Source organism: Manis pentadactyla, chromosome 13 (assembly GCF_030020395.1).
Source record: "Manis pentadactyla isolate mManPen7 chromosome 13, mManPen7.hap1, whole genome shotgun sequence".
Classification (NCBI taxonomy): Eukaryota; Metazoa; Chordata; class Mammalia; order Pholidota; family Manidae; genus Manis; species Manis pentadactyla.
In genome coordinates this window covers 60,327,591-60,399,679 of record NC_080031.1, presented here as the reverse complement: position 1 = coordinate 60,399,679, position 72,089 = coordinate 60,327,591, and the positions used below count along the sequence as shown (strand labels likewise).

The 72,089-nt window shown below is 45.1% G+C and overlaps 1 protein-coding gene across 13 annotated transcripts; it reads right to left on the bottom strand.

Moving 5' to 3' along the window:
* Window positions 1-40,705: 40,705 nt before the first annotated feature.
* Window positions 40,706-71,035, bottom strand: P4HA2 (prolyl 4-hydroxylase subunit alpha 2). Of its 13 annotated transcripts, none has more exons than XM_057491020.1 (16): window positions 70,734-71,035; window positions 70,059-70,195; window positions 62,063-62,162; window positions 61,358-61,454; window positions 60,836-60,987; window positions 58,271-58,408; window positions 55,380-55,619; window positions 53,948-54,141; window positions 53,021-53,197; window positions 49,236-49,306; window positions 48,905-49,004; window positions 45,378-45,431; window positions 44,882-44,941; window positions 43,088-43,156; window positions 42,649-42,691; window positions 40,706-41,179 (listed from the first exon to the last, which is right to left on the bottom strand). In XM_057491020.1, exons 3-16 carry the CDS (start codon window positions 62,142-62,144, stop codon window positions 41,109-41,111), a joined length of 1,548 nt encoding a protein of 515 aa, XP_057347003.1. In that variant the 5' UTR covers window positions 62,145-62,162; window positions 70,059-70,195; window positions 70,734-71,035; the 3' UTR covers window positions 40,706-41,108. The 13 variants fall into 13 exon arrangements, with proteins under 13 accessions (XP_057347003.1, XP_057347002.1, XP_036748536.2 ...); XM_057491019.1 differs by lacking the exon at window positions 44,882-44,941 and adding an exon at window positions 44,767-44,832 and having other exon boundaries at window positions 70,734-71,034; XM_036892641.2 differs by having other exon boundaries at window positions 42,595-42,691; window positions 70,734-71,029.
* Between the last annotated feature and the right edge of the window lie 1,054 nt (window positions 71,036-72,089).

The following is a 72,089-nucleotide window of genomic DNA, read 5'->3' as shown; positions in this document are numbered from 1 at the left end:
AGATTTCTGTGTGTTAATTTTGTATCCTGCAACTTTGCTGTGTTCCGATATCAGTTCTAGTAGTTTTGGGGTGGAGTCTTTAGGGTTTTTTATGTACAATATCGTGTCATCTGCAAATAGTGACAGTTTGACTTCTTCTTTACCAATCTGGATTCCTTGTATTTTTTTGTTTTGTCTGATTGCTGTGGCTAGGACCTCCAGTACTATGTTAAATAGCAGTGGGGAGAGTGGGCATCCCTGTCTAGTTCCCGAACTCAGAGGAAAAGCTTTCAGCTTCTCGCTGTTCAGTATAATGTTGGCTGTGGATTTATGATATATGGCCTTTATTATGTTGAGGTACTTGCCCTCTATTCCCATTTTGCTGAGAGTTTTTATCATGAATGGTTGCTGAATTTTGTCAAATGCTTTTTCAGCATCTATGGAGATGATCATGTGGTTTTTGTCTTTCTTTTTGTTGATGTGGTGGATGATGTTGATGGATTTTTGAATGTTGTACCATCCTTGCATCCCTGGGATGAATCCCACTTGGTCATGGTGTATGATCCTTTCGATATACTTTTGTATTCAGTTTGCTAATATTTTATTAAGTATTTTTGCATCTACATTCATCAGGGATATTGGTCTGTAATTTTCTTTTTTGGCGGGGTCTTTGCCTGGTTTTTGTATTAGGGTGATGTTGGCTTCATAGAATGAGTTTGGGAGTATTCCCTCCTCTTTTATTTTTTGGAAAACTTTAAGGAGAATGGGTATTATGTCTTCTCTGTGTGTCTGATAAAATTCCGAGGTAAATCCATCTGGCCCGGGTGTTTTGTTCTTGGGTAGTTTTTTGATTACCATTTCAATTTCTTTGCTCGTAATTGGTTTATTTAACTTTTGTGTTTCTTCCTTTGTCAGTCTTGGAAGGTTGTATTTTTCTAGGAAGTTGTCCATTTCTTCTAGGTTTTCCAGCTTGTTGGCATAAAATTTTCATAGTAGTCTTTAATAATTCTTTGTATTTCTGTGGAGTCTCTCGTGATTTTTCCATTCTCATTTGTGATTCTGTTGATTTGTGTTGATTCTCTTTTTCTCTTAATAAGTTTGGCTAGAGGCTTATCTATTTTGTTTATTTTCTCAAAAAACCAGCTCTTGGTTTCATTGATTTTTGCTATTGTTTTATTCTTCTCAATTTTATTTATTTCTTCTCTGATCTTTATTATGTCCCTCCTTCTGCTGACCTTAGGCCTCATTTGTTCTTCCTTTTCTAATTTCGATAATTGTGACATTAGACCATTCATTTGGGATTGTTCTTCCTTTCTTAAATATGCTTGGATTGCTATATACTTTCCTCTTAAGACTGCTTTTGCTGTGTCCCACAGAAGTTGGGGCTTAGTATTGTTGTCATTTGTTTCCATATATTGCTGGATCTCCATTTTGATTTGGTGATTGATCCATTGATTATTTAGGAGCATGTTGTTAAGCCTCCATGTGTTTGTGAGCCTTTTTGCTTTCTTTGTACAGTTTATTTCTAGTTTTATGCCTTTGTGGTCTGAAAAGTTGGTTGGTAGGATTTCAATCTTTTGGAATTTACTGAGGCTCTTTTTGTGGCCTAGTATGTGGTCTATTCTGGAGAATGTTCCATGTGCACTTGAGAAGAATGTATATTCTGTTGCTTTTGGATGTAGAGTTCTGTAGATGTCTATTAGGTCCATCTGCTCTACTGTGTTGTTCAGTGCTTCCGTGTCCTTACTTATTTTCTGCCCGGTGGATCTATCCTCTGGGGTGAGTGGTGTGTTGAAGTCTCCTAGAATGAATGCATTACAGTCTATTTCCCCCTTTCGTTCTGTTAGTATTTGTTTCACATATGCTGCTGCTCCTGTGTTGGGTGCATATATATTTAGAATGGTTAATCCTCTTGTTGGACTGAGCCCTTTATCATTATGTAGTGTCCTTCTTTATCTCTTTTTACTTTCTTTGTTTTGAAGTCTATTTTGTCTGATATTATTACTGCAACCCCTGCTTTCTTCTCTCTGTTGTTTGCCTGAAATATGTTTTTCCATCCCTTGACTTTTAGTCTGTACATGTCTTTGGGTTTGAGGTGAGTTTCTTGTAAGCAGCATATAGATGGGTCTTGCTTTTTTATCCATTCTATTACTGTGTGTCTTTTGATTGGTGCATTCAGTCCATTAACATTTAGGGTGACTATTGAAAGATATGTACTTATTGCCATTGCAGGTTTTAAATTCGTGGTTACCAAAGGTTCAAGGTTAGCCTCTTTAGTATCTTACTGCCTAACTTAGCTCGCTTATTGAGCTGTTATATACACTGTCTGGAGATTCTTTTCTTCTCTCCCTTCTTATTCCTCCTCCTCCATTCTTCATATGTTGGGTGTTTTGTTCTGTGCTCTTTCTAGGAGTGCTCCCATCTAGAGCAGTCCCTGTAAGATGTCCTGTAGAGGTGGTTTGTGGGAAACAAATTCCCTCAGCTTTTGTTTGTCTGGGAATTGTTTAATCCCACCATCATATTTAAATGATAGTCGTGCTGGATACAGTATCCTTGGTTCAAGGCCCTTCTGTTCCATTGCATTTAATATATCATGCCATTCTCTTCTGGCCTGTAGGGTTTCTGTCGAGAAGCCTGATGTTAGCCTGATGGGTTTTCCTTTATAGGTGACCTTTTTCTCTCTAGCTGCCTTTAAAACTCTTTCTTTGTCCTTGATCTTTGCCATTTTAATTATTATGTGTCTTGGTGTTGTCCTCCTTGGATCCATTCTGTTGGGGGTTCTGTGTATTTCCGTGGTCTGTTTGATTATTTCCTCCCCGAGTTTGGGGAAGTTTTCAGTAATTATTTCTTCCAAGATACTTTCCATCCCTTTTCCTCTCTCTTCTTCTTCTGGTACCTCTATAATACGGATATTGTTCCTTTTGCATTGGTCACACAGTTCTCTTAATATTGTTTCATTCCTGTAGATCCTTTTATCTCTCTCTATGTCAGCTTCTATGCGTTCCTGTTGTCTGGTTTCAATTCCGTCAATGGCCTCTTGCATCCTACCCATTCTGCTTATAAACCCAGAGTTTGTTTCATTTCTGTAATCTCCTTTCTGGCATCTGTGATCTCCCTCCGGACTTCCTCCCATGTCTCTTGCGTATTTCTCTGCATCTCTGTCAGCATGTTTATGATTCTTATTTTGAATTCTTTTTCAGGGAGACTGGTTAGGTCTGTCTCCTTCTCTGGTGTTGTCTCTGTGATCTTTGTCTGCCTGTAGCTTTGCCTTTTCATGGTGATAGGAATAGTCTGCAGAACTGGGACGAGTGACGGCTGGAAGGACTTCCCTTCTTGTTGGTTTGTGGCCCTCCTCTCCTGGGAGAACAGCGGCCTCTAGTGGCTTGTGCTGGGCAGCTGCGCACAGACAGGGCTTCTGCTTCCTGCCCGGCTGCTATGGAGTTAATCTCCGCTGTTGCTGTGGGCGTGGCCTGGCTGGGGCACCTGCTCCAAAGTGGTGGAGTCGCATTGGAGGGGGAGCCGCAGGGAGGCTATTTATCTCCGTAAGGGGCTTCCGTGCTCCCTGCAGCCCAGGGGATTAGGGTGCCCAGAGATCATCAGATTCCCTACCTCTGGATTAAGTGTCCTGCCCTGCCCCTTTAAGACTTCCAAAAAGCTCCCGCAAAACAAAACGACAACCAAAAAAAAAAAAAAAAATTTTTAAATTAAAAAAATAAATAAAATTAAAAATGGCCACTCTTTTTCTTTATTCTCTGGCGCCAGCCTCAGGCATCTGCTCACCGGTCTTGCTGCCCTGTTCCCCTAGTATTAGGGTCCTTATCCCTTTAAGACTTCCAAAAAGCTCTCGCCAGAACAAAACAGCAAAAAAAAAAAAAATGGCCGCTTGCTTTACTTATGCCCTCCAGCGCCATGCCTCCGGTACCCTCTCACCATTCTTGCTACCCTGTTTCCCTAGTATCCAGGGCCCCGCGCACGCACTGTGTCTGCGCTCTGGCCCGGATGGCTGGGGCTGTGTGTTCAGCAGTCCTGGGCTCCCTCTCCCTCCCGCTCTGCCTACTCTTCTCCGCAGGGAGCTGGGGGGAGGGGCGCTCGGGTCCCACCAGGCCAGAGCTTGTATCTGACCCCCTTTAGGAGGCACTGGGTTCTCGCAGGTGTGGATGTGGTCTGGATGTTGTCCTGTGTCCTCTGGTCTTTATTCTAGGAAGAGTTGTCTTTGTTATATTTCCATAGATATATGTGGTTTTGGGAGGAGATTTCTGCTGCTCTACTCATGCCACCATCTTGGCTCCCCAGAATGAAATTTAAAACTTTTAAGTGTTAAAAATGATTGTTGTGGAAAGGGTGTACACTAATTTAAGATGAGACTATATTTGCTTTAAGAGATTGGTTATCTTTCTGACAATTAAGGCATTATGTCTTCATTTGCTAATCAACAAAACTATCTAAAAAAGTTGCTAAGATTCTCTCAACATTCAGAACATAGGCAAGACATTCACCCTTGTAAAACCAATATTGCAATGAAAAAAATCAAGTGACTGCAGCATTCAAGCCTTAAAATACAATGAGTTTTCATTAACTTTAACAAAGCTTAGCTCATTAATTCCAGCCCCTCTTCCTTTGTAACATATCTGTTTTAAGACTGTAAATGTCCCTCCAAGACAATCTAGATGCATCTCTCAAGATTTAGTATGTAATATTTTCAACATATTTATTTCATTCTAAATATTCTCTAGTTTCTGATGAATTTATTACTGATTCATTAGCTTTTTATATGTATATTTAAAAATATTTAACATGAACTTTTAAAAGTTACTTTTGTTACTTTCTAACTTCATTGAATAGTGATCAGTGAACATCATCTGCTTGATACCTATCATGAAAGCTGAAGTTTGTCTTATGACCTGGCAGGGGGTGAATTTTTTCATTTTAATTTTCTACATGCACTTGAAATGAGAATGTAGAATTCTACATATATTCATTATACCAAGGTTATCAATTGTATTGCTCAAATCATCTGCAACTTTAATGTGTTTTGATTTGTTTAATCTACCAAGGACTGTATGTATGTTAAAATATCCCACAATAATTATGGCTTTATTAACTCTTCCTAGTAATTTTGTAAATATTTGTTTTAGTATTTGTATGCTACATTAAAATGACCAAAGAGATTTGCTATCCCAATTCATTATTTGCCTTAAAGATTATTTTGTCTGATATTAATTTGCACATTGGTTTTCTTTAATAACAGCTTGGTGTATATTTTACAATTTTTTACTTTCAACCTTTCTGAATTCTTAGGTTTTATGTGTGTCTTTTGTAAACATAATATAGCTAAAATTGTTTATTGAATCTGAGGATATATCAGTAGAATTGCAGCTTCCCAGCACCTCCGGTCTTGCTTATCCTACTCTACTTTTCTTCTTTTTTCATAGTACTTGCTGTCTTTTAACATACTACATTACACAGTTACCTGTGTATTGTATCGTCTTTTTCCTTCAGCTACAATGTTAGTTCTGTGGGGACAGGGATTCTTGTCTTTTCCTTGCTGATGTCCCTAGTACTTCCAACAGAGCCTGGCATATGGTATGTACTGTGTATTTTTTTAATATTAAGTGGATATTTCTCTTTTGATAAGTTTAATGCATTTATATTTCTTGTGATTACTATATTCAGATTTATTTCTATAATCTTATCTTTAATACATATTTTAGTAGAGCATCTAAGGGAAAAAAGATAAATGTCTGAAAAATTATGGCTTTTCCTTGTTAGCTAATAGATTCTGTCTTCACCAGGGAATTCAAGAATTGATGGGATCCTTCACTGAAATGTTCTTCGGTCAACATATTTGCCTTGATGAAGTATATGGGTTCTCCCACTTACCATAATAGGGGATCTTTTGTCTTACATATAAAATTGAGTGAACGTGCTTTTTTAAATAACAACATTATTGATGTGTAATTCACATATTATATAACTCATCTATTTGAAGTGTGCAGTTGAGTATTTTTTAGTATATTTATAGAATTGTACAACTATTACCACTAATTACAGAACATTTTCATCAGCCCAAAAAGAAACCCTACATCCATTAGCAGTCATTCTCCAATATCCTTCCCCTGCCCCAACACTAGGCAACCATTCGTCTAATATCTGTCTCTCTGTATTTTCCTACTTTAGACATCATATATATGAAATCACACAATATGCGGTTTTTTTATGTTTGTTTGATTTCTCCAGGCAATCTTCCAGGACACCTATTCTCTCTTTAGCTGTGCCTAATCTGCTGTGAAACCACACCATTAAATCAAAGAGAATTCACTACAGGGAATGAAAAGACAGAAAGGAAACACTGAGATAACACACAGACAGTAACTGCAGAAAGCAGCTCCTACCACTACAATAGGGGAACAGGGAAGAGGTATGAGGAGGACCCTGGTTTAAACCTAGGGACCCTGCAGAGCCATAACCCAGATCTCTGAAGAGGATGATGCTGACTATTTCTGGAGCTGGAGATAGGGGCACCAAGGGTCTAGGACTCAAGCCTTAGGAAAGAGCATGATTTGATGGAACTACTATCTATAGAGGGACCCAAAAGGCTGCTTGTAGGAGACTGGGAAAAAACTGGGAACTAGAAACAACTACCAATGCTCAAGATTAGAACTAGTGATGGATTGACATTCACAAGAACAGCAAGCAAAACAGAAAGAGTGCAGCTGATTTCTTCTTCCTGCTGCATTTTAGTCTACATCTCATGCCCGCCAGTTGGCAGTATCTTGCAGGAAGACAAATGATAAAGGAGAAAAGTCATTTTCAAATCCTATCCTCAGCATCAAAGCAGACTAGAAAGTGTAAGTTTGGATCCTAGATGTCTCTTGGATAGTTTAATAACCACTACATGTTGTTGTTTAACCCATCCAGTGTGTTTTCAGTTTCAAGAACTGTTTCTAGCTTTTAGGAAATATATTTGGTTCTTTTCAAATCTGCATGGCCTTTTTGATAGAGTTGTGTACTTTCTTGCCTTTTCTATTTCATCTTTTACATGTTTAATTATTTTAAGAACACTTGTCTTATAAGCCTCTAGTCTATTATCTGAAGTTCTTTTGGGGGGGTCTAATTTTAATCTCGCTTTCTGTTGTTTCTATTGACACTTAATGTGATTGCTTTTGTAATTTAGAATTGTGAAGTACTTACAGTGTGTCTCTTTAGACATTTACGTTTACTTCTGCTGGGCGACCCTAGAAGACCATATTCATGTTAATTTCTATGTTTGGAGAGTGAGAGAAGGACAAGGTCCCAGGCAGATTATGGGAATAATGGATTACCTTTACCTTTTCATCCTAGAGAGTCGGGCTTCATCCAAACAGATGTATTCTTTCAGAGCCTGAGCCAGTAGTTTTTCCACAGAAATCAAACCAGCCATATGCCCTTCAAGGGGAGAGAAGAAAGAGTCAGTCAGAACTGGACAGGTGGCTTCCTAGCTTGCTTCACTGAGACAAAAGCTCCATCGTAAGGCAGGTCCCCTGAGCTACGAGAGACAATTCTTTCTGGATCACTAGGTAGTGGGGCTTAAGGAGATCTGTTGATCACACTGTTCTAGCTTTTGGAGAAAGAAAGACAGGCACTTCCACAGGGATGTTCAAGACTTTGACCCATACGGTGAATTCTGTCACCAGGGAGGGTCCTTTAGTTCATCATTTCACTCTATTGCTAACCTTGTCATGTGAAACCCTGGGGGATAAAAGCACTTCAACATGTAGCAACGAACTCTAAAGTTCAGGTGAAGAAAGAAAAGGACAGGACCCTTAAGCCATAGAATGTTCTCTGCCCACAATCACTGATATTCCACAAAAAGTGTGAATATTTCTAAAGGCCCTGAAAATAGCTAAACCTCACAAAAAAAGATATGCACCATAAACACCTGTTTCCCAGAAAAAAAAAAACCTTTGCACTATTGAGGACCAGTCCCTTAATGGGCTCTAAAAGGAAAAACATTAATGACTGGAAACTCCTTTCTCACTGTCTCCCAGTTACAGGTGAAAACAAGTGGGTGAGACTTTTCTGTCATGATAGAGAACAAGTGGCCCATACCTGACACTGGGAACTAAGAAATATGTGTAGAACATACTACCTTCCCTGGCCCATACTAACAGTTGTGAAGACCTTAGACCAAGTGCAGCCCAGGAAAGCAAACCAGGCCATAGCCAGCACGGACATCTGGAATTTCATGAAATCAGCATCTGCAAGGCATTTAGTAACAATCATTAGACCACTAGAGTGACCAACATGAGAAGACTAATACAAATATATGCACATGTGCAAACACATACAGTACAAACCAAAGTAACTGACTGACATTGCAAAAGCTTAAAGGAGCCTATTTGATTTTATGCCCAACAGGACACCAAGCAGCAGAGGGGAGAAACCAGCTGGGAAGTAACCAGACGTAGGTCAGTGAGCATCTCAACGCCAGAATGATCCCCATGAACTGGCTGCTGGGAACCATAAATTATGCATGCTATGAATCTCAGAACCGAACAGTTCACTCTAGAAATGAAGCAATCAATGCTGAGCACTGAATTCATAAGAAAGCCATATCCAAACAGTTAACTGGTCAAGTCCATGGTCATCAAAAATGGCAGAGCTCTACAAAGAAAACAAGGTAAAGCAAACAAGGCACAATTCTCGATTTCACAGATTACTCAACTGTCTCTATTTAAATTTGGTCCCCAAAATCATGTCCTGGAAAGTTTCAGATCCCACTGGGAGAATAATCAAGAATATGTATGAGCACATATGAAAAAGCTGTCCATTTTGACTCAAGAAACAGAACAATCATTCACTTTTCAAAGGACAAATTTCCTCATCAACAAAATGTATGATGTATCTGGGTATCATAATCTTTAAGGCAGCCTCTAATTCCAAACAGAGTCTAAAATATTTATCAAATCTTGCCTCAGAAAAGAAATACAATGTAGGCATATATTGTGGTGAGTCTGTGGAGTAAAATGGTTTTTCCATTTACTAGCTGCGATACTTTGGACAAGTTTATTTACCTTTCTAAGTTCCGTTTTTCACTCTGAAATGCAGCTACTATAGGATGAGGATTAAATAATAGATATGCATCATTCAATTTAAGATAACTACAACCATTAATGCTTCACAAGCATAAAACAAGAAGCGTCTGCCTTTTTAATGTTACTATGTTTGACCAAATTCTACTCTTGGTCTACTCCCTCTCTATCCTTTTAATAATAACAGTAGCTAAAACTTATTGAGTGGTTACCACTGTTCTACATACCATACATGCATAATCTCATTTAATCCTTACAATAATTTTATGAGGGTAGGAACTCTTATTTTCACTATTTAACAAATGTGGAAGGCAAGAATAAAGAGGTTAAATAGTCTGCCCAAGGTCACACAGCTAATAAAGTATCAAAAGTCAAGCAATCTGGCTTTAAAATTAATGTTCTTGACTGCTATGCCATAGCTACCTCAAGTAGCACACATAAGCAGGTAATTCCCAAATCAAATATTCTAGTGCTTTGGACCAACCTTTTAAAACAACGCTGAAGCCAAGAGGGTGTTAGAATGAGCCAATGGAATTTCTGTCCCTGTAGTTGGGTCCCAGCAATCAAAGTTGCAATGACAATTTGAGTACTGTGTTCATAAAACCCTTTGATAGTGATATCACAAGGCTCCTGCTCAGCAGCACTCCAAGGAGAGTCCTAAAACACACTGAAGGCATAGGCTCAAACATCAGTGACACACATCCTTCCTATGGTAGAAGATTTCTATATACTTACGTATGCCCTTTTCTATAGCTTAGCCTTGTTCCCATCCTCTGCAGGGTAGCTAACAGTCACTGAGTGGTTAGGACTCTTTGAAATTGAGTCTGAGAAAAGATAATTACCTCACTAAGGTAACACAGAGTAGAGGATATAGGGCATAGGTCAAATGTTTTTAAAGTCTAGAATTTACTGAGCACTTTGTATTTATCAGAATATATACTTTATAAATATTAATTTATTCAATCCCATCTTAGTAATTGGCAAATTCAACCAAAAAGCCACGGAGTCATCTTTGACTTCTCTTTTCCTCTCATAACACACAGGCAATCCATTACAATACCCTGTCATCTCTGTCTTCAAAATATACACCAAGTGCAATCATTTCTTATTAGTTTCACCACAACCACTGTCATCCAAGCTACTATAACCTCTCTCCTGGATGAGGTCTAAGTCTCTTAGCAGGGCCTTTTTGTACCTTGCCCCCTCTATAGTCTATTCTTCACAAAGCAACAAGAAGTGATCTTCCATGGTCTCACTCACAGTAAATCCTTTAGTCCTTGTCCCCCTGCAACACCCCCCATGCTCTGGTGTCTGGCTAGTTCACCTACTAAACCTCCCCACCCTTGCCCATCCATTCCAGCCACACTAGCCTGGCCATTACCAGCTTTACCAAGGTCAAAACACCAACTATTCTCCATCCACAGGCAAATTATATTTATTATTCCCTCTGCTTAAAATGCCCTGCTTTTTGCATTCAGAATTCTGCTCAAGTCATCTACTAAGAGAGGAATTCCCTTATCTCCCTCTATGAAATACCACACTCCATCACTCTCTGTCCCCTTACACTGCTTTGTTTTTCTTCACAGAAGAAAGAAATTTTGAGAAATAACTGCTCTTCCTGTCTTTTGTGAAATTCTAAGTGAGACCATCCTCAGAGCTTTTAATGAGAACAAGAGAAGAGGAACTCCTGAAAAAAGAAAAAAGGTCAGTAGAAGCAGGAAAAAGACAGAAGTCTAATTAAGAACCCATACTATACTTTCAGGCAGCATCCCCAAGAAAGAATTTTACCTCCAAATTGATGGTTCTATGGTACACAGAAGAGCACCAGGATTCCCAGTCTCCAGATTCCTAAATTCCAACATGGCACAGAAGCAGAAAACTGTCATCTTTTAAGGCAACACTGCGGATGTGGGCAAATATTCACATACTATCAGCAATGGCCATGACAAAGTCAAAGCTAGAAGGCTTTCTCATACTTTCTCGGTACTTTGTTAGCCTCCTATGCTTTGGTGAGAATTCTGCTGAGACAGAGCCCCTGTAATGACTGACAACAAATTTCTCATCAGCTCAGCAGGAAAGAGGTTTTAAGTCAGATTTAATTTGAATTAATAAAAAATTTCAAAACATGCTACTCTTGCTTACCAGACCTTAATTCAGACTTAATACACATAAACTGGACCAAGTTTCTTTTCTTCTTCAAACATTTAAATGATATAGCACCCCATTTTGAAAAAAATATATAAACTCCTGACCATAATCTTCCAGATTCTGCATGGTCTTGCCCTTTCCTAGTACTCTACCCTCATCTGCCCTCCATGTTCTCCTTGCTCCTTATGTACCAACCTTTCTCAGTTATTGAAGAGTGGCAGAATATGACACCCCAAAATATGCCACTTTGGCATCATAAGGATTATTTTGAGCTAAAGACACCTGGAAAACAGCAAGTAGAAGAAGGGCACTCTGTCCTCCCCTTTTCTTCCTGAAAGCAGTATATAGAACTCCTATGCGAGAGATGCCATCCCTCTAACAGGAAAACATTCTTATCACCAGAGTTTGGGCGTAGAGGCCTTGAGAAATTTGTAAAAACAGACCTTGTTAAAGTAACTTTCATTTTCCTTTAGACTCCCTATATATTTTAGTTACTTTTAAATAATTACTACTCTTTGTTCAACCCAGTATATAAGCACTTGGCCTATCTACTTTTGGGACCTTCATTTCTCTTTAGGAGCTCCCATGTACATATTAAATTCTGTGTGCTTTTCTCCTGTTAATCTAGTTGGTATCAACTCGATTCTCAGGAAAAACCTCTGATCAGTAAGTAGCTGTCTCTGCCTACAGTCCTTGTAACTCTCTCCCTTGAGCTGACCAATTAAAAAAGCAAAATCATCTGCTTAGTGATTTTGTTTACAAATTCTGTCAACTCTTCTATCTAAACAGTAGGCTATTTGCTATAATAACAATATTATGAAATTGATGTATTATCCAATTTTTATAGCTAAAGAAATGAATACATAGAGTCATTAAGTTAATTTGCCCTAGGTAACACAGTAAGTGTTGGAGACAGGACTCTTACTCTGTACTCAGAATAGGAAGAGCTTAAAAAGTGAATGAATAATCATGTTCTAAGTTAGTATTAACCAGTACTGATAACATTCAACAAATTCTGCAGGGTAGATAAGACAACTATTTTCTGACTGGAGGAAACCCATGCTTTGGTTTTTGTTTGGATAGCACCACATTTAAGTGATATGCCAAGTACAGACAATTGTTGATGATTTACCAGTGGCTACTCCAAAACTGGAATACAATGTGGGAAAACAAACAAGGTCTAATTAATTTTTACAGAGACTATATTTATAGAAATATTTTTCTTTTTTCCAGTCAGATTATACGGAAGTGATTGATCATAAACCTTAGAACTGAAGAACTAAACCCACTTAAACTGAGAGCAGTTTCTCAGTGTTATTTTGCTGTTGTTGAATGATTTTAGGAAGAAAGCTTGGTATTTCTCTTCCAAAAAAAAAAATCAGCATTAAGGGGGAGAAAAGGCAAGCCACTACAGCAGGAGGATGTCATTAAAATGCATACAATAAATAAAAAGCTTGCATCCAGAGTATATAAAGTATTCTTACAAATGAGTAAAAAAACCAACTCAATAGAGAATTGGCTGGAGACTCAAAAGGAACTCATAAGGAAATACCCAAATGGCCAATAAATATATGAAAGGTGTTCAATATAATTCATAATAAAAAAATGAAAAATACAACTACAACACACACATCACCAGAAAGTCTAAAATTTAAGAGTCTGACAAATACAAAAAATTGGTAAGGATGTAGTACAGTGGGAACTCTCACACACAGTTAGAGTGAAAATACAACTGTTTTGAGAAAGTGGCATAATACAGTAAATTTCAATGTACCAATAATTCCATTCCTATGTATGAACTAAATAGAAATATGTGTACAGGAAACAAGTAGAAGAATATTCACACTGAAGTTACTTGTATCCCCAAAGTGGATGAAACTCAAATGTCATCAATAGTTGAATGGATAAACTATGTTATGATGACACAATGGAGTACTTAAAAGGAATAAACTATAGATACACAAAAATACCATGGGTATATCTGAAAAACAGACCTGAATAAAATAGACAAAAAAGCATGCAAAGAGGAGGTCCAAGATGGTGGTGACAAAAGACCTTGAAATCACCTCCTCCAATGGAAACACTGAATCTACACCTAAATATAGAGCAATTTTTCCTCAGGAAGAACTGAGGGATGACTAGCAGCTTCTGCACAAAAAAGGATATAGAGAGATCACGTTCTTAATGGCAAAGAGACAGAGACACAGTAATGATGTGAGCCCCACCCTGACACTACAAACTGCAGTTGGGAGGGACATCACTGAGCGACCCCACACAGAGATTTGACTGCTCTAGAGCACAGGGGGAAAAAGTGGTTTAAAGTGCAAACAGAATATAAATGAAGGAGAACCATTTACTAATGCTAGGGGCATCTACCAAACACTGGAACTGCTGGAATGACCTCTGAGGTTGTGGTGCTCACAAGCACCATTGTTTACATCCCTCTACAACCTTACAGTGTAGAGGAACAGGGCCCAGGCACTCTAGCCAGCCTGCCACCTCAGTGAGCCCTTGGATCCTCACCCATACCAGCTCCAGCCATATCCCCATGGCAGAAGTTCCCAGGGACCCCTGCCTCACAGCCACATCAGCTCTATCTGTCCCATGAGGCTGTCCCACAGAGCCCTGAGATGCCTAACCAACACTCACTGCATTTCAAGCAGTCAGCCAGAGCTGCCAAGCAGTCAGTCTACCCAATGGATGTTCCTGTAAGACTGAAAAGGCTTGGCATCTCTGCCTTCATATTGTATCTGACTCCTTTGCTGCCTTAATCCTTCAGATCAAAAAGCTTCTGCTCAGTGCTGCAGCCTTGCGTGTAGATTTGTTATTCATCAAAAGGAATTTTGCTCATGACTTAATATTGATGCAACCAGCCCCTTACCCAAAACTAACCAACTCTGGGGAAATAAAGAAGCATGTACAGAAATAATGACTGGATTGTCAAGGACTTGTAGGAACATTATGGCCAGACCCATGTCAACTAAATGACTGCAGTCAACTAACCAGGGACAAGAAGTTTCACTACCCTCCTCAGACCCTTACTAATACCTAGATGTTAGTAAGGATGTGGTCAGTCATCACCTCCTGACCTCAGCCTCTTCCTGCTTCCTTCTCCCTAGTATAAGAAGCTTGAAATCAACCCTTAGTTAATATGGTGATTTGGGACATTAGTCTGTCATCTTCTTGTCTGCTGGATTTCTGAATAAAGTTGCTTTCCTTGCCCCAACACTTTGTCTTTCAACTTAAAGGCATGTGATGTGATGCGTGGCATGAGTTTGCACTCAGTAGCATTCCTACACAAGGCCACTACTTCAAAACTGGGAGAGGCAGCTGAAAACTTCACATGCTGAGTAAAGAATCAGATGTCCAGGACCAGGAAGTCAGAGAGCCCCAAACAAGATGAACCCAAGGAAGCCTACACCAGGACACATAATTAAAATGGCAAAGATTAAAGATAAAGAGAGAATCTTAAAAGCAGCAAAAATAAATCAAGTTACATACAAGTTACCATCAGGCTATCAGCTGATTTTTCAGCATAAATTCTATAGGACAGATGGAGTGGCATCATATATTCAAAGTGCTGAAAGGGAAAAAAAAACCTACAACCAAGAATACTCTACCTAGCAAGGTTATAATTCAGAGTTGAAGGAGAAATAGAGTTTCCTAAATAAACAAAAGTTAAAGTTAAGCAGCACTAATAAGTCTTACAAGAAATGTTAAAGGGCCTTTTTAAGCAGGTTAGTAAAGGCCATAACTAGAAATAAGAAAAGTATGAAAGGCAAAAATTTCACTGGTAAATGAAAACATATAATCAAGGTAGTAGATCACTTACAAAGCTAGTATGAAGGCTAAAAGACAAAAATAATAAAATCAATTATACATTTTTAATGAGTTAAGGGATTCACAAAATACCTAAATACATAATAAGGATCAAAATATAAAAAAATGAAACAGAGGCTAAGAAAACAATAGAAACAATCTATGAAAGAGCTGGTTCTTTGAAAATATAAAAAAATCAATAAACCTTTAGCCAGACACATCAAATAAACAAAATCAGATATGAAAGAGAAGTTATAGCCAACACCACAGAAATATAAAGGATTATAAGAGAATTCTATGAAATATTATGTACCAACAAATTGGACAACCCAGAAGGGACAAATTCCTAGAAACATACATTCTCCCAAACTCAATGAGAAAGAAATAGAGAATCTGAACAGACTTATTACTAATAACAAAATTGAATCAGTAATCAAAAACTCCCAACAAACTAAAATCCAGGAACAGATGCCTTCATGGGTTAATTCTATCAAATATTTAAAGAAGAGTTAATACCTATTCTTCTCAAAGTATCCAAAAAAACTGTAAAGGAAGGAATGCTTCCAAACACATTCTAAGAGGCCAGCATTATGCTAATCAGTCAAAGACACTACTAAAGAAAATTACAGACCAATATCACTGATGAACATAGATGCAAAAATTCTTTAACAAAATATTAGCAAACCAAAATGAAAAATATGTTAAAAGGATCATTCAACATGATCAAGTGGGTTTTATTCCAGGGATACAAGAATAGTTTGACATCCACAAATCAATTAATGCAATATACCACTTCCTATATTATATATACCACTTTCTATATATATTATATATATATAATACTATATATATATAATATAATACTTCCTATTAATAAAAGGAAAGATAATCATTTCAGTAGATGGAGAAAAAGCATTTCACAAAATTCAACATCCATTCATGATAAAAACTCTTCACAAAATAGGTATAAGGGAAATCCTCACCATAATGCAAAATATGACAGACCCACAACTAACAACATACTCAATAGTGAAAGGCTGAAATCTATTCCTCTAAGATTAGGAAATAGACAAGGATGCCCATTCTCATCACTCTTATTCAACATAGCTCTATAAGTGCCAGCTACAGCAATCAAACAGGAAAAAAGAAAGAAAAGGCATCCAAATTGGCAAGAAAATTGTCACTATTTGCAGATGACATGATACTATACATAGAAAACCCTACAGACTTGGCACGGGCCATGCTGCTCATGCTGTTTGACAAGGTCCAGGCAGGAGGAGGAATCCTGAAAACAGGAAACCTCATAGCTGGCCCCTGCTAATCCCCATGCTTATTTTTTCAGTTATGATGTTGGTGTTTGAGCTCATATATGGGAAATCTTATGTGTTTACCATTTATTAATCTTTAGTAAATAACATAACCCAAAATACTGATCAAAGCAGCAATTCTGGAAATGAAAGCAGTGTTATGGGACCAACTGTTCCAGGCATACTGCCATGAAGAAGTGAGGCAGAACAGCCCAGGCCTCTCAGAACTAGATGCAGTTTGTGCCTCCTTTTGTAACAATTCAAACATGATTAACCAGGATTTCTTTAGAATATTGGCAGAGAAGGAGTTATGGGAACCTAGGCCATGGAAAAACCCATTCTCCCAAGAAACTTATATGAAACATCAAAGTAATAAAGATTAATAGTCCCCACTGCCCAGGGACCCCCTTATGTTGCTTGTAATATTAGAAGACACCTCTAGTATCCCCCTCAAAGAAAGAATTTTTTTTGACATATTTATTTATTTATTTATTATTTTTATTTTGGTATCATTAATCTACAATTACATGAAGAACATTATGTTTACTAGGCTCCCCCCTTCACCAAGTACCCCCCACATACCCCTTCACAGTCACTGTCCATCTGTGTAGTAAGATGCTGTAAAATCACTACTTGTCTTCTCAGTGTTGCACAGCCCTCCCCATGCCCCCCCCAACATTATACATGCTAATCGTAATGCCCTCCCTTCCCACCCATCCTCCCCAGTCCCTTTCCCTTTGGTAAATATTAGTCCATTCTTGGGTTCTGTGATTCTGCTGCTCTTTTGTTCCTTCAGTTTTCCTTTGTTCTTGTACTCCACATATGAGTGAAATCATTTGGTACTTGTCTTTTTCCACCTGGCTTATTTCACTGAGCATAATACCCTCTAGCTCCATCCATGTTGTTGCAAATGGTAGGATCTGTTTTTTTCTTATGACTGAGTAGTATTCCATTGTGTATATGTACCACATCTTCTTTATCCATTCATCTACTGATGGACATTTAGGTTGCTTCCATGTCTTGCCTATTGTAAATAGTGCTGCAATAAACATAGGGGTGCATCTGTCTTTTTCAAACTGGAGTGCTGCATTCTTAGGGTAAATTCCTAGGAGTGCAATTCCTGGGTCAAATGGTATTTCTATTTTGAGCATTCTGAGGAACCTCCATACTGCTTTCCACAATGGTTGAACTAATTTACATTCCCACCAGCAGTGTAGGAGGGTTCTCCTTTCTCCACATCCTCGCCAGCATTTGTTGTTGTTTGTCTTTTGGATGGTGGCAATCCTTACTGGTGTGAGGTGATATCTCACTGAGGTTTTAATTTGCATTTCTCTGATGACAAGTGATGTGGAGCATCTTTTCATGTGTCTGTTGGTCATCTGAATTTCTTCTTTGGAGAACTGTCTGTTCAACTCCTCTGCCCATTTTTTAATTGGATTATTTGCTTTTTGTTTGTTGAGGTGTGTGGGCTCTTTCTATATTTTGGATGCCAGCCCTTTTTCGGATCTGTCATTTATGAATATATTCTCCCATACTGTAGGGTACCTTTTTGTTCTATTGATGGTGTCCTTTGCTGTACAGAAGCTTTTTAGCTTGATATCGTCCCACTTGTTCATTTTTGCTTTTGTTTCCCTTGCCGGGGGAGATATGTTCATGAAGAAGTCATTCATGTTTGTGTCCATGAGTTTTTTGCCTATGTTTTTTTCTAAGACTTTATGGTTTCATGACTTACATTCAGCTTTTTGATCCATTTTGAATTTACTTTCATGTATGGGGTTAGACAGTGATCCAGTTTCATTCTCTTAGATGTAGCTGTCCAGTTTTGCCAGCACCATCTGTTGAAGAGACTGTCATTTCACCATTGTATGTCCATGGCTCCTTTATCATATATTAATTGGCCATATATGTTTGGGTTAATGTTTGGAGTCTCTATTCTGTTCCACTGGTCTGTGGCTCTGTTCTTGTGCCAATACCAAATTGTCTTGATTACTGTGGCTTTGTAGTAGAGCTTGAAGTTGGGGAGCGAGATCCCCCCCACTTTATTCTTCCTTCTCAGGATTGCGTTGCTATTCGGGTCTTTGGTGGTTCCATATGAATTTTTGAACTATTTGTTCCTGTTCATTGAAGAATGCTGTTGGTAATTTGATAGGGATTGCATCGAATCTGTATATTGCTTTGGGCAGGATGGCCATTTTGATGATATTAATTCTTCCTAGCCAGGAGCAAGGGATGAGTTTCCATTTGTTAGTGTCCTCTTTAATTTCTCTTAAGAGTGTCTTATAGTTTTCAGGGTATAGGTCTTTCACTTCCTTTGTTAGGTTTATTCCTAGGTATTTTATTCTTTTTGATGCTATTGTGAATGGAATTGTTTTCCTGATTTCTCCTTCTATTAGTTCATTATTGGTGTATAGGAATGCCACCGATTTCTGTTTGTTAGTTTTGTATCCTGCAACTTTGCTGAATTCTGATTCGAAGAAAGAATTTTATGAGCAATATAGGAAGATTTACATTTATAATTATCCCATATATAGAAGTTTATGATAAATTTATGATAAAATATTATTATATTAATGGTAAGGTTGTAAGAGCAGATTAAGTGCTATTATATGAAAAATTAAAGAAGACTGCAAGGCCCTGGTGCCTGTAGACACAGGAGGAAAGGTGTAAACATCTGAAATTGTAGAATGAATATTATGAAAGAATAAGGTGTTCCTATTGAATTCAACATTTGTAGAAATGTTGAGGAAGGTCAAAACTTATGGGTGATAGGAGTACCATCCCTAGACTTTAGATGTAAGCCTCAACCAACATGTGTAGGATAGGATTTAATTAGTAATATAGTTAAACTTAATATAGCTTGCATTTTATATAACCTGCTTAAACTTTATATAGCCTTAGACACATATCCTAAACGTCATAATTTTACACGCTTAAAATAAAAATCATAGCCCACACGCTTAGCCCACACGCTGTCTTATGCCATTTTCTGTCTAGCACCTAGCACGTAACCTACATTCCTGGCCAAAAAGGTTAAGGGAAAGTTAAACATTAAATGTTACAAGAAAGCTGTTCAAAAAAATGATAACATCTGTGATGAGCTGGAATTATACAAAAACTGAAAGGAAAAAACATTGTACCATCCATGATCAAAGAAAATGTGTAACATTATATAAACCTTAAAAAGATATAAAAATAAAAAATGATGTCAGGAGATGTTACACCCGTGATCAGGTGTTTTGTCTCCTCACTCATCTCCTCACACACCAACACTGTCCTTTCCTTCATGACCCACACCTTGGCTGGAGCTGGACTCTGGCAAAGACTCCACCAAAAAAGTATAGAACTCATAACTGGATTCAGCAAAGTTGCAGGATACGAAATCAATATACAAAAATGTGGTGCATTCCTATATAGTAACAATGAACTAGCAAAAAGAGAAATCAGGAAAACTATTCCATTTACAATTGCATCAAAAGGAATAAAATACCTAGGAATAAACCTAACCAAGGAGGTAAAAGACCTGTACTCTGAAAACTGTAAGACACTGATGAAAGAAATTAAAGATGACACAAATAAATGGAAAATATCTCATGCTCAGATTGGAATGATTGAGATTATCAAAATGGCCATCCTGCCCAAAGTAATTTACAGGTTCAATGCAATCCCCATCAAAATACCAATGGCATTTTTCAATGAACTAGAACAAATTATCCTAAAATTTATATGGAATGACAAAAGGCCCCAAGTAGCAAAAGCAATCTTGAGAAAGAATAACAAAGCTGGGGTATCACTCTCCCTGATTTCAAGCTATACTACAAAGCTACAGTGATTAAAACAGCATGGTACTGGCACCAGAATAGATTCATGGATCAGTGGAACAGAATAGAGAGCCCAAAAATAAACCCATGCATATATGTTCAATTAACATATGTCAAAGGAGGCAAGAATATACAGTGAGGAAAAGACAGTCCTTTCAATAACTTGTGTTGGGAAAAATGGACAGCTACATGCAATAAAATGAAACTGGATTGCTGTATTACACCATATACAAAAGTGACTCAAAATCAATTAAAGACCTAAATGTAGGACATAAAACCATTAAACTCCTAAAAGAAAACATAGGCAGGAATCTCCTGAACATCAGCATGAGTAATTTTTTTTCTGTATATATTTCCCCAGGCAAGGGAAACAAAAGCAAAAACAAACATGTGGTACTACATCAAATTGAAAAGCCTCTGTACAGCCAAGAAAAGCATCAGCAAAACAAAAAGGCAGCCTACTGTATGGGAGAATATATTTGCAAGTGATATAACTGATAAGAGACTAATATCCAAAATTTATAAAGAACTCATACACCTCAATACCAAAAACAACAACCCAATTAAATAATGGGCAGAGGACCTGAATGGACATTTTCCAAAGAAGACATGCAGATGGCCAACAGCATATTAAAAGATGCTCCAGATCACTAAACATCAGGGAAATGCAAATCAAAACTACAATGGGCTGTCATTTCAAACCAGTCGGAACTTACTATCCAAAAGACAAGAAGTAACAAGCACTGGTGTGGATGTGGAGAAAAGGGAACCCTCTTACAGTTGGTGGAAATGTAAATTGGTGCAGCCACTATGGAAAGCAGTATGGAGGTTCCTCAAAAAACTAAAAATAGAAATACCATATGACCCAGCAATTCCACTTCTGGGAATTTACCCAAAGAAAACAAAATCATTGGTTTGAAAAGACATAAGCATTTCTATGATTTATTGCCATATTATTTACAATAGCTAACAAGTGAACAAAACCTAAGTATCCATTAGTAGATGAACAGTTAAAGATACGGTACATAACACAATGCAATATTGTTCAGCCATAAAAAAGAAACCTTGCCATTTGCAAACAACATGAATGGGCCAGAGGGTTACTATGCTAAGCAAAATAATCCAGTCAGAGAAAGACAAATGCCATATGATTTCACTTTTATGTGGAATCTAAAACAAACCAAATGAACAGAACAGAAATAGACTCAGACACAGAGATAGCATGGTGGTTGCCATGGTATAAGGGTTGGAGTTGTTGGGTGAAATAAGTGAAGGGGATAAAGAGGAACAAAAAATCTCAATTATAATATAAATTAGTCATGGTACAGCATAGAGAATATACTCAGTAATATGGTAATATCTTTCTGTGTTGACAGATAGTCAACAGATACTTATTGGGGTGAGCATTTAATTAGGTAGACAACTGCTGAATCACTATGTTAAAACTATGTTCAATCACTATATTGAAACCAATATAATACTGTATATGAACTATACTTCAATTAAAAATATATATAGGTGGAGCCAAGATGGCGGCATGAGTAGAGCAGCAGAAATCTCCTCCCAAAACCACATATAGCTATGAAAATATAACAAAGACAACTCTTCCTAGAATAAAGACCAGAGGACACAGGACAACATCCAGACCACATCCACACCTGCAAGAACCCAGTGCCTCATAAAGGGGGTAAGATACAAGCCCCGGCCCAGTGGTACCCGAGCGCCCCTCCCCCAAGCTCCCGGCGGGAGAAGAGTAGGCAGAGCGGGAGGGAGAAGGATCCCAGGACTGCCGAACACCCAGCCCCAGCCATCTGGGCCAGAGCGCAGATACAGTGCGTGCGCGGGGGGCCCTGGATACTAGGGAAACAGGGCAGCAAGAACAGTGAGCGGGTAACAGAAGCCTGGCACCGGAGGACATAAGAAAAGTGAGCGCCATTTTTTTTTCCTGTTTTGTTTTGGCAAGTGCTTTTTGGAAGTCTTAAAGGGAGAGGGACCCCAATACTAGGGAAACAGGGCAGCAAGACCAGTGAGTAGATGCCTGAGGCTGGCACCAGAGAATAAAGAAAAACGAGTGGCCATTTTTTTTTTTTGGTTTTTAATTAAAAAAATTTTTTTTTTGTGGTCGTTGTTTTGTTTTGGTGGGTGCTTTCTGGAAGTCTTAAAGGGGCAGGGTGGGACACTTAATCCAGAGGTAGGGAATCCAGGGATCTCTGGGCATGATAATCCCCTGGGCTGCAGGGAGCTCGGAGGCCCCTTATGGAGATAAATAGCCTCCAGGCTGCTCCCCCTCCAACGTGACTCCACCATTTTGGAGCAGCTGCCTGACCCAGGACACGCCCACAGCAACAGCGGAGATTAACTCCATAGCAGCCGGGCAGGAAGCAGAAGCCCTGTCTGCATGCAGCTACCCAGCACAAGCCACTAGAGGTCGCTGTTCTCCCAGAAGAGGAGGGCCACAAACCAACAAGAAGGGAAGTCCTTCCAGCCTCACTCGTCCCAGCTCTGCAAACTATTCCTATCACCATGAAAAGGCAAAGCTACAGGCAGACAAAGATCACAGAGACAACACCAGAGAAGGAGACAGACCTAATCAGTCTTCCTGACAAAGAATTCAAAATAAAAATCATAAACATGCTGACAGAGATGCAGAGAAATACGCAAGAGACATGGGAGGAAGTCCGGAGGGAGATCACAGATGCCAGAAAGGAGATTACAGAAATGAAACAAACTCTGGAAGGGTTTATAAGCAGAATGGGTAGGATGCAAGAGGCCATTGACGGAATTGAAACCAGGCAACAGGAACACATAGAAGCTGACATAGAGAGAGATAAAAGGATCTACAGGAATGAAACAATATTAAGAGAACTGTGTGACCAATGCAAAAGGAACAATATCCGTATTATAGAGGTACCAGAAGAAGAAGAGAGAGGAAAAGGGATGGAAAGTATCTTGGAAGAAATAATTACTGAAAACTTCCCCAAACTCGGGGAGGAAATAATCAAACAGACCACGGAAATACACAGAACCCCCAACAGAACGGATCCAAGGAGGACAACACCAAGACACATAATAATTAAAATGGCAAAGATCAAGGATAAGGAAAGAGTGTTAAAGGCAGCTAGAGAGAAAAAGGTCACCTATAAAGGAAAACCCATCAGGCTAACATCAGGCTTCTCGACAGAAACCCTACAGGCCAGAAGAGAATGGCATGATATATTAAATGCAATGAAACAGAAGGGCCTTGAACCAAGGATACTGTATCCAGCACGACTATCATTCAAATATGACGGTGGAATTAAACAATTCCCAAACAAAAGCTGAGGGAATTTGCTTCCCACAAACCACCTATACAAGACATCTTACAGGGACTGCTCTAGATGGGAGCACTCCTAAAAAGAGTACAACACAAAACACCCACCATATGAAGAATCAAGGAGGAGGAATAAGAAGGGAGAGAAGAAAACAATCTCCAGACAGTGTATATAACAGCTCAATAAGTGAGCTAAGTTAGGCAGTAAGATACTAAAGAGGCTAACCTTGAACCTTTGGTAACCACGAATTTAAAGCCTGCAATGGCAATAAGTACATATCTTTCAATAGTCACCCTAAATGTTAATGGACTGAACGCACCAATCAAAAGACACACAGTAATAGAATGGATAAAAAAGCAAGACCCATCTATATGCTGCTTACAAGAAACTCACCTCAAATCCAAAGACATGTACAGACTAAAAGTCAAGGAATGGAAAAACATATTTCAGGCAAACAATAGCGAGAAGAAAGCAGGGGTTGCAGGACTAATATCAGACAAAATAGACTTCAAAACAAAGAAAGTAAAAAGAGATAAAGAAGGACACTACATAATGATAAAGGGCTCAGTCCAACAAGAGGATTAACCATTCTAAATATATATGCACCCAACACAGGAGCAGCAGCATATGTGAAACAAATACTAACAGAACGAAAGGGGGAAATAGACTGCAATGCATTCATTCTAGGAGACTTCAACACACCACTCACCCCAAAGGATAGATCCACCGGGCAGAAAATAAGTAAGGACACGGAAGCACTGAACAACACAATAGAGCAGATGGACCTAATAGACATCTATAGAACTCTACATCCAAAAGCAACAGAATATACATTCTTCTCAAGTGCACATGGAACATTCTCCAGAATAGACCACATACTAGGCCACAAAAAGAGCCTCAGTAAATTCCAAAAGATTGAAATCCTACCAACCAACTTTTCAGACCACAAAGGCATAAAACTAGAAATAAACTGTACAAAGAAAGCAAAAAGGCTCACAAACACATGGAGGCTTAACAACATGCTCCTAAATAATCAATGGATCAATCACCAAATCAAAATGGAGATCCAGCAATATATGGAAACAAATGACAACAATACTAAGCCCCAACTTCTGTGGGACACAGCAAAAGCAGTCTTAAGAGGAAAGTATATAGCAATCCAAGCATATTTAAGAAAGGAAGAACAATCCCAAATGAATGGTCTAATGTCACAATTATCGAAATTAGAAAAGGAAGAACAAATGAGGCCTAAGGTCAGCAGAAGGAGGGACATAATAAAGATCAGAGAAGAAATAAATAAAATTGAGAAGAATAAAACAATAGCAAAAATCAATGAAACCAAGAGCTGGTTCTTCGAGAAAATAAACAAAATTGATAAGCCTCTAGCCAGACTTATTAAGAAGAAAAGAGAGTCAACACAAATCAACAGTATCAGAAACGAGAAAGGAAAAATCATGACGGACCCCACAGAAATACAAAGAATTATTAAAGAATACTATGAAAACCTATATGCTAAGAAGTTGGGAAACCTAGGAGAAATGGACAACTTCCTAGAAAAATACAACCTTCCAAGACTGACCCAGAAAGAAACGGAAAATCTAAACAGACCAATTACCAGCAATGAAATTGAATCAGTAATCAAAAAACTACCCAAGAACAAAACCTCCGGGCCAGATGGATTTACCTCGGAATTTTATCAGACATACAGGGAAGACATACTACCCATTCTCCTTAAAGTTTTTCAAAAAATAGAGGAGGAGGGGATACTCCCAAACTCATTCTATGAAGCTAACATCACCCTAATACCAAAACCAGGCAAAGACCCCACCAAAAAAGAAAACTACAGACCAATATCCCTGATGAACGTAGATGCAAAATACTCAACAAAATATTAGCAAACCGAATTCAAAAATACATCAAAAGGATCATACACCATGACCAAGTAGGATTCATCTCAGGGATGCAAGGATGGTACAACGTTCGAAAGTCCATCAACATCATCCACCACATCAACAAAAAGAAAGACAAAAACCACATGATCACCTCCATAGATGCTGAAAAAGCATTTGACAAAGTTCAACATCCATTCATGATAAAAACTCTCAGCAAAATGGGAATAGAGGGCAAGTACCTCAACATAATAAAGGCCATCTATGATAAACTCACGGCCAACATTATATTGAACAGCGAGAAGCTGAAAGCATTTCCTCTGAGATCGGGAACTAGACAGGGATGCCCACTCTCCCCACTGTTATTTAACATAGTACTGGAGGTCCTAGCCACGGCAATCAGACAAAACAAAAACACACAAGGAATCCAGATTGGTAAAGAAAAAGTTAAACTGTCACTATTTGCAGATGACATAATACTGTACATAAAAAACCCTAAAGACTCCACCCCAAAACTACTAGAACTGATATCGGAACACAGCAAAGTTGCAGGATACAAAATCAACACACAGAAATCTGTGGCTTTCCTATACATTAACAATGAACCAACAGAAAGAGAAATCAGGAAAACAACTCCATTCACAATTACATCAAAAAAAAAATACCTAGGAATAAACCTAACCAAAGAAGTGAAAGACTTATACTCTGAAAACTACAAGTCACTCTTCAGAGAAATTAAAGGGGACACTAACAGATGGAAACCCATCCCATGCTCGTGGCTAGGAAGAATTAATAGCGTCAAAATGGCCATCCTGCCCAAAGCAATATACAGATTTGATGCAATCCCTATGAAACTACCAGCAACATTCTTCAATGAACTGGAACAAATAATTCAAAAATTCATATGGAAACACCAAAAACCCCAAATAGCAAAAGCAATCCTGAGAAAGAAGAATAAAGTAGGGGGGATTTCACTCCCCAACTTCAAGCTCTACTATAAAGCCATAGTAATCAAGACAATTTGGTATTGGCACAAGAACAGAGCCACAGACCAATGGAACAGACTAGAGAATCCAGACATTAACCCAGACATATATGGTCAATTAATATTTGATAAAGGAGCCATGGACATACAATGGTGAAATGACAGTCTCTTCAACAGATGGTGCTGGTAAAACTGGACAGCTACATGTAGGAGAATGAAACTGGACCACTGTCTAACCCCATACACAAAAGTAAACTCAAAATGGATCAAAGACCTGAATGTAAGTCATGAAACCATTAAACTCTTGGAAGAAAACATAGGCAAAAACCTCTTAGACATGAACATGAGTGACCTCTTCTTGAACATATCTCCCCAGGCAAGGAAAACAACAGCAAAAATGAACAAGTGGTACTATATTAAGCTGAAAAGCTTCTGTACAGCAAAAGACACCATCAATAGAACAAAAAGGAACCCTACAGTATGGGAGAATATATTTGAAAATGACACATCTGATAAAGGCTTGACGTCCAGAATATATAAAGAGCTCACACGCTTCAACAAACAAAAAACAAATAACCCAATTAAAAAATGGGCAGAGGAACTGAACAGACAGTTCTCCAAAACAGAAATACAGATGGCCAACAGACACATGAAAAGATGCTCCACATCGTTAATTTTCAGAGAAATGCAAATTAAAACTACAATGAGGTATCACCTCACACCAGTAAGGATGGCTGCCATCCAAAAGACAAACAACAACAAATGTTGGCGAGGCTGTGGAGAAAGGGGAACCCTCCTACACTGCTGGTGGGAATGTAAGTTAGTTCAACCATTGTGGAAAGCAGTATGGAGGTACATCAAAATGCTCAAAACAGACTTACCATTTGACCCAGGAATTGCACTCCTAGGAATTTACCCTAAGTATGCAGCAATCAAGTATGAGAAAGACCAATGCACCCCTATGTTTAATGCAGCACTATCTACAATTGCCAAGAATTGGAAGCAACCTAAATGTCCATCGATAGATGAATGGATAAAGAAGATGTGGTACATATACACAATGGAATACTACTCAGCCGTAAGAAAAGGGCAAATCCTACCATTTGCAGCAACATGGATGGAGCTGGAGGGTCTTATGCTCAGTGAAACAAGCCAAGTGGAGAAAGAGAAATACCAAATGATTTCACTCATCTGTGGAATATAAGAACAAAGGAAAAACTGAAGGAACAAAACAGCAGCAGAATCACAGAACTCAAGAATGGACTAACAGGTACCAAAGGGAAAGGGACTGAGGAGGATGGGTGGGTAGGGAGGGATAAGGGGGGGAAGAAGCAGGGGGGTATTAAGATTAGCATGCATGGGGGGTGGGGGAAAGGGGAGGGCTGTACAACACAGAGAAGGCAAGTAGTGATTCTACAACATTTGCTATGCTGATGGACAGTGACTGTAAAGGGGTTTATAGGGGGGACCTGGTATAGGGGAGAGCCTAGTAAACATAATATTCATCATGTAAGTGTAGATTAATGATAACAAAAAAAAAAGGCAGTTCCTGTGTGGAGACCTCCAATGAGTCCTACACAAGGGTATAAAGGGCATATAAAAGTGTAGGCAAAGGGTCTGATGATCATCGAAAAACCCGAACAAAGATCCACGCACTGCTACAGCTGTAGATGCACTCATCCCACCAGTTCCTGGACTTGCCATGGGAATGAGGAAGGAGATATCTAAACTGGCCTGTGCATACAGTAAAACAACAAATTTGACTGGATCTATACTGTTGGAACTCAACCAAGAATTTGGAGAAGTGCAAATTGTAGCGCTCCAAAGTCTTACAACTACAGACTATTTACTGTTAAAAGAACATATGGGATGTGAACAGTCCCCAGGAATGGGTTGTTTTAATTTGTCTGATTTCTCTCAGACTGTTGAAGCTCAGTTGGACAATATCCACCATATCATAGATAAGTTTTCACAAATGCCTAAGGTGCCTAACTGGTTTTCTTGGTTTCACTGGAGATGCTGGTAATTACAGGTATGCTTTGGTTATGTAACTATACTCCTATTATGTTAATGTGTGTGCGCAATTTAATTAGTAGTTTAAAACCTATACATGCTTAAGTTACTCTACAAGAAGATATGTCAAAGAAATAATCAATCTTCCCATGTGTTCTTCCGCCTGCTACTTCTATAGCTTTTCTTCTTCCTTCCTAATTACAACCCTTAAATAGAATTCGTGCCTCATATCGAATTTACCGAGTATCATAATTCTTCCAAGTGGTAAAGATACCTCAAGACAAATGCTGGGCATAGAAGCCACAGGGCATAGATCTGCAAAGAAGTAAAAAGCTAACCTTTTCAAACAATAAGGCTTCTGTCTCACTTACCAACTTTACATTTCCCTGTATGGCCCTGGAAGATGACTGGTTAGCCAGAGACGGGTAAGATTCCTCAAGGGAGGAACAACCTAAGACAGGCACAGTCACAGCGGGGCCATCAGGTGAGAAATTGGGGATCAACAGAGGTGAGGCTTAGAACCTCACCCCCTCTGTTCTGAGAGAAATCTTCTGCATCTGTGGATGTTTTATTGCCCTTGTCTAGCTTGGATTAACACATAGTCTACAGGCACACACCTGATCATCTACATTTGCTCTCTTACAACACTAAACTATGTTTTCTACCTTTATCTTGTATCTACCTACCACTTCAGCATTTTATTAAAAATAATAATAATAGAGAAAGGTGGTATCCACATATAAATCAAGTATAAAAATCAAATGAGTATTCATATTTGAACTGACTGTTTATAGTTCATAATGCATGAGCAAAACTGAAAGTTTCTGTGATGACTGCCCTTGTACTGTTCACCATGTAACTTATTCACTATGTAAGAATTTGTTCTCCATGTAAGAACTTGTTCATTATGCTTCAGAAGATTGGAGACCAACGAAAATTAGGCTTGGGGTGGATTAATGATCGTGCATTGAGCACTGATTCCCCTATACAGAATTTTATTGTTGTTAACAACCATTTGATCAATAAATATGAGAGATGCCCTCACAACAACAACAAAAAAGAAAAAGTACACACTTCCAATTGTAAAATAAATAAGTAACTGGGATGTAATGTATAGCATAAGGAATATAGTCAAAATATTGTAACAACTTGGTATGGTGATAGCTGGTACCTAGAATTATCATGTATATAAATGTTGAATCACTGTGTTGTACACCTGAAACTAATGTAATGTAATACTGTGTGTCCACTACCCTTCAATAAAAAATAATTATCTACAAAAAAAAAATATATATATATATATATATATAGATTACCTCTAGAACAGGATTTCTCAGCCTCAGCACTACTGGCATTTGGTATGAATAATTTTTTGCTGTGGGGCCTGTCCTGCTCACCTGTAGATATTTAGTAGCACATTAGTCATTACCCTCTAGATGCCAGTAATATCCTCTCAGTCATGACAAAATGACCTTCAGTCAGTCAGAATTATCTTCAGACCTTGCCAAATGTTCCCTGGGGGCACACTGCACCCAGTTAAGAAATGCTACTCTAGAGATAGGAGGAAAATGGGGGGAGGAGGCATTGTAACATTTTGCCTAAATTGCTTAATGGAACATGTACATACATGTTTTTTATGTAATTAATAATTTTAAAAGTAAGCCTAAATTCTCATGGGTAAATGGTCTAAAGTCCAAAGTTGTTTTAAATGTTAGAAACAAATCCTCAATTTCCTGGTACAGTGAAAAAAAGAAAGTTCACATGAATAGTTATTAAGAGCAGGAGAGAAGACAGAATCTTGGATGATACACAAGTTTGTATCTAGTAGAAATAATCACTTTTTTTATCACATTATTTTGCCACAAAAACAAAAGGAACCATTTAAGGGAATGTAATGAGCCTGGTTTGGATATACTGAGATGGAAGAATTTATAGGTCATTTAGGTAGACCTGAAGCATCCTGTAAGGTGATAAAAGTTAGAATTAAAGATTCAAGAGTCAATAATACATAGGTTGTATTTGGAAATCATGAGCCTTCAGGAAAGCAAAACGGCTACAAAGAAACTCTGAGCCATAACTGAGGACTGAAAAAGGAAGACCAGGGGAGAACTGAAGAGTCGTTTTCATATTTCAAAAGTTTTCAGAAAGCAGAAAAGCCAGAAGACAATTGGATCATGGAAGCTAAGAGAAAGGTTTAAATAAAGAGTGGCTAATGTTTCCTTAGATCTCATCTCTGTGAAAAAGAAAAATTAAGTAACCTACTGGCACAAAAACAGAAGAGATGAAATAGATTTAATTCAGGAGAAAGTGGGGTCAGTCTTAAAGCAGCACTCACTGACCATCAAGGGAGTAACTCTGGAACTGAGAAGTCACTGGCTCCACAAATCATCAAAAAGGAAGTTCTACTAGAAGAAAACCCTGAAATCTCATGCACCTCTATCATTCTTGCCCACTCATTCAAGGCTCCTACAAGCCACCAGGTCTCAGAACCTCAGCTGTACTCTGGTCCTCAGAAGGAGAGGAGCAGGCTGCAACTCTGAGTAGAAGCACTTTCTCAAAGATCTGGAGCAGAGCTTGGTCTCTTATCAGGCTAAGGTAGATCCCATTTAGACTGTGAAATGCACAATCCACACAGTAAATCAAAAACTCTCTCCCTTGGGCCTAAGATTTTTCATCCTTGATGCCTCTTCTACAGACTAAGCTTCTATAAATAAGACTGATGGGTTAATTTGGGTTAATTATCCAGGGAGGTTGGAATATATTCTCCTTGTGAAGTTCCAGCTCTGGTATATACCTATGAAAACACACTTTTTCATTTTATCCTTTCAGGAAGTCCTAACTCAAGATCTGAGTTCTTGAACTGCAGTAGGCCTGGGAAGCTCTGAAACTACAGGCAAAAATTAGTGTGCACTTTTTTAGGGAGAAAGTCCTTTTCATAAGATTCTCAGGAGGATCTAGCACCCCCAAGTTTAACAGTGTTATTGTGTATCTCAGGTCCTACTTATGATCATTTACTGAATAATTTGTGACATCCATTTTAGACTTATGTGTGAAGTCCAGGTACCTATGTCCACTAGGATTTTGGATATATGGGACTAGAATAGAACTCAAAGAGAAAATATTTGAGAACAAAAAGACAATTTAATAAATCCTAAGCATATAAATGGTTGTTAAAGCAGTGGGAGTGGATGAGACCCTTCCTCCTATGTACAGGGTTGTGAAAAGGAAACCAGAACTAGACTAGTGAACATATACAGGGGAAAGGTGGGTGGATGACGAGGAGCCAGGAAGCACAAACGAGAAACATGAAGTGTTTCCCTGAGGGAAAAAGAAAAGTCAAATGTGTCCATTGAGTATGGCCACTAGGAGGGCAGTGAACACTACCAGACATCTTCAGGGAAATAGCTGGGGTAGACTTCATGAGTCAAAAATATGAAGAATGGTGGGGGTGAGAAGGCCGTAAATGCTGCATAGTTTTAAACAGCTTGTCAGTGAAATCCAGAAGGCAGACAAGATGACAACAGGGAGCCTAACAGGCATAAGGGGGTCTTGGTTATTACTCTCGTGAGGTTTCCTTGGCTGCAAATTCATGAAGCAAGGCAAGCGCAGAGACTGGTTTTTCAGAGAAGAGAGTAATACCAAGGAAGCTAGACCTCATGGGTGCTTGCTGTTCCTCTGCATTAATGAAAGCACTTTCAAGAAGACGCTGAAAAGTTCCTTTCAACATAAAACTTCGGGTTTGCCCAATACCCACACCTCTTCTACCACTTACTTAACCTCAAACACTTCACAAAAAGTATTATTTCCCCCTAATTTATAAGAATAAATAATCTTCACAGAAGTTTACTAAACCTCAATAAAGTAAGCTCTGCCTTGGAAATGATGTCCAGGACATCATGGTGACCCCCATACCCCTTCCTCAGGGCGCATTCTCTACTCCACCTGCCTGCACGCAACCCACTCACAGGGCCTGAGGCCCTCGCGGCCTCACCAAGCCAGTCCAGAGCCATGGCTCTGCGTGGACAGGCATGAACATGGGCGGGCCAGAGGCCCCACGCCTGCGCAGCTGCTCCAACAGCCTCAAACCGGGCCACCCACAGCCCCAGACATTCTCACTGCCTCACCTCAGGCATGCTGCCCCTCGGTGTTGGGTCAGTGCAATCGATCTCCAAATAACTGGGAGACGCGTGGATGCAAAAGCAAGAGCGTTTATTGGGTAGCCAGCATGCTGGGGTCTCACACTCACAGGTGGAGACCCCAAAGTACAAGTTCATTCTTCTTTTATACACAGGAATGAGGTTGTGTGCAGAACAGGCCCGTGCGCAGAATGGACCGTGCGCAGAGCGGGCCAGGACCATGCGCAGAGCGGGCCTAGATATGACCTGACCTAGATATGACCTGACCTCCCTGCAACCAACTTGTTCACCAACCATTTGGACCGGTTCCTTCTAGGTGGAGTGACACTTCTGACCTCCACGTGGGCAAGCCATCCAACTTCCACTCGCAGGGAGCATACGACCAGCCCTGGCAACTGTGTTGGTAAAATTTTTGTGACTCTTTTAACTTCTTCTTGATGTGATCTCTTTTACAAAATGAAGTCACTTATAAAATGGAGTAGCTTATGTCAAGACTCTTTAGTCAGGACTCTTCATTCGGGACCAAAGCCTTTCCAGAAAGCTCTGGCTCCGCCCCTCCAGGGAGTCCCTGCAACCAGCGCAGCTCCTCCCCTAGGCCGCCCACAGGCCCCGCCCCTTCCCCGGGCCTCCGCAGCTCCCATCCGGGGACTGAGCTCGGTCTCCGAAGCCTCGCGACAGTGCCTTGAGCTGCCGGTAGCTGCTGAGTTCGCGTGCAGGAAACAGAAAAGTGGATAAACTAAGCTCCTTCCCTCAAGGGGTTCCTATTCCAGTTGGGGAAGACAGACCATAAACGATACACAAGTAAACACATCATTTAACAGGTGGTGGTAAGCGCTAAAAAGAAAAACAAAGCAGAGTAAGGGGTAGGGGAATGAGGACGCAGACCTTTCACGGTCGTCGTTAAAGGCCTGATAAGTCTGAAGGGAAGGAGGGCAGAAACTCGTGACTACCTGTTGGAAGAATATTGCTGACAGAGCACCCAGTGAACACGAAGGCCTTCAGGGTCCGAGTGTGGCTGGTCGCAGGCAGCATGTGAGCAGGCAGGGTGCTCCTTCGCCCTCTCCAGATGCCCGACCCCCCCGTGGGTGTGTGGACATGGGGTCACCCAGACCTGGTAAAGACTGAGTGCGAAACAGGGAAGCCACGTGTCTGCGCGCATGGGAACCCCGGTCACTCCTCCATAACCCGTGGCCAGGGTGATCAGAGGCGTTGGCAGGACGGGGACATTGGACCTGGAGGCAGGCAGCTTTCCTAACCATGTCAGATTATTTTGTTTAGGGTGGCCAGACAATATACAGGATGCCCAGTTAAATTTGGAAGTTTGGATAAAGAATGAATAGTATGTTGGTATATCATGCAAAATTATTGTTTAATCTGAAAATAGAGTTTAACGGGTGTACTACTAAAGTTTAATTGGGTATTTTCATTGGCTAAACCTGGCAACCCTAATGTTAGGGTCCAGATGCCAAGTTTGGAAACTCAGGAACAATGCTGTGTAGTTTGTATTGTAGCCTGAGGCAAAAGCAAATGTGTGCCTCTTATATACATGTTTTTGTGTATTTTTTAATGCCTAATGTTCCCATTAATGTTTTTAATGTCTAGTTGAAAAATTGAAAAGCTGGTGTATTAAAATTCACATTATTTTCACCTTCAAATATTTCATTTATGCCACAATTTCAAATTACTATAAATTTTATTTTCCTGGCTTTAATGTAAGCAAACTTGGCAATAAAATTTTCAAAATTTACTTTCCCTAAGTACGAACTTAAATAATTTTTAATTAACTTTGGTTTACTGAGACTTCTTTTGTAGTATGCTATTATGACTGGTATTGTTTAAAAAATAAATTCCCTAGACCACTTCCAAATCTGGATAAAAATGCACTAATAATAATTGGTAACTCAGTCTTAGAGGACCCAAACACGATGCTGATTTTGTTACAAATTATTGATATTGTACACTGCTTAAACCTACTTCAGATGAAATTTCCACAGGATTTAAGTCTTTGGACTGTTAAAGAGACTTTTTGTAAATGATGTAGTCATAGAAAATAATCTTTCTCAATGTAAAAATTCAAAATATCTGAAGACACTTCATTTGGTTTTTCATATCTCCATTTCAAGACATCTATAATCTCCTTAATTTCTACTTGATAAACTTTTCCTATAGTAATTGATGCACTTATCCAGTGATATGCACATTTCCAATTTCTTTTCATTTTCAAGTTCAGGAAGTATATTCCTATCTTGCTAAAGTTTTAATCAAATATTCTTTCAGATTTTTTTTTTTGTTCTCACTTGTTATAAGCAAAGAGATAGGCCTATTAAGCATGCAGCTTCAGATACAGTTTTTTTATTGTAAAACTTTTTACTTCAAAATATCCTATACAGATGAATTGCATAAAAATTTGTAATCTATTTGCATCAAGGTACTGTTTCAGCATTTTGTACTTTGTCATGTGACGTATCTTTTAATATTTGAGGAAATGTGTGCTTTCATTGCAGTTGATCATGGTGCCCCCATCAGAATTCATATGTATACTTTAAGGTAGTTTTCAGAAAAGGCATAAGTCTATTTGCTCATTGAATTCACAAAAAAATACATATATCCTTTGTAAAACGCTAACAGGGTTACATTTGAATTCATTGAAAGCAGCATTTTGCACATTAAGATTATGAGCTGAGCAAGGCACAATTTGGCATCATTTGGGGGGAAAATAATGACTCATACACCCTTTTATATACACACTTGCTGTATTTGTTCCACTGCCATAACCCTGAACTCATTTTTTTGTAATTTTTTTCCAATTTAAGAATTTTGCAAGACAGCTCTATCCCTTTGTCTCTGCAATAACACTTTCTTGTACTATGACATCTTTAATGCATACCTGATAATCTCACACATTTGTTCATGATGGCTGCATCTTGTGTACAAAGAGTAAGGAAAAGTATTTTGCTTCTTTTATTCCCATCAGTGTTTCAGATCTAGTGTGACTTCCTAATAGCATTATGTGTACCCCCAAAATTCTTATGTTGAAGTCCTAAACCCCCAGTACCTTGGACTGTGACTGTATTTGGAGTTAGAGAATTTAAAGAGGTAATTGAGGTAAAATGAGTTCATATGGATGGGCCCTAATCCAACGTGACTGGTGTCCTTACACAGAGATTAAGACAGTCAATGCACAGCCCGAGGGTGACCATGTGAGGACATAGTGAGAAAGCAGCCATCTGCAAGCCAGAAGCCTCGGAAGAAACCAAACTTCCTGACGCCTTATCTTGGACTTATAGCTTCCAGAGTTGTGAGAAAATTAATTTCTCTTGCTTAAGCCACCTAGTCTGTAATATTTTGTTATGACTGCCCTAGCAAACTAATACACATCACAAATTTGTTCAGAATTATTGGACAAGGCACAGATTCCTTTTTATGATAACACCAACATGGTAACGACTGGGAGTTCAGTTAAATTAAGAAACATAGAATTTGATTTCAACATTTAAAATCAACTTATCATAGATATTAAAAGTATCCAAAGTGTGACTGATAGATCTGGGAGATAAAAGGGCATATGATAGCTAATCATATGTGTCACCTTGACTAGACTACAGTGACCAGTTATTTGGCCAAACACTAGATAGATCTTCATCATACATACTAGCAAGGCAGACAAGGTAAGGCAACCTGAACAAAAAGGGGAGGCAATGAGAGAGGACTATAAATAATAGGACTATTAAAAAGTGGCAAAGGCAGGGGAGATGTGATGGGGAATAGTGAGCCTGATCATCTCTCAAATTTCTAATGTGGGGAAATCAAGAGACACTACTTTGTAAGTATATGATTTACAGCTCAAAAATTAAAAACAAAGGTAATTGAAAGACATTATCTTTCAAAGGCAAATGAAGGTAGGAAATAGGTAAGGAGAGCAGTAAAGTGAGGAAGAATCATTCACGGTAAGCTCTTCTGTTCCTTATTTTTTAAGACATGTCATGTATTTTAAACTGGGATAGCGGAGAAAGCAAACTTCTACTTATGCTTCAAGACCCAGATCCACTGGTGCCTACTGTTTTTACCAAGTAATAGCAGACCCTCACTCTCCTGTGCTACTTGAACACTAGATTCTGTTATCAGAGCTCACATTTCACATATCTACTTATCAGTCTCTTCCATTACTCTGAGTTATTTAAAAGTAAAGGTAGCATTTTATTTACCTTTGCTTCCAAATCAGATCTTTAATAACTGTCAAATGGTTGAAAATGGAAGTTCATTATTTAAGAGCAAAGGCTTTGGGAAGCTACCAGATCAGTGTTTGATTCCCAGACCATTCACTAAGCAGCAAGTAAGGCCTCATGTAACCTCAGGTATATTACCTAACCTTTCTGACCTTAAGTTTTTTAGTTACCTAAAGGTTACGAATTTGAAGTAACAAATTGTAACATCCCTAGCACACTACAAAATGCATCCTGAAATGCTCAACTATTGCCAAAGTGAACATGTTAATGCTAAGTAGGTTATTAAAGACTACTGAAAACAGTGCTCTATCTCTATGGTTATCCTGTGTTTGTTTCCATGACCACCATGGGATTGACTGGCAGGCACCCACGCATAGCAGATTCTTTAATGGTTGATTATATGCTTAACGCATGAAATGTTTGAGATGAATGTGGAACATATTATGCCAGTTAACAAAGGAAGATATCAAAGACAAGTTCTGAAATCTTATTTCACATGAAAATGAATTTTAAAAAAGCAAAAGAACAAGAGACTTCTACTCTGAGCTAAGATGGGAGTAACTTATGGCAGGAACCCTCACGTCAAAACCAACCATGAAAGGTGGATACAATCTCTTAAAAATCTATTTAAAGGCATCAACAACCTGCTGAAGCAAAAAGGGCTTGGGCATCAAGATCCTCAGGAAAGGATCAATCTCAGGTTGGTGAGCCAAAACTCTATAGACTCTTTTATCCTCAGATTACTTACTGATTCTGGGCATGGGGTGAGAGACCGAGGACCCAGATAAAGGACCCAAGTAATGGGCAACTGCTAAGAGGCAGAGAAACCAGCAGAGCTCCTGACAGTCTCAAGGGAAACTTGAGAGACAAAAATTAGGCTGTAGTTTGTTAGACTATTGAATAGGAGGGACAGGTAGAGAGTTTAGTCAACCACTCAGCCTGTTTACCCACATATACATTTTCTGAATTCTGAAGATGTAGAGAAGGAAGGTTAAGAAGCTAAGCAGAAAACTTCTGAAAAGTGAATTTGGTGGGGGAAAGGCAGTATCTAGATTCTGAGGATAAAAGGATTAGAGCTATAGAATTGCCATGGGGGGCAGATCCAGTGAACACTCAAGGCTCTCAACTGGAAAACCCCTAGAGGACTATATTCTGTAAGAGGGGAAGTGAGGGTAGACCAAAAAGAAAGAAAAGAAAACTTCATCACATTAATAAAGTCAGTTCAGGCCCTGAATGGATTAAGGTGATCAATCCCTGTTCTGTCTAGTAGAGGAAAGGGTGAACCCTTTTGTATAGAAGTTGTCACCATCCAGAACTAGTATGATTTATCATACACAATGTCCAGCATTCAACTGAAAATTACCAGGCATACCAACAGAGTGGAAAAAATGACCAGAAACCAAAGGGAAAAAAAGACAACAGAAAAGAGATCCACAGAAAATCAAAATCATTGTTAGACAAGAAATTTTAAATTTCTGACTTTAGTTCAAGAAAAACACAGAGAAATGACAAATTCCCTAGAGAATTAGAATTTATTAAAAAATAAGTGAATGGATATTCTAGGACTAAAACTTATATGAACTGAAGAACTCAATAAGTGAGCTTAGCAGAAGAAAGAAATGAATTCAAAAACAGATCAATAGAAAATACGTAGTCTGAGTCACAAGTGGGAAGAAAAGGATAGGAAACACAGAAAAGAGAGTAGGAAACATGAAACATAGTAAGAAGTTCTAATCCAGATTATTGGAGTCCCAAAAAGAAAAGAGACAGAAACAATACTTGAATAAAGTCTGAGAAATTTCCAAAACTGATCAAAGCCATCAACCTACAAATTCAAGAAGCTCTGTCAACCCCAAGCCAGAAAATAACAAAAAGAAACCCACAATGGGTACATCACAGTAAAACTACTCAAAGCCAAAACAAAGAAAAAAATCTTAAAAAGCAGACAACACGGGGATGGGGGAGGACTACTTTCAAAGGAGCAACAAAATGACAAGATGGCTGAATTTTCAACAGAAATGGTGTAAACTGGAAGATGGTATTACCTATTTAAAGTACTTAAAGAAAAATTCCTAAATGCATTTAATAGAATTAGTAAACTAGTAGACAGTTGTAAAAATTAGCCCAAAACAGCATAGATATAAAAAAATATTAAAGACAGGTTAGGAGAGAAAAACTGTATTTTATAGTCTAATTTACATTTAATCAGAGTTCCAGACACACAAAATATTGGAAGAGCAAATTACTTAATAATTCTCCAAAACTGATTAAAGATACTGTTGTATGGATTCAGGAAGCCCAAAGAATCTCAAACAGGAAAAACAAAATTAAAAACAAAACCTAAAATTCCATTAATTTTCTGTTGTTTCTCAGCTCTAAGCTCACCCTTGTGTATACCCTGCTATTATACTGGATTTTGACTCAGTAAACCACATTTCCCAAATTCCCATACCATCTGGCTTCCTATTAGGTTCTGCCAATGGAAGGCACTAGAGGGAGATTAGAGAGCAGTCAGATAGGTAGAGTTGCCCTAGAACAGTGATTTTTTTTACATGAGACAGTTTTATATATTAAGTCACTGAGATTCAGAATTTATTACTGTAGCATAATCTAATCTTATCCTAATAAAATATGCAAACAGAATTTTTTTAAGCAGACCCTTGTACTTCATACCATATATAAAAATAAAACCCAGGTGTATTAAAGACATAAATGTAAAAAACAAGACTTTAACGTCTTTAGAAATGAATATAGAAAGTATCTTCATGCTCTTGGGGCAGAGAAGAATTTCTTAAGACACAAAAGCACAAATCAAAAAGGAAAAGCTTGATAAATCCAACAAAAATTACAAACTTGCTAATCAAAAAACAAGAGTGAAAAGACAAACTAGAAAAAAGACAATTGCAAAATATATAACCAACAAGTTTGTGTCTGTAATGTATTTAAAATTCTTATGAATCAGTAAAAAACTTGAAGAAAGGTGTTTAATGTCATTAATAATGTTAAATAGGTTATCCTATATATGTGAAACAAACTAACTAAAATGCAAAAGTATGACAATGCAGATATTGGAGGAGGTTAGGATAACAAGAACTCTTATTTACTCCTGGTGCCAATGCGCAGAACTACTCTGGAATACATTATATGGTGAAGTTGAAGACTCACCTTCTAAGAGTCAGCAGTTCCATCATATAGTCTACAGAAATGTGTGTTTATGTATACACCAGAAATCATGTATAAAAATGCAAATGGCAGCATTATTCATAGTATACAGACTGACACCAAGTCAAATGTCCATCAACAGTATATTGGCTATATGGTGGTACTGTTCTCTAATACACATTAACAAAACTACACAAATTACAACAAACTATAGCTACACGACATGGATGAATAAAAATAACTTTCATGTGAAAGACGCCAAACACCCAAAAAACATGCTCTGTCCATTCACAGGAAGTTCAAAATCAGGGAGAACAAAATTACTACTTATTTAGGGATGTAGACACAGACAGCAAAACAAGAAAGAAAAGGAATGACTACCACAAATCACTAGACAATGGTTAAACCACCAAATCCCTGTGGGTTGGGGTGGGGGGTAGCAGGTGTGGTCCAGGAGTTTACAGAGGCTCCTGAGGTACAGATCCGAAAATAATCTAATCTGGGTGGTGGTGACGTGCTTGAGCTCACCTTCATGGTCTTTAAATTGTACACCTATATAATCACGAACATTCTGTGTATGTATCTCAAAGTTTAAAAACAAGAAATTCCTAATTATAACAGTATCATAATCATGCATACATGACCTCTGTTCTCTGGGAGGCAAGGAGAGACCATTTCCCTCACTTTGAAGAAGTTTGGGGATGTGTTAAAAACACATGTAGAACCTGTGTTTTGCCACAAAAGTATTCATTACCCAGATTCTGCCTGCACAGAGGAGATGCAAAGGAAAAGGTGTACTTGTTAAAAGCTTCCCCATCTTAAAAAATATTCCAAATAAGACTTTTTAAGGCTTCTGGCAGGGACATTTTATTTTTTGGTTAAAGCCACATTGATAGAATTGTTATAAAAACAAACATGTAAACAAAGTATCAGAACTTTGGATCACTGAAACAGCTCACACCTAAAACATCTGAGGTACAAAGGCACCTTGCTAGGTGCTAGACAGCCTGACTCTGCTGCAGCCACTCTGACCCACTCTTGCTGCCAGAGATGGCATAGGCTGGCCAGAGACGCTGGGACCCAAGCCACCCAGGGCCCCCCCACTCAGCTCTCCCTCTGCTCCAAACATTCACTCCTCCGCAGACCCGCCTGAGAGGGGCTGGAAGCTACAAATGTGTCTGTCACGTTGAACTTGAAAATGACATGGTCTGTGAGGCCACGAAGGGGCAGGGCAGAAAAGGATGTCAGTCAACTTCCGTTGATCCACAAGGCCTCAAAAACTCCTGTCCTCGTTCATGGAACCACTTATTGGAGACTGTGAACAGAAAGCAAGCATGTTACAATTCTGTTAGTTCAGCAGCCAAAATTAATGACTCCTTAAGGTGACTCCTGCACTGGGCCCTGGGAATCAGATGTGAGTTTAGACATGGTCTTGGCCTTGGGTTTGCTCATGAGCTGGTGAGGAAGACATATGTGTAAAAAATTAATTGTACAAAAGTCTGCTGGTAACATAAGATACATGTGTTTAGGTTGGCGTGGGAGCAGAGTCAAGGGGCATCTAGCCAGGTAAGAGAAGCAAAGGAGCCCCAGGGCTGGGACATGAAGCAGAGTACGAGCTATCTAGGGGAGACGAACGGACCAGATGGTCCTATACCAAGGGGGTCCAGGAAGTGGGATCAGGAACAGAAAGACTTCAAGGCATGAACCACCCTGGTGTGTGTCAAGGGCCCGAGGCAGCTTGCTATTACTGGGATGTTATTACAGGGTGGGAACTAAAGGTAGAAGACGAGGATGAGGAAGCCTGTCAGGATGTGGAGGGCCAGCAGATCCCATCTGTGCACTGCGGGGCGCAGAGTGGCAGAGCTGGCACTGGTGCTGTCACTAAGCTGTCTCTCCAATGCACAGGAACCATGATTTCCCTCAACATTGACGGTTTTATAACAAATAAAAACATACTAAGTTCAATGCACTAATGAAGTCATGGTATTTTAAAAATATAATTTAACACAATTTTTAAAAGTAATACATACACTTAGTTCAAAATTTCAAATTGTCTACAAAGCTTGTAATGATGCACAGCAATCTCCTACCTACCCCTTCCCACTGCAGAGGCCTTTCAACTCCTTTGGCTCTTTCTTCTGATATTCAACCTCGTGTTTCTAAACAACACGCTACGGTGCTGCTTCTTCCCTTTGCACTTTGGAGTTTTTATACTACCCCTAAAACATGTACTTATCCCCTCCTATCTTCCCAGTAGTGTCAAATCACAAGTTTTAGTTCATTAACATTCTGTGCTTACGTCCTGTCATTAACTGTTGCTGGCACCTGAGCTCCCTGTAGAGTATCCTGACATTTCTTGTACAATTTCTTCTTTTCCCTGAAGTCAGCCCTACTGTCAGATACCAGTTCTCTGCGACTGCTCCCTCAGAACCCCTGCCAGAGTCGACTCGCCTGTGTAGCCATCCTGGACTTAATGAGGTCCATGCAGCGCTCCCTGCCTGGGGCTTCCTCAGCTCTCTGGGCATTTGTTAATGGTCCCAAACAGCTGTGTTGGCACATAACCAGCTGAGTGGTCACCCACAGGGCTGGACAGGACTACCACTTAGCAAAACAAACAAACTCAAAGTGAGAGACAGTCTTGGCTCTGTGAAGATCTGTCAGCAGATGTCTCCCAGCTCAGAGTCCCAGGCTGAGGCCACCACAGCCAGCACCATGCCTTAAGCCACTGACCCCACTTGCAGCCCACGAGCACGGGGCAGGCAGCATGTCTCGTTCGGTAGTCACCTTCCCCACTCCGCAGGAGATTGTACCAGAATACAGCTGTGCCCTAGGAAAAAGCGACAGCTTGTCAGACAGTCCCCTAGATACTGGGCTCCAGGACCTGACCCCGGGTAGCACACAGCCCTTGCTTAGCAGAAACACCCTCAGATTCCCATGCAGGGAGGGACAGGGCTCTGCATGTCCAGGGAGACAGGAGTTCCCCAAAGAGCAGCTACCTTCTTGGTGGAGGGATGTTTGGAAACCCACCTGCTGCTGAAGAAACCTCCCTCCCCCAACCATCGCCCCAGATGGAAGCTGAGGCTTTGAAATCAGAGTTCAGGTAGGAAGGGGCTGAGGCCCTTCACAGTGAGTCACCCAGGCCAGGGAATGCGACCAGGAGGTGGGGACCTGGACGAGGCCTGAGCCCTGCTCCAACCTCTCACACACAACAACTAGAACCTACCTTCTTAGGCCAAATCGCAGCCCCCAGATCAGGGAAGACAGTGGCACCACCAGCCTCTACATCACTCATCTGGGAAAACAAGGCACAGAGGGTTGGCCCTTCCACGCAAGGCTCTTGGGGTGCCTGAGCCCCAGCCCACATGACAAGGTATGCAGATCCTCCTCAGCATGGGCGGCACCACTTGGCGGCTCCGCTCCACAGCCTGCCCTTCAGCCAAGGAAGGCTCTTCCCCCCTGCCCCTCCCTAAAACCTGCCTAATCTGGGTGGTTTCACCATCAGGACAGTCTCCACACCCTGGGCACTGCAGGAGACCCACACGCTGGCTGTCCGGGAATAGAACAAGCCGAGTCTGTACTAGGAGAGTTCCTGACTGAGCTGCATCCCTCGGGTCCCCATCCAACCTTAAGCCTAAGCCACCGTACATGGGGGGCTCCCTGCTGCTTCCAGTACCATCTGTGGCCCCCACCATGGGCTCTATCTCCCTGGCCAGCTGCAGGGACAGGTAAGCTGTGTCCCCAGGGGCCCTGCTTTCTCCCACAGTGTGGCCTCCAACAAAATGGAATACAGCTCAACAGCAGCCACTTCTTTCTCTTCTGGCTCTTACCTCAAGTTTTTTGCCTATAACATAATAAAATGTGGAGCTAAAATGTATTTCCACAGAACACATACCAGAGAGCCTGAAGGGCACTCCACAGACATACGGTAAGTAAGATGAAGACCCCTAATGGGTTCCCATAGTCCTGGGGATCAAATCCGGGCTCTTTTCTAGAACCCGCAGCTCCGTCAGTTTCCTCAGCCTCTCCCTCCTGCCACTCTCGTGTGCTGCCCCTGATCCACACCAGCCTTTTCCCCCTATTTTTCCAACTTCTCAAACTCCCCCCTCTTCTAGGTGTCCACACAATCTCTCTTCTGCCAGAAACCATGTTCCCACTAACTAATTTCCACTCAACCTTCAACTCTCAACTGACATGTTACTTCCCAGGAGAGGCCTTCTCTGAACCCCAACCCTGAGCTGCCTTTTCAAAGCACTTGTCACCATGGTAACTAAATAATCACCTCTCCTAGGCTGAAAGTAAGCCTCTCATATTAGACCACCAGCCCTACAACAGACCCCATGCATCCCGCTCAGCAGCACGTGCATGGCAGGCCCAGCACACAACTGCACCGGAAAGGCTTAAATGAGACGCCAAAGGGGAACAAGGCCAGGCACCTGTCTCTAAGGTGCCTCACAGCTTCTATGCCTCTTTAGGTCTGGCGCTCTGAGTGGAGGGGATTGGAAACTGTCCCTCGTGGGAGAGGTAAACCCAACAGCCTATGGTTAGAGCACAAGCAGCAGATAGGAGGTGGCCACAGAGCTCTGGGGAAACAAAGGCACCTTTCATTTAAGAGCACCTCATGGTTGCTTCCTCGTTCTGTCACCAAGGAGGGAACCCTCCAGGGCACCCATCCCTGAAGTCAAGACCAGCACTGGCCCCAACAGAGAGGAGCCAGGGATGGGAAAGTCAGGGGAGTAGGGGGAACACAGGCCAACTCTCTATTCCAGCCCAGAAGGGTACCGAGGGCCGAGGACCCAGCCTTCAGCCACCACTGGTGGTAACAGCCCTGACAGGCGTGGACATAAGAGCACACTGGAGGACCCAGGCTCCCCGAGGCCCAGATGCTGTATACATCATACTCACGTAGTGTAAGAACGTGGCCACACGATTCCCCGTCCCTAAACGCTTGAAAGCATCTTGCTCATGGCTCTATAAAATTAAGTGAGAGTGAAGAGGTGGGCCTGGACCCAATACTTACATAATTAAGAAACGTCGCTAACCTATTCCCCTCCGTTTTCAGGCCGCTGTCAAAAGGTCGCTGCAACAAATAACAACTTTCACCCAAGTTGGCAACTGACTTCATTCCCCCCACCCACCGGACTGGAGTGAAAAGGGTCAGGGAAGGTAGTGTGCATTCCATATATCAGCCTGGACCATGGCTGCAAAGGAAACCTTGGCCATGGCATGGGGGAAAGGAGGCAGGAAGAGCCTTCACAGAACCTAGTAAGATCCTCTGCTTTACACCATGGCAAAGAATGACAGAGCTGGGGGAAGGGGAACAACCCCCCATCACAGAGGAAGCAGCCAGGCTGCACTAGGCCCTGCAGGCTCCCCAATTCCAGATTTGGGCTCTTTCAGTAACAGAGAGTTGACCGTGGTGAGGCAGGTGAGGCACGATGTGGGGGCTGATGGGATCCTAGCAGCTCCAGCCTTCACAAACCAATTGGAGCAGAGTACCTATGATTGGGCCTTACCCTAGAGAAGTCAAAGTGTGGCTCGTACTGTCCTCCCATTCCGTAATTAGCAACCTGGTGGGAAATAACAGCGTTGGACCTTGTCAGCAGCATGAACAGACCTGCAGCAGCCCATCTCTCTAGGGATACTGACTCCCCAGGTAACAACCAGAATGACAGGTGCAGTCTCTGAAGGTGGAGGGTAACTGCGCCCTGCCAGCAGGGCAGAGCAAATGCTACAAGCACCCACAGCTGTATCCAGTAGTAAGGGTGCAGCACAAATGTGCTTCCCTCACAGAACAAGAAGGGCGACCTGCCAACGGCCACTGTGGAGAAGTTCCAGCCCCTCGGGGACACTCAGATGGCAGCAGAGGGAGCCCGTCCTGAGGCAGGCCCTGGCCCAGGCCCTGTTTGTTTGGGAGATAAGAAGAAGGAAATCCAGAGGACAGCCAACAACAAATTCAAGATTAGGCTTTTTTGTTATGCTTGTTTGGGAGCCACTCAGAGCCTGGCACTGTTCCTGCCACCTCTGTCATTATGCCCCAGGATCTGTTCTGGGTCAGGCTGAGCAGGGCAAACATATCCCACTCCACCCCACAGTGGTCCGCTTCGTGGAGTTCTTCTGCAGCCAAGTGAAGGACGAGGACATAGGCAGCTGGCTGCAGGGTGGCCAAGAGCTGCTGCCCCACCTCAGTGTCCCCATCAGGATCCCAGACCTGGAATAGGACCTGAGCCCCCTCAGCTTCGGCAACCAACAAGAGTCATTAATTGGATTAAAAATTGTAAATGCCTCACTGAACAGTTCATCAGCACAATGCAAGTCCTAAATCACAATGGTTATGTTAGCTTCGGTGGACGGAATAACAGCCGAAGTTCAAGATGAAGTGCAGATTCTGACACAGAAGCAGATGGATTGAGAGTTACCAGCAATGTTCCTCTGGGAGTACTTGGCTACTATATTTTACTGAAACCCTAAAAACCTCTGGGGCCCAGCTATTAGTCCTCAGAAAGTTGGTGTTTTTTGTGTATCCTTTGGGGCGATTCCAACAGTCAGATGAGAGATGCTGCAAAATTGGCAATAATGGAGACCTATGGACATGAGGGAGAGAAAGGGAGGGTGGACTTTACAAGAGAGGAAATCCTGTTGGATCAAAAAAACAGCATTTATCAAATGGGATGAAGTGCAGAATTTGGGCAGCACCTTTTTTCAGTGTCCCCAAAATTAAAATTTTTATATGAAGAATCAGTGGGTGAAAATATGCCATCATATGTTGTTTCAGTCCTCTAGATTCCTGCAGCAGAGACCTGGAAATGCTGTCAAGTGCAAGGAGACCTGGTTCAGCAGGTGGCCCCAGGCTGGAGGTGCGTCTAAGGAGGGAAGTGCTAGACCAGCTGATGAAGTGCTACAAATGCTTCTGCTTTGGATCCACCCTGAGAACGTGAAGAAAATTTTAATCATGACTGTGTTTCGTGGGTACCAATGCACTCCAGAAAATTTGATCACTGCTTGTTGCTGGAGCTGCAGAGTTTAAGCTGGAGTGCTTAAACTTTCAGAACCCAGGTAGCAAAGGAAGCTGCGTTGCTGTAGCTGGCTCATCTTTTAACAGCTGTGGGAATCACACTGATCGTGGTACTGAAGCTTTGTACCTACACTATTTATACTGTCCCCAGATAGTGCAAGTGTCATGGGCACTTGGGGATTTGCAGCAATCAGATTCACCATCTAGGCAAACTTCAGGCTGTAGACTCACACACCTTTAGTAACAAGCATCAAAAGGGATTTCCGTGAGGACGTTCTCATTTGAATCTTTAGATATGTTGCTACAGAAGTAGAAGAGTCAGTCATTTGAAAAGACACAGGTGTTTATGATACTGAAGTCTGAAAGTGAATGCAAAAAAAAGGGGGCTAGAAACCACTTCTTTGGTGATGCTGAGACATTGACTCAGAAGCGTCTTTAATCTTAGATTTCTGGCAGTGTAGCATCTCGTGCTCTATCAGACAGGCCCTCATGCAAATCAAAAGAAAGCCTCAACTGGCTTTTTTCTTCCGAACGATATAAACAAGCACACCAACTACAGCTGATAGAGTGTCAACAGGCAGCAGCAGAACCAGCCCCTTTCTAGAAGCCTGTGTGGTTCTCAGAGGGACCCTAGTATGAAGGTCGTCACTGGTGCATGGGTACCCATCACACTGCCAGCAGGCCACGCAGAATGAGCACTTAGAGACGGGTGCCAAAACCCAGCCTCTGGTTCCCCAGACCATGTGGGATCACAGATTTGAACACTGTTGGCTGGCAAAGAAAATGGCAAAACAGTTCCTACAGTAAGAAAGCAAACAAAAATGGTATCTCAGTGCCAGGCAGCTAGAAGAGCTCCCTCCAAGAAGAGCCCTTCCTGGGAGCTCTGGCATTCAGACCTGTCATCAGTCGAGCTATGTGATGGGAGGCCAGGTAAGATGAAGTCAGCGCTGTGGCAGAGAAGCCAGTCCAACCACACAGCTGCTGTCTTCCAGGGTTGCATGTGAGAGCTGGCAGGAGGCTCAGCTGGGAAGTCCGCCCGGAAAGCAACAAGGGCCCAGGTCCTATCCTCTCCTCAGCACCTTAGTCCAGGGTGTGGCTACAGCCAATCAGCTGAATGTCATCCTCAGTCAGAGCCACCAGAGTCCCAACATTGGCCCTGACTGTGCAGGAAGCAGTGGCAGATGCCTTAACAACAACAAAAAAAACCCTCCTCTAGAAGGATCTGCATCAAGGCAGAGCCCACGGGGACACACCTAGTGCACAGAAAGCCCCTGCTGCTCCAGAACAGTGGTGTTCTCACACATAAGAAGGAAGGGGCACACGTCCTCTATGATGTGCTTGTCTGCAGAACTTACTTAAAAACATCTTAGGGCATCACTTTACAAAGAACCCAGAAGTTCCAGTGTTCAGGAAGGGCTCGGCCAGTGCTGATTTGAACTCAACAGACCACAGGGTACAGTTTTAGGAGCTTTATCCAAAGCTTTTGAGCATGGTGCCACCATGTGTCTTCACGATCACCTTTGAAATAAAGGTAGGAAGCCAAGGTTCCACAGCAGGGACTCTGAAAAGAACATTCCACCTCCATCAGCCAGCTGCTCCAGGCCTTTCACTTCTTTCCAACATAACACAGAACTTTACCTCCAAGTGCATCTGACTATGACTCAGAAGCACGACCTCTGAAGATATTTATAGCTCTCTTAGAGGTGGCCCTGGAACAACTCAGGATTTCAGCTTCTGCAATTAAGAAGACATGAATGGGCCTGCCATGCCCACCACCAACCCCTAGGCCCTCATATGATACCTGGGCACACAGAAGATATCCACAGATACTTGTTGAATGCTAACTGTTAAGTGCTGTGGGCATGCTTAATTCTGGCTTCCCCATGTGAGGTCACTCCATATTCACAGTACTGTGCCATCACACAGCTTACTGGACAAGCCTCTGTATGCCTGGCCTGGGCATCCTGGGAGACCATCTAGCAAGAAATGCCCACTGCCCAACCCGCAGGGCCCCAGAGACTAGCCTACCTGCAACAATTCTGCCGTCGTCACTGTGAGTCCTGTGATGTGCTGCATTCGACGATTCACTCGTGCCACAACAGGGTCATCATTCTCCTCCAGCCAGGAGCTAAGCCAAAAGAAAAGGGAGAGACAGGACTATGGGAAGCCAGGCTTAGCGGAGGGCTCGCACAACCCCGAGTCAGAGCCAGCACTAACAGGCAGGCGGAGCAGGATGAGGGCTCTGAGGAGAGGCGCCACGGCAGGACAGGCCCAGGAGAGAGGAACAGGAGGCCCCGAGCTGGGGCTTAAGCAGCCCTCGCCGCCACCCTGGTCCCCCATCCTCACCATCCCTGCTAACCTTTTGGAAACCCTGTAGCTGGCAACAGTGAGGACGCCTGTCTTGGGATCACGAACAGTGGCTCGTGCAAGCTGGAAAGCAGGGAGAGAGCGCAACTTATCCTTCTTTGCCTTGAGTGTTTTCCTGGAGACCTGGACCAGGTCTGCCAGTCTAGCCAGTACAGAACAAACTGCAGGCAGTGGCTCTAGCCACGGCCCCGTGATCCTACAAGCCAGGCCAGGGCAGTCATCTGAGGACACCACATTCCTGCTCTGTTGTCAGAGGCTGGTCACTGTCCTACTCAGTCACTGCCCACCTCTGCTCCCACCCAGGTCTGGGCAGTCTGCAGAATTAGGCCTATGGCGTCTGCTTTGTCCACCCACCCAGGCCCACCCACCACCCTGCCTGAGCACAGCCTGCACCTGGCTGCTCCCACCACCCCTGAGCCTCCACCCCATATGCTCCTTTCACCTTGCTTGAGTGCACTGTCCTGCTGCATCTCAGCAGCCTCCTCTGCCAAGAAACGTGCCCAAACACCCCTGCTGCGCCCGCCCCCTGGGCTTCCACCACTGCGGGGGCAGAGGCAGGGGGTGCAGCTCCACCCACTTGGGGGCCTCACAAGGGAAGGCACCACAGTCAGGAAAGGGCTCTCTGCAAGTTGAAGGAAATGAACTGCTTCCTGGAAGCCACCCACCTCCCCACACACGCTCACACACACCACCTGCTCACCTAGCTCATTCCACATCTCCACAGACAGGGGCTGTGATCCATCCAGAGGACCTGTGGCCCAGAGCCAGCCCCCAGGGCTTCAGTTGCAGACTGTCCTAGTGCCCTTACGTGGGCAGGCCACGGACCCAGGTACCTCCAACCCTACAGCCCCTCCCCTGTATGTGCCTGGCACTGTGCTGCATGACCAAGACATGGCCCCTGCTCTCATATGAATGACTCAGTTAAGTGGGGAAGGCAGAAAACTAGCTGGGTAACTGCAGCCCAGCATGGTGACAGCTGGCAGGGGGTGGGCTTAATGTATTCGGGAGCTCAGTCTATAGGGTCAAGAATGGTTTCCTACAGGAGGGGACCAGCTAGCTGAGACATGAAGAGTAAGGAGGAGTTAGTGGGGGAACATTACAAGAACAGGAAGGGAATGGCAATTACAGATGCCAGACAGAATGAAAATGAGTGTGACACTGTGACTGTGTCACTCCAATTACAAATTGGAGGTAAAAGACGAGAACAGGCTGAAGATGGAAGTGGGGGCTGGACCTGGATGCAATCTTATGGCTACTGAGAACAGGGGAGGCTTGTTCCCACAGGGGAGGGACACTCACTGTGGGAAAGTAAGAAGGATCACCATGGGCACCTCATGGCAGGCTGACTAAGGAGAGGCTAGAGTGGGAACAAGGAGGTCAGAGAAGGGCATGACGGTGGCCTGCGCAAGGGCTGGCGGGAGGCATGGATGGAGAGGGGCAGATGGATCAGAGGCTGGCAGGGAGGTGAGCTCGACCAGCGTGGACGCAGAGCCGCAGTAGCACGTTCTCATAGGATGTGCCCCCAGGGCAGAGGGCTTCCCTGAGCTGCGGCTACAGCGCCTCCCCAATGACCCCACCCAAACATCTGAGGCCCGGTATGGGTGTGACACCCACAGGAGGCTCTGGGCAGCTGTGCTCTGCTCCCAGGGACAGACAGAGCTATTCTGAAAGCAGGCCAGGGACCCAACAGCAGCTGCCAGGCATTCCCTAGAGGCCACACTAAGCTCATGGGCCCCACTTCAAAGCCAGAGCAGCATCTGTCTCTCAGCGGTCCCGGAAAGGAGAGGTCAGATTCTAATGGCCGGCATGTCAGGCTCTTCACACAGCTTCTGTTCAAAGCAAGTTTTCCCAACACTCCCCTGACACCGCCGTGCCACACACACATGCACACAGAGAAATGTCTCAGTCCCTTGGTCAGAGGTTCAAGTGAGAACTCTCTCCCAAGGTGCTGGCTCAATAGTGTGTCTCCTGCCCAGCAACCAGGGAAGTGGTTTTCTTTAGAGGACTTTGGATCCAGGGAGTAAAAAGCGGAGTCCTGGTTCCCATTCTCTACCACACTGACACTACAACTGACTCTGAGCCCAAGGTGTCCTGGCACCCCAAGCAAAGGTCGGTCCAGGGTGAGTGCAGGGGCCAGCAAAAGCCCCTATCACAAGTGTCTCTGTGCACGTTGGGCATCCAGGCCTTACAGTTCTAGGAAGGGCAAAGCAACAGAGCACCCAGCCAGAGCCTCTGTGGATAAAGTGAAGGTTCCTGTGGCCAGGATTCTCACCTGGCCCTGGTGCGCTAGCTCACTACACACGTGTGGGCAATACACTGTTATTGACTCGATATAAAGAGCTCCGCCCAGTGCTCTGGGCAACAGGGTGGCACGGGTACAAGGCTGCAGGAGAGCGGAGCAGAGGCTGGAGTGGTGACAGCACTGAGGACAGAGGCCCAGAGGACAGCTGTGCGGACAGAGGTGCCCAGAGGCAGAAACCGGCTTGCTGCATGCTGACTTGCTCTGAGTGGACAGGATTCTGGTGATTGACCTGCCACCAAGGAAATAAAGTTGGGTATAACCCTTTCACCCCATGAACATTCTACTGTCATTTCTTTGGTCACATTGAATCCATAGTGAACTTGGCCAGGGCTGAAACCCATTGGCAAGACAGCCTCCCTCCTAATCGCCAGTGACAGAAACCTGGGGACATGGCAGCAAGGAGTTCTCCGTAAGAGATGCCAAATGGGAGCAAATCTATTATGAACTAGAGACAGAATTATTATTTTATAGCCTAATGACATGTATATAAAACCAACAGCCAACAGTAGACCTAGCAGTGAAACAGCAGATGTCCAGGAAATCCAGGAATATAAGGATGACTAATTTAACAAAGCTCTAGAAGTTCTGGCCAGTTCAACAAGGCAATAAAAACAAAGGAACTACAACTATTAGGAAAGAGAAAACAAAATCCGCCTTATTTGCAGGTGATACTTTCTGGACACCTGAAGTGAATTGCTAAAAACCTAAAGGGGAATAAATGAATTCACCAACTAGTTGTGGTATGCACAACTCTCAGCTTCCTCATGGGTACAATGAAGATAATCACAGGGCCTGCTTAGCAGATGTAATAGTTAATCCATGTTAAGCACTTAAACAGGGCATGTCACAATTAAGGACTCAGTAAACCAAACATTAGCTATTACTACGAAGTATGTTTTTACAATCAACCACTTAACATGTAACAGTAACTACTAAAAAATGTAACCAATAAAAATATAATGATGAAAAACAAAGTGAAAAAACAGTAGCAAGAAAACTAGGAAGAAACTTAACAAAAAATGTGCAGGGCTTATATGAAAAACTTTCACAATATCTGAATCAAGGGAGAGACCCAGAATGCTCTCAGATGATTAGGGTGCTGCAAAAATGTTCATTCTCCTCCTGGTCCAGCACTTCCTCTGCAATCCTGCTGAGCCCCACAGAGCTCAGGTTGGCAGCACCCTATGGCATACGTCCTCAAAACTTGCCCATGCACCAGCCCCCCACCAGGTGCAGGGACGCTTCTCACATGGGCCTCTGTGCCCCCAGTGTACCCTCTATCAGAGCACCTGGCTGTTCACACTGGTTTCCTCACTTTTCTTCCCCAGGGGACCATGACCCAAGAAGGGCACACTGAGTATGCAGTACCCCAGTACCTAACAGCAAGTGCATGCTAGACATTGGCAAATGCCATCTGACTAACTACCCGGGGCACCAGCAAAGGGGCACCTGAAAGGAACTGCAGAGACACCTACTTTGGGCTTCGCAATTTCCTTGATCCTCTCGATTTCCTCGTCAGACATGACATCGTAGTACCTGACGATGTGCGGGCTGTCCCACTCATCCTCCTCCTTGAAGGGGGCGATGAGCAGCTGTGGCGTCCTGTTGCCATGGTGGTACCTGCAGAAAAGCCTCTTCTGCCTCCGAGGTGTCTGCGGAGCACAGAGCCACAGGCGCTGAGCTGAGTCCCGTCAGTCCCAGACTGGCTGGCTGCAGACGCGCGTCTCATACTCCACGGCTGGCAGCTGCTCCCTCCCACCCCACCACCAAAGAAAATAAGCCCTTCCGTTTGACTGGCATGAAATGACACCCCACAAACCATGCAGCATTCCTTCACTCCCAAGGACACCTCCCATCCACAAGTCCTGTGGCAGTTTCACAAAACGTGAGTGGGCCAGAAAGGCGGGGGCAGGGGAGAAGCCCTTCCAGGTGGAGGAGTCAGTGGGAGCCACGCAGACACAGGCGTGGCAAAGGCCAAGAGTGCGCCTCACCTGCACGTCCTGGTGGAGGCGCTGGGATACAGGGCTTTCAAAGGCCACTGATCCCCAATACGCAGCTCTAGCAACTGCCAGATCTTTACTACAGAGACTGGGATGTCCCTTGGGCCTGAGGCACATCCACACTCATGGTTCTCATCACAACAGGGAGTCAAGGAGAAGCGTGCATGTAGGGTGGGGACAGGAAGCTCCGTATGTCAGGGACTGAAACTGCCTGGGGCATCAGGGAGACAGGCCCCTATCCTGGACCTCAGAGAACACCCACACATCAGCCTCAACAGAAGCTACAAAGAACTGAGGAAGATGTTGGGAAAATGACCTACAGACAAAGGAAATCCCCAATCAGCCTGTCCAGAGCCAAGTCTAGGTCTACATTCTGGGCCCCTATGCCGCCCCACGTCTCACCAGTTTGACGCCCTCCCCACGACAGAGGCTCTCATAGACATTCCTCTCAGGCAGGTAGTCCACAGGCCTCTCATAGATGTCTTCCCGGGTTGCTGGCACAGCTTCTGTCTGATTGGATAACAGTTTTTCTCTTTCTTCCTCTAACAAGTGTTCAAAGTAGCGCAGATTTCCTCCAGCCCGTTCATGGCTCGGGTCTAGAACAAGTACAGAACAAAGAACAAAAGAAGACCACAAACACCCGTTAGGCCGTTTAGGGAAATTATCCTGCAAGCAGCTGTCTCTCCTGGAAGTTCACGTGCACTGCTGAATGCTGTCTCAGGGCAGCTGCCCAGGGTCCACTGGCCACAGCGGAAAAGCCAACATCTCCTGCCCAGTCTGGTCAGAGCTGAGAAAGGAGCAACAGGAGGACACTCAACTGCACCAAGGGGCTCTCTGCTCAGGCCTCCCCAAGGACACAGGTCCAGAGTCCTGCCACCTCCTCCCAGCTTCGCTGTGTGCCAGGCACATCATCCCTTAGAGTCCATCCATTACTGGTGACCATGTCCCATGCTGGCCACAACTAGAGGGCAGGCTGAAATGCCAGCACAGAAGAGCCATGGGACAGCACCACAGCTTCACCCTGTGGGTGTCACGACACAAAGCAGCAAGCCTGGCAGGATGACTGGGCCACTACTCAGATGACAAAACAGGGACCCACAGGTGTTAGAGGAGATTTAGGTTAGGGTTACACAGAACAGGGATCCAGGTGTCCCAACTCCCCATCCAACGCCCTTACTAACACAACAGCATCTACAAAGCTCTCTTCCCAAGTCAGCTTTACAGGACACTCACATGCCAGCTGGTATCAGACTCATGGCCCATGAAAAGCAGCAGCAAAGGGAAGTCTTTAGCAGTTTGTGAAAGTCTAGACTATTATATCCCTTCTATTAATAAGAGATGGAACTAATGGGTTCTAAAAGACAAGGCTTTTGATCTCCTTTAGTCCAACACTACAAGACACTTAAAACACCAACACCGTGGCAAGTCCTACCAGTTACACCTCCGGACTTTAACTAACGGATGGGGTCACTGCCACTGCAGCAACCCTGAGAGACAGCTTGCCTACGAGCTGCTCCCACCTCAGTGAAGGCTGCATGCTGCCTAGCAGCGGATGCACTGTGGCACCGGATTCCTACTAAAAATGGAAGAGTGAGGGCTGCAGGTACTGCAGCCTGAGTGTACCCCTCCCAGCTCGGCAAGGGCTTAGGGCAGAACTAAAGCAGTTAAGGAGCTAGCTGGCAACTGGACTGGGCCTGAAAGCAATGAGGCATCAGTCACTGGCCAGCTGACAGTTCAGATTGGCTCAGTCCCAGGACAGTGGCCAGGTAGCGGCCCACAAAGCAACCAGTTTCCTGGCCAGCTCCCCATCTGACCTTCCCCTAGAACTCCTTACCAAGGGAGAGCAGACGGCGGGTGAGCTCCAGGGCACGGTGCAGGTCGCCCAGCTGGAAGACAGCATAACTCAGGTAGTCCAGCACCTGGGCCTTGCCCACGGCGGCCTCCTCCCCAGCATCGAGCTGCCTCAGCACCTGCTCCATCCACAGCACGGTGTGGTAATAGTCCCCCTCATTGTAGGCTGAGCGGCCCATACCAAAGCAGTCGTCCACACTCAGCACGGCCTGGTACTTGGTTCCTGCAGCAGACGATGCACAGAGTCAGCCTCTAGGTTAGGGAGAGAGTCCCTCATCAAGGAAGTCTGGGCCACAAGAAGGAGGGCATCAGCCCAGCCAAGCCCCACCAGGGCGTCGGACCACATGCCTCAAAGGGAGTACAGCCAGGCTGGCCTTGCCTCAGGCTGGCATTCACAGCCAACCTCCTAGGCTCAGACTCCCCACTTCCCCAGTGGGAAGGAGCCTTTGCTGTGGAGGAGGCCAGGAGGCCCACCAGAAGTAGTGCTCAGGAGACTAGGAAGGTCCTGTGAGCCACACAGGAGATGTCTGCTGGGCAGCTGGCCAAGTGAGTCTGGAGGGTAGAAGAATTATTTGAATATAAAAAATGGAACTTAAGTGGCAACAGAAGCCACAGATAAGGATAATCATTTCCAGGAAGAGTGTGAGGAAAGAGAAGAGAAGGTGGCTGAGGCCAGAGCCCCAGAGACCACATGTACAGAAAGGACAGAGAGCGAGCAACGTGGAGGAGGCCCTAAGCAGCCAACAAGGGAAGCCAGGAGCAAGACTGCAGTGCCAGCTTTGGCCATTAGGTGGCGAGGCCCTTGGTGAGCACCAATCCAGCAGATCCTGGGGCCCTGGGTCACCTGCTGAGGGCTCAGTGCTGGAAAGTGGCCATGAAGACAGCTTCAAGGAGGAGGAGAAGATGTGGGATGTTAGCTATGGGGAGATGCAGGGTTTAGGAGGGCGCAAGGTGGGAGGGCCCATGAGTGTGCCCCTCAGAGAATGGTGAGAAAGCACTCCTGCAGAGGGCAGAGGGTGAACAACGGAGCTAAGCAGCAGGAAAGCTTAGTACAAGGGGCACAGAGGCCAGGGAAATGGTGCCAGGCAGGACCCCAAAGGCACATGCAGAAGGAATTTGGGTTGAGTCCTGAAAGTTATACATTGTGGTTGGGAACTCATGCAAACAGAAATGTGCTTCAGACCACATGGAGGATAATTTTAAGCAAAGAGCTGGAGGTACACAAGTCAGAATGGTATTTCATAAGCCAGCTGAGAAAGAAGCGACCAAGAGGCTGGAGTCAGGGCCTCTACATATAGAAAACATTAGGGAGGAGGAATCCACAGGCCTTAGGATTCCGCCTTGGGCAGCCAGTGGATGGAGGTGCTCTGCCTGAAATAAGGAGCGAGGAAAGAAGGCACACAGTTCAAAAGGGGATGAGGATTTGTTTGGGACATGTGACTCTTCAGGAGCCCATGGAACACCCAAGTGGAGATGCTCCACAGGCATTTGCCAACACTGGTTGGAAGCTCAGGAGAGATGCCTTGGTGACAGATCTGTGTGTCATGCATTACAGACAATAACTCAGGTGACAGAATGGCTGGGCTCACCTGGAGAAGGTGCTTAGGGAGAACATGAGGATGGGGTGAAGTTCTGGAGAATAGCTCCCTTCCACCCCTCACTGCTCCTCCAGGACACACATGGATCTGTTAACTGAACGTAAAAGGTCGGTGCCCACATGTGGCTCTCTCTCCCCACCAAACATTCTCACAGCTACAAGGTGAGAAGATCCTGCAGGGGCCCTGAGCTGTCTTCTCCCTCTCTGGCCTCATGGCCTGGCTTGGTAAGAACAAGGAGGTCTACACCCCAGTCCTGTTGGCTCACAAGACACCTCAGTACTAGGGCTCCAGGCCTTGACTCACCCACATCAGGGTGCCTCTTCCTCCCACACACCATCATTCCTTCTGCTCATGCCTCCCCCAGGGTCCCAGGCATCCAAGGTCTAATGGGGATCTAACTTAATCCCTGGGCTTAGGGACTCTAACAGCCCCTAAATATATCTTCTTATAAATTGAGGTAATCAATGGAGGTGGGGGGAGGGCGTGAAGAGTGCCTCATGCTGAAGGAGAAACAGCCAAGATCAGTGTTTCAAAATTCAGAGGAGGGGAAATATCAGGAAGAATGGGGCAACTGATGTGCCAAGTGCTGCTAATGAGTTAAACATTATGCCTGAAACCTGTGTACTGGCTTTACCAGCCAAGTGGCCACCAGTGACCTTGCAGGGGCTGCACTTGTAAATGGTGGGGAAAGAGGCCAGACTTCATGTGTTCAGGACACAGGAAGCAAGGAAGTAGAGAAAGAGGATAGATGACTCCATCCAGCAGCCTAACCAGGAGGAAGAAGAAATTGGCTCAGAAGGGCTTTGGATCCAGAGGGAGGGGTTTGTAAGATGAGTGAGAACAAGGTGTAGGTGTGAGCTCAGGGGAAGAGCCCAGAGAGCTGGACACAGAGTGACAGGGACAGAGATGTACCTGAGGAGACACAGGACTCAGGACAATGAGTCCAGAAATCAGCCTTTAGCAAGAAGAAATGAGGGTGGGAGATGCAGGTGGGTGTGGACACGGATCTGAGTGGTGCGCTGGAGGCAGAGGCCGGCGGGGCCCTGAGCAGCAGCCTGACCTTCTCTGGACCTGAGCGGAAGGAAGCAACAGGGCCGGGGCCCAGAGGAGGTGGCTGTCATGGGAATGTGGACTGGCACCAACTGGAAACCCCAGAAAGGATGGCCACAAGGGGTGGCGGTGCACCAGAGGCAGGGCACCCCTCAGCAGTGGCTCCCTGTCTAGACACCAGAGGAGGCACACATGCCGGGCAGGCCATGCCAGAGCGGTGAGTTACCTGGAAGTTCCCCTTTGGAAATCGTGTCCGGGTCCAGCTTGTACGTGTCCTGAAGCCTCATCAGGGCCTTAGCAGCTCCCATCTCATCCTCGTCAGTGGGGAAGAACTGCCGCTGCACCGAGAGGTTGGCAATAAAACCTTGAAAGGAGACGGTGAGGACAGGAGGTTACCCATGATCCTGGCGCAGAATTCCACCTGGCACCATAGAGGAACCCACTGGGCAGTCCCTGGCTAGTGCATCTCCCCACCCCTTCCCTCAGAGGCTATCTTCCCTTCCTCCAGGAAGCCTCCCCAGTGGCTCCAGGCCACGGCGATCTCTCCTTTCTTATGCCTCACCACACCGGCTGCCAGCACTGCTCATTGGAACTGAACAGAAATGGCCTTACCCATTGGTTAACAAGTGGGAGTCTGGGCTCCAAGCACTAAATTAGACCTGGGAGAGAAAGAAGGGACAGAGGACAGAGAGGGACACAGGAGAGGACTCAGAGAGGACTTGCTCACCATTCAGCAGTAAATGAGTCACATGGAAAACCTGGATTCAGGACTACTGGGCTGGCCAGGTAAACACAACCTTCCAGCCCACAGCTCAGGTTGAGGAGCCCAAGGAACAGAGGTGGTCAGCTCAGGGAGCCCAGTTGGCCATTCATGACTGACCACTGGCCCTTACCACCCAGAAAGGTGATGACGACAGTCCTGGAGACATTTGGTGTTGTCTCCACCCCCCAGGTTAGGGACTGTGGGGCCATTCATTCAGGCCAAGTGTTGAGGTGGGGCTGCATAAGCTAATAACAGTGCCCTGAGAGACCCCACAGGGCTCTGCTCTGCTCTCTATGGTACTCCCACCACTTGGACCTGCAAAGAACTCAGAGCATGAGCTCCCAGGCTGCAGGGCTCAAGACCATGTCTGAAGTCTGGGAGAGCCCCTGACCACAGAAGTACCCAAGGAGGCTATTCTGGGACCCTAAGCTCTAGCTGTAAAGCAAGCTATGCACCTCCTGCAAGCTCAGGCCCCAGGTGGAGGTGAGACCCTCCCTACCATGCTGATTCAGGGGCTTCAATTCTCCCTATGAGCTGAGAATTGGGAGGGGAACTCCAAGACCATTTCTCTCCTGGCCTCTTACCCAGAACAGCAGGACCCACAGCCTCAGGCTCAAACCCCTACTTCTAGCCAGGCCTGGGATCCCAAGGCCCAAGGAGCTGTATGGTCCTTAGAGCTGCACAGTCAGGGACTCTTAAGAGTTTAGGGTCCAGGAAAAAGAAACCATGACCCCAGAAAAAGCAACACCGCCGGCATGCCCCAACTCATTTCAGGGGCAAGAACTCTGAAGTCAGAGGTGAAAAAAAGCTACTGCTCTCTGGGCCTGTCCTGGCTCCCTTCAGGTAATTACAGTTTTCTAAAGGAACCAGATGTTGATGGTGGTGTGTAGCAAACAAGACTGTAGAACAGGAGGTCATCCAGACAGGCTTATTCACCCGCAGTGCAGAAAGAACAACCAGTTCTGAGCTACAGGCCCAGGCTGGGAGACAAGGGTCTGGGAGAGGCAGCCATGGCTTCTGGAGGCCGTGAGCAGTCTGGGCAAAGCTCCAAGCTGACTGAGCTCACCAGTCCCTCCCCAGAGGCCACCCTGCCCCCAGCCAAGCCCAGCCCATTCTGGCCACAGGGGCTGAAATGCCTGAGCCAGAGAGACAACTCATCCCAAGTCAGTCAGCACTCCCAATTCAGGGAGAGGATGCAGGGAGTGCAGGGGGCTGAGCCCGAGCTGGAAGTCAGGAGGGCCCACCTCCAGGCCCACCCCACCATCTCCTACTGAGAGGAAATTGTTAGAGCATGGAGTGTACTGCCAGAGTAAAAAGCACCAAACATAGTTAAACTTTAAAAAAGCACTTCTAGGAATTTATCCTAACAAAACAGAGGTGGGAACAAAAGGTATATGTACAAGATTGCTGATAATTTGGAAATAATCCCACATCCACTGACCTGATTAGTTTTACACTATATCAGTATGACAAATTACTGCCCAGCCATTAAAATCATGTTGCAGTACAACATTTAATGGAAGATTAGAGAAGCTGGAAAATTCTGTCACTAGTCTGCCAACAGATATGGGAAGGAATTAGATGAGGACCATGCTCCCCAGCTTGTGCTGGCCCCACCACCCAGCCCACTTAATTCCCTTTTATTCAGTCATTTGGTCCCTCAAAGCAAGTGAGTTTGCATTCCCTTGTATGTATGAATACACATTTTTAAAACATGTATATGCATGTGTAGAAAGACTAGAATTTTAATAGTGCTTATCTCTTGGCAACTAGATTAAGAACTGTAATTTTTTTAGCTTTCCAACTTTTCCATAAAAACGTATCACTAAAATGTAATTAGAAAAAACTCACTACCAAACAAAGGGAAGTGAAAACACCAGGAAAAAGCAAGAACTGATTATTATCACATGCTAAAAACAAGGATAGCCAATTGCCCACCAACACCCAGACCCAAAACCGGCTCAGACACACATCCCCAGACGTGAGCACACAGCCGGCTCACCCAGGCTCTGCATCACTGTCTCTCACCTGCAGCCGAGTCCTGCAGGACAAGGTCCTCCAGGGCAGGCCAGTCTGTGTTCAGCCGCTTCACCAGTTTATAGGCATTCACGGGGTGGGCCAGGTAGCCCTCAGGGTCAGCAGCTGACTTGCTGGTCAGGGCTTCCATTTTGTTGGCCCAGCTATGGAACCAGAGGAAAAGAAGACTTAAAACACCCACTCACACAGGTCTTGACATATGGCAATTTCCCTGGTGAGGTGTGGGGCCCTTTCACCAATAGGCAACAGAAAATGAATACAGTAACTCCCCTCTGATACTTCTAGCCCCTTCACCTAGATCAGAGCTGGGAATCACAATGTATGCAAAAAGCCTCTTAAATAGAAGGCAAAAAGCAGCGAGCCCTTAGCCACTCTGGGGGACTGGCCCAAAGTAAACCCCAGTCCAGCCCCACTTTGCCCTCTCAAGGGCCTCCTCTCACGGTTACCCTGGGTGGTTCCTGAGGGGGCAGGAGCGCTAACTCGGGGTGAGTGTGGGGACTTTAGACATCAGACCTCTTAATCTTGGAGAGCTTGGCTTCCTCCACAAGGATGTACTCCTTCAGAGACTGCACCAGGTCCTTCTCTGCATAAATCAGGTCTGTCATGTGCCCTGCAAGAGAGAGGAAAAAGAACCGGAAGAAATGGATGAGGAACCTCAAGTCCCTTCCTTGAGTCCCAGAACACCGGCACAAAACTCCTCTGGGCTAAGGATGTGTCAGCTTTCTGGGGACCATGGAGTCTTGGGAGTCAGAAGGGGCCAAGGCACTCACATGGTCCTGGCCCCTGGGTTCAGGATGAGAGAGGCAGAGGCCCGAAGGGGATGCTGGGATAAGTGCAAGTGGGTGGGAGTGGGGGGGCTTAAGAAGCAGCCCCAAATCTCATTCTCCCACTGTCACCCAGCTCGGCAGTGGCACAGGAGCACGGACACCCTGAGGGCTTCTGCACTCAGAACCATTCCCTGCTCTGAGAGAAAGACCGTCAGAAAAGCCAGGCAGCCCAGGAGCAGCCCACATCTCCCAGGGCCAGCCACTCCCAGGAAGGACATTCAGGTCATAGGGCCTCAGTGGGGGGCGGCTCTGCCAGCCCAACTCTCCCCAGAACTGGTCAAAACCAGCAGATGAGGCCGAGCCACCCTGAACAAGGACAGACCTCAGGCTGCGACATCCCAGCACCTGACCCAAGGACTGTTCTGGTAGATGACGGTCCTGCGGCACATACCAATAGAGGTGAAGAATTCAGCCTGCACACAGCCCAGGACACCGGACCAGGCCACCATCAACGTGGACACCCAGAGTTTCATGGTCACAGCAAGCAGTGCCTGCAAGGCATTCAATGACAGTGGGAAAAAGCAATGTGGGTGAGAAGACACCCATGTGCACACACATACACACAGTCAAACGTGCTGAAATCCTCACCCACTGCACAGAAGCTGAGGATATTCAGGATCAGCAGAGAAAAGAGGCCAGAACCAGTGACAGGCGCTCAGTTCTGGCTCTCACTCTGGGAGGCCATGGGCTCTCAGGGGACACTCTGCCCTCTCAGCTCCAGGCAACCACTGGCGCTGTGGGAAGGCTGTGTCACATGGGGGACAGTCACCTCTGGTTCTAGCAGTCTGTCTGACAAACTCTGGCCCACCCCTGCTGGTTTCACAGGCTGCCTTGTCTGTGTCTGCCTTTTCTTCCAACACTTGTGCCAGGACAGTGCCTGGTACTGGGGACACAAATGCAACACACAGCCCCTGCCCACAAGGAGGCTGAAAATACAGAGAGACAATGACAGAAAGAGAACTTGACACAGGGCACACGTCCCCAAAATGAGGTATGCAGAAGACACGGGGCCAGAAGAGGGATGAAACTGCCCCTGCCGTCTGCCCCTGGTGACAGCGAGAGCAGTCTGAGGCCCGGCACTCGGGGCAGACACTGCCCTTCCTGTAGGGAGGCTCCTCAGCAGACGCTGTCCTCACCAGCGAGCCATCATTCACAAATACTCACTGAAGAGCCACACAGGCACACACTGAGCTAGGCACTCGGCACACAGAAATGAATAGGCCACAAAGGGCCAAAACCTCAGGCTGGCCTGCTGACACGGGTGAAATGCCAGCAGCTGTCTTCTCACCAGCCTAGAAATAGCCAGGCCCAGCTTTGAAAGCAGCAGGCACAACCCGGAGTAAGGGCCACTGGCAGCAGACCTAGGTACACAACGGAAGCCTCAGACACAGTCTTCCAGCCCGGCCGCGGCCGAGTGCGCTGGAAGACCAGCACCCAGCTGAGCATAGCACTGCTGTCCCTCCTCTTCCTGCTCTGTTTCAGCCAAGCCTCACTTCAAATTTAGAAGAGAAAAACAAAGGAAATGCAAATGCTTTCTTACCCCGCCTGCCAATGTTAGGCCTTATCTGACAGAATTCTAAGTCTGAGCTAATGCCATTTCACCAATCTGGCCTGCACTGGTCATTCAGATACACAGTCCCGCCCACCATTCCTCACCTCACCCCTTCAGAAGAAATTCTGATCCACTGTGGTTCCAAGTTAGGCTCAGAGAAGCCCAACCACAACCACCACCGCCAAATGGGCTCCTCTATGAGGGAGAGGAGAGAATATGTGAATGACACCATTTGTCCATGCCCTGCCAAAGTCTGCAGAGTTGGCAGCACACCCATCAGTGCCCTAGGTGTCGGGGACCCAGAGACACACAGGACAAGATCTTTCAGCCCCGAATCTGCTGCAGGAGAGGGAGTACTGGGCTCAGGGATCCATTAAGGAGTTAGAGCAGCAGAGGCAAGCAAGTCCCTGAGAGAAGTGAGCTGGCCCAGGCTGGCCTGCATGGAGCCCAGGGCCTCCCTGTTCCAACCACAGGTCTGCTGCCAGGCCTTACCACACTGTATCTCTACCCAAGGATTCCAGAAATCCTCTCTTCTCCCTTACACAAACACCTCTGACAGGGAGTAGTGTCTGTTCCTTGCACCTCAAGGGCCCTGACAAGCCCGGGGTAGCACCTTCTGTATGTGTGTAGGGAGGGAACAGTAAAAACCCCCGGCCAGGAGGCTGGCTAGGACAGTGAAGGACCAGCCAACTGTCTGTCAGGTTGGAGTGGTGGGACACGGGGCCCAGGCAGGAGACCAGACCAGATATGGTTGGCCGTGGGGGCCACAGTGCTTCTCCCCCAGTATGTGGCCAGAGGCAGGGGCCCACCTCTTCAGAGATGAGGTAACAAGTTCAAGGAGGGAGAAGCCTCTCTGTTCCTTTCAAATCACCCTGGTGATACTGTCCGTGGTTCATGCCTTACAGCACTCAGGAAAAAGCAGCCAGCTTCTTTCCTTACATAAATACCAGCTGTCATTTCTCTGGAATGTGCTATCTGGCTTCGCCTGAGCTCATCCACAAATCCCAGCCTGGAGGCAAAGCCCCAAAGAATCACAGCTGGGGTTCTGGGAAATGGCTCACCAAGAGCCTGCAAAGTCCTGCTCTGACGGAGGACAGGGATGATGACTCTGCTGGCCCGGAGAGCTGAGCACCCCAGAGCAGCCTCCAGGCTGCCACAGTCACCACGGCCACCCCAGGCAGGGACGCCGTGGTGCCCCACCCCATTGCTCCTAATCCTGGGCCCCTAAACACTAAAGGCTTTGCACCAAAGGTCATCTAATCAGAGCCAGGTGGGGAGAAGGCAGCATCCCAGAGGGACTGTGTCCCACATTCTGGAAAGGCCGACCAGCTGCATGTCTCCCAATCCCATCTCATACCTAAACCCGTGGCTTGCCTTGGACAAGGCAGGTGGGGGGACATGTGCCTGCCCAGTGCCCCCACAAAGCACCCACTGCTGTTGAAAGTCCCCCCCAGGAGCCCTCAGAGATCCATGCTGAATAGGCCTGGAAATGGGCAATTATTGAACCTCCTCTTAGGAGAAACCAAGTGGCACCAGGCCCAAGCTGAAAAACAATGCCGAGTTTCATCTGAGTAGTGTCCTGAGTTCACAACACTGTCTGGCCCATATCAGGCACCCAGGCAGTAATACTCCACCAAGAACTGTGCAAGCAGGAAACTACAACAGAAGATTTTACCTTTCTTCAACACAATAGATTATTATGGACTGTGTAAGAAAGGGTACTGTCTGCATATGAACATGGAGAGAAGATCAAAGCATACTGTTGAGTGAGAAAAGTAGGCTCCCAAATAATATGTTCTCTATGATTTCACTTTCACAAGAAATAATTATAAATATATATACATATATATGCACATATACATTCAAGAAAAATCACAAAACTAGCTGTACCTTGCTGAAATAATTTTATTTTTCTCTTTATGTTTATATGTATTTCCTAATTTTTCTGTAAGGAGCTCTATGGGAAATTTAGAATATGTTCTGTAACATGCTTAAAACGCAAAGAACACAAGGCAGGCCCCCTCAAAAGGACTTCAAAGCAGCACTGGCAGCCTGAGTCTGGATCCCGATGGGGAGGTCCTCCGAAGCCTGCCAACACCCCAGCAACAGTGATTCATTCACTCACCAGGTGACCGGCACTGTTCCTAAGGACAGGGCAATTCCAAGACATACAATCAGAGGCCCCAACAAGCCTGCCTTTGGAAAGGACATTTATAATCTGGCCAAATGGCTGTGGAAATTTGTTTCCAGCTGCAACCCAGCAGAGTCCCTAGCTTCTCCCCTTACCTCACCAGGCAGGAATCTCTGCCAAACTCCCAGCTGCAACCCAAATGCAACAGCATGAATTTTAACAATGTATTTAACAGCCTAGAGACAGAACATGGCTTTGCTGAGAACAAACAGGTCTTGTTTGGCACTAAACAAGAGGCTGCCTGCCTTCTGTGAAGGGCAAACCTGCCTCAACGGGGCTGCCCCCAGGTGGCCCTGCCTCCCAGCTGTGCAGCCAGCTCCGGGATGGACCTGCAGGCTCAGCTTAGAAGGAGCCAGGACGCCCCGCCACCTGAGCACATGGATGTCCACTCAGGCCCACAGGCTGCTGGAACTGGCCCCCCAGTGAAGGATGGGAGACACTCTGCTCTCCCTACCTGTCACGCCTCAGCACCCCCTGGTCTAAGCCACCCCTGCTTGCCTCCTGCAGCCATCCTGGCCCCTACCTGCACTGGCCTCTTCCCTTACCTGGCCTGCCTCCCACCTCTGCTGTACCAAGTAGCCAGAATGGCTCACTGCAGCCCCTTGTTTGGCCTCTCTCTCCCTGACAACCCTCCACAGGTTATCCACGAGCCCCAGGGTAAAGTCCAAATTCCTTAGCCCTAAGGGCCTTTTTGACTCTGCGTGACCTGACCCTACCACCCTCTCCAGCCACATCTCATAACTCCAGGCTTTGTATCTTCAGCTACTACCCTCACATGCAGACTATTCTCCTTCACTGAGAACTTAGTGAAGCATAGATGCTCATCTCTGCCTATACACAGACTTTATCCGGTTCATGAACATGGTGATTTGTTCTTCCACTTAGGTACCATCCAAACCGCAGAATCCTTCTTCAGTAACCAGGCAATGAAGTAGCACAGAAGGTTGTAAAAATTGACATGCAAAGCCCTCGCTGGGCTTCCAGTCCCAGTTTTGGCAGCAACTTGGCTATCTAGGCACAACTCACAAGAGGGCACTGCACACGAGGACAAAACCAGCGGCCACTGTGCCGGGCACAGCTGACACACATGCTCATACTCTCCTGGCCTCAGCCGTCCCCTGCCTCAGACCCAATGCAGGCCCCAAATCTCTGGGTCCCCAACTAATTCAACTCCAGTGCAGTGCCACACTGGTCCCCCCAGTGGCCCCTGGAGGGCCTTGGTCATATAACCAAGGATGAGGGGAAGTTAACTCATGAGGCAGCTCTGATCAGTGAAGGTCAGAGGCCACATGGTCAGCAGACAAACTTCCGCTCTAGGCCTCCACTGGGAATCTGGCAGCACGGAGCTTCCTTAGAGCTCGCTAGAGATGTCCTGCATGGCTGAACTAGTGCATCTGGGTGCAAACCAGCCAGCTTGCAGAAAGGCCTCCTTGTGCTCACTTCCGCTCCCTCTCTGCCTCACTTCCTTTTCCCTCACCCCTGCTGCCTTGCACCTGTACCTTCCAACAGAGCACGAAGCACTCAAGCTTGGCCTTGGGCTCTGCTTCCTGGGAACTCAGCTCAGATAACCACTACTGAGATTTCCAGAAATATTTCATTTCTACCACCTAATCCTCACCAAAACCTTGTATATGAGATAGATAGTCATCTTCATTTCAGATACAGATAAATAAGACCAATAAGCAAGGCTGAGCGAGAGCTTCCTGCTGACCTGACATGCTATGGCAAATCAACGCAGAGCCGAGACTCAAGACTCAAAACAGTCTTCCCCTACAAGTCGCTGCCACACAGCCCTGCTCAGTACCATCTGCTGTCTTACCACCTGAGGGCCTCCCAAGAGGAGGGGCACACTTTGTCCTGGCACTGCAGGCAAGCCCAGGTCAAGGACGTTTTTGTGTTTCATGAAGCAGCTTCGTGACATTCCTGGCTCGATCCCACTAGAAGGCAGATAGCAACAAGAACGGGAAGACAGGCACATGGTGCCTGGAGCTCAGGTGAGCAGTCACCCCTGCTCCGGACTCATGACATTCATGGATGACCAACCAGCTAGCCCAGCAGGCAGGACACACCCCCACAGGTCACACAGCCAGGGGTTAAATCACAGCTCCACCACCTCTTCCAGCTTTGGGACCTTAGACAAGTTACAGGTCTCTCTGCGCCTCACGTTTCCCATCTATGTGACAATGATATTAGGACTTATGTGTCACTGGGCAGTTGTGAGGACTGAGTGGGAGACAGTATCAATGCACAGCCCAGCACCAGGCACGATTCACACCATGAGTACCACAGGTACTGGAGGAACAGCAGTGGCCAGAGTAACCAGCTGACCAGCTGGACCCTGGACAGGAAGAACATCCCGGCTAGGGGACGTGAAGACAGGAACAAGGCAGAAATTGGGCAATGTCCACATCCCAGGAGTGCCAAAAGACAGGAAACATTAATTCAGGAGACAGTGGAGTCAGGCATAATGCAGCACACTAACCACAAGGAACAACCTGGTACTGGCCCGTCACTGGCCTAAAGCTCACCAAGGAAGCCAAGTTCTCAGCAAAAGGCAGGAGACTAGACCCACATTCCAGGATCTCATGTATTTCTATGCCTCTGATCTGCTCACTCCGAGTTCCTACAAGTACCAGGCTTCAGGATCTCTGTCCACCCTGGCCCTCAGGAGTGCCAGGTACAGAGCAGGCAACATTCTAGCAAGCACTACCCGAATGGTCTACAGCAGATGCTGGTCTGTGATCAGGCTGAAGCAGATCGTGTCGGAGCCAGGGAACTCCCTACCCAAACAGTTCATCATATGCTCTGCAGTGATACCGCCTGAACACACACTCTTCTGGGCCTCCAAAAAGGAAAGTCTCACTCTCCTTGGCTCCTTCGGAAAGTAGAAAGTCTACGCTGCATTCTTCATTCCACATCCTTGCACAAACCCAAGATCCCAAGAGCCAGCAGGCCTTTATGCTCTCGAACAGGCTGATGTCCCACCCTAGGACACTTCAAAGTCCAAATTGCTAGATTCAAGCAAATTCTTCAAAGTCTAACTTTCTTTCCAGTGTTCATCTGGACTTAGGCATGCCTGTGGCACAGCATTTCCTGCCAACATGCATCTGCAGACAATACACTCCTGACAGATACCAGGGACACACCCATGAGCCCAACACACACTATCAGCCAGCATGGCCACACATCAGCCAAAGTCTTGCATCTAGCCTCAGACCTTCCCAAGGATCGGGGAGGGCAGAGCTGAAAAGTGAGGCTTTCTGAGGAAATGAGCAGACCCTGGATTCCCTCATCCCATTCATTCCTCAGGGCTGCACCCATATAGTTCCCATTCAGATAAGCACTTCCACTCTGAGCTCCTCCCCTGGCCCATGGCCAGCTGCCAGCATGAGGCAACCTCAGTATGAGTTACCTGTGGGCAAGGAAGGAGAGTGCCACTGCTGTTACCTCCTCCTGTTCCCTCTCCCTCTGTCCTGCCACAGGCATGTTCTAAGCAGAAGCCAGGCCCAGAGGACTCAAGGAATGAAGAGATCAGCTGTGGCCAGGCTAAACCAGTGGCAAAGTAAACATTCTCCCAGGCACCCCATGTCAGAGCCCACAACAGGGCAGAAGGGCCTACCACAAGTCACAGACCATGCCTACTCGTCACCTGGTCTGCCTGCTGAGCATTCAGACAGCTAGGGTGGCCCAGTATGACAGCACCGCTGGGATGAGGCCCCCCAGCCAACTCACTCCATCTTTGCTACATGGCTCCTATGGCTGGGCTGCACAGTGGACACACTTGGCCATGTGATAATACAAAGGCCCTGGAAGAAAAAGATTCAAAGCCCAAACATCTTGTGAGTGGTGAGAAATAAACAGAGAGGCCAGGCTCTGAGTCTTTCACACTGAGAGGCTACACCCTGGACACTTCAGAGGCAGTTTCAGCACAAGCCAAAGGAAATCTTGTTTCATTTAACAGAGAACGAAACCATGGAGCCTGCTATCCCAGATGCGTTATGAGCTGAGAAGCAGCAGAAGCTTGTAAATACATTCTATCAATTCTTAGGTGAACAGTGGATCTTACAAAATCAGGGACATTTGAGAATGCCCTCAGCCACAAAGTGATGTCCCCTAGCCCTTGTTGGGGCCAGGAGTCCCTCCAAGAGGGCTGAGGCTGCCGGGCCTCAGATGGTTTCCATCATGAAGTATAAGCCTTGGGTGTCACTCTGCAGCACAAGACACCAGCCTCAGTCTTGGGAGGGACTCTAACGTTCTACACCATCTTAAAAGCGTCAGATTAGAAGAGAGAGGCCAAGGGCCCACCTATGCTGTCCAGAAGTAGTAAGTGCCCTGATCCGCATTTATCCTGCAAAGGTTCACTGAGCACTCTCCAGATGCAGAGCACAGTACCCGGCACTGGCCTCACTTGAAGCTCTTATGGATGGGTCCATGGCAGCCATGCCCCATTGCCCTGCTTCCACCAAAGTGCCCAGCTCTCCTACCACTCACACAGGTGGTTCCTCTGAGCAGGTTACCCTTGGTTCGGCCCTCATCTGACCACCTGGGGTCGTGTGTCGCGTCCTCCAGGAAGCCCTCTGGCCTGAAGCATCCGGTCCTCTAAGGTACTCACAGCCGGGAGCTCCCTCCCAGCACACCACTCACCACGCTGTTGCCGGCCTGGGTTTTCCCAGTCTTCCAGTCTGTCTGCCCCACGGGGCTGGCAACTCCTGCAGCTTCTGACACACAGAAGGGTCCGTTTGTTGAATCAGTTAACTAGTTAGCACACGTCTCTGCCACTGCTGAGGAAAAGGAGCACAAGTTCAAAGGGATGTCCGGAGGGAAAAAAAAGTTCTCATCTAACATCCCATTTTAATGGGCACCAAGCTGGACCCTACCCGGCCAAGGCCACGGACTCGCGGCCCCTCGGAGGGAGGAAGCTGGCCCTAAGCTGGCCCTCACTAGCACTACGCGGCCCCTCGGGGCCCTGCCACCAGCACCACCACCTCCAACCTCTGGGACCCCCGGGGAGCCTGACCCGCAGGGCAGCGGAGGTCCCCGCCCCGCCCCGTCCGCCGCGGGGACCGGCAGGAAAGGAGCCGCTGACCTCACCACCGTGGGCTCGGGGAGGGGGCGCCGGCGGCGGGCCCGGAACCCAGGCGCGTGCGGAAACAGCGCGGAGGGCGCGGGGCTGCGGCCCCGACTTGCGCTGCGGACGGCGGGGGCGCGCCCCCCGGCCCCCAACTCCGGGCCCCGCGCGGGCAGAACGCACGGCCCGGCACCCCCGGCCTGCGCCCGAGCCCGGCGGCGGACCGGCGACCGAGCGGGCGGGGCGCTCACCTGGACACGCGCCGCTCCCGGCGTTTCCAGAACCTCCCGCGGCGGTGCCCGGCCCACTCGGCGCCTCCTCCTCCTCTGGCGGCCCCGCCTCCCGCCGCGGCCCGACTCCGCCCGCTTGAGCCGCCGCCACGTCCCCACCTCCCGCCCCCGGGCCGGCCAGGCCCCTGGCTCCGTGAGCGGAGGGCCTCGGCCAGGGGTCGCCGCTGCGAGCGACCCCCGGGAAGTGGAGGCTGCGCGACCGCGAGGGAGCCGGGAGTGGGTTTGGGGCCAGGCGGGAGCCCGCGGTCGGCACCCTTCAGGCCGCGCGCCGCTCGCCGCACGTACGCCGCGCCCGCCTCTCCCGCCTCGCCCTGCCTGGCCCCCACCTGTGGGGCGCAGCCCGCCCTCCTCCCAGGGGCGGTCCACGACCCATCCTGGCCTCGGTACCGGGCGGGGAACGTGCCTAGGTGCTGGTGGACCCCTCTGGTCGCAGTTCCCGCCCATTCCCTTGGTGGTTCTGCTGGGTACACGGGGTCCCGCGTCCCCTCCCCATCATCATACCATCAGGTGGGGCCAGGAGCCCAGTTACCTGGGGGAGGCTCTGGAGAAGAGACCTGGGGTCCACCAGCAGGACCAAACCCCCAAAGGGATTCGGACTGTCCCCAGCTCCCGGGTCAGGCACTTCTGGTAAAGTATGTGTGGATAATGGGTTGATGAGGAGGAGCCCCATGGTTTGCCCGAACCCTTCCGTGCAACACGGTGGGCACCTCATGTAGCCAGTGCAGTGGTAATAAGGCAGGGATGCAGCGAACAGCCGGACCTGGAGGAGGCCCTGGCGGCCAAGCAGGTTCCCACGCCTGCTCTGTGAACCTTCCTGGTCATGAATGAGGGGAAACGTGGTCTGAGAATCTCATCAGGGAGCTTGAGAATCTCATCAGAAAGCTAGCCCAGAGTGGGTGTGCCCGGCCTCCACCAGGCCGGGTCGGGATATTCCCCGTGGCACACTGTCCAGGCTGGCAGCCCAGACCTGGGAAGGCAGGGCACATTCACGGAATACACACAACAAGCATAAAATACAGAACAGGCTATTGCTCCGTCCTTCGTCAGCCACCAGCCACAGCTCAGCTAGAGCCAAATGGAAACCTTCCTGCCTCTGCTACATCCTGTTGTGCCCCTGCCCCAGGAGCCTCCCTCTGTCTGCCCAGATGCTCCCATCCTCTCCCGTTTCTCAGGAGCTGGCCCTGTGGATCACCCCTTCTATCTCCAGAATGTTCAACCTCCCCCTCTCAACTGGATCCTTCCCCTGACCTATAAATACGTTTGAGCCACTAGTATGGAAACAAAACCCTCATTCTACTGCAGTGTCTCTCCTTCTCC

Excerpts from the sequence above, each read along its gene's own strand:
- P4HA2 (XM_036892645.2), bottom strand. The coding sequence starts at position 62,144 with ATGAAACTCTGGGTGTCCACGTTGATGGTGGCCTGGTCCGGTGTCCTG. Across the intron at positions 58,409-60,835 it reads CCTGCAGGACTCGGCTGCAG|GTTTTATTGCCAACCTCTCG; the intron begins GTGAGAGACAGT and ends TCTCCTTTCAAG. Across the intron at positions 49,307-53,020 it reads AGGAAATTGCGAAGCCCAAA|CTTGCACGAGCCACTGTTCG; the intron begins GTAGGTGTCTCT and ends CCTGCTTTCCAG.